General features: G+C 46.6%; 3 protein-coding genes across 4 annotated transcripts; 2 read left to right on the top strand and 1 right to left on the bottom strand.

Moving 5' to 3' along the window:
- The first annotated feature begins 11,686 nt into the window (after window positions 1-11,686).
- Window positions 11,687-23,434, top strand: LOC100384563 (Protein ENHANCED DISEASE RESISTANCE 2). 2 transcript variants are annotated; one of them, XM_008649978.3, is made up of 22 exons: window positions 11,687-12,216; window positions 13,042-13,116; window positions 13,441-13,494; window positions 17,756-17,821; window positions 18,124-18,218; window positions 18,302-18,360; window positions 18,467-18,583; window positions 18,701-18,741; window positions 18,853-18,953; window positions 19,035-19,130; window positions 20,325-20,389; window positions 20,468-20,539; window positions 20,632-20,787; window positions 20,932-21,146; window positions 21,262-21,301; window positions 21,412-21,545; window positions 21,659-21,760; window positions 22,009-22,053; window positions 22,350-22,490; window positions 22,564-22,659; window positions 22,820-22,921; window positions 23,030-23,434. In XM_008649978.3, the coding sequence occupies exons 1-22, from the start codon at window positions 11,953-11,955 to the stop codon at window positions 23,132-23,134; spliced, it is 2,241 nt and encodes a 746-aa protein (XP_008648200.1). In that variant the 5' UTR covers window positions 11,687-11,952; the 3' UTR covers window positions 23,135-23,434. The 2 variants fall into 2 exon arrangements, with proteins under 2 accessions (XP_008648200.1, NP_001170545.1); NM_001177074.1 differs by having other exon boundaries at window positions 11,757-12,216; window positions 18,118-18,218; window positions 23,030-23,428.
- A 246-nt stretch (window positions 23,435-23,680) lies between these two features.
- LOC100383758 (uncharacterized) lies at window positions 23,681-26,182 on the top strand. Its single transcript, NM_001176393.2, has 4 exons — window positions 23,681-24,026; window positions 24,137-24,234; window positions 24,337-24,402; window positions 25,835-26,182. The coding sequence occupies exons 1-4, from the start codon at window positions 23,836-23,838 to the stop codon at window positions 25,975-25,977; spliced, it is 498 nt and encodes a 165-aa protein (NP_001169864.2). The 5' UTR covers window positions 23,681-23,835; the 3' UTR covers window positions 25,978-26,182.
- Window positions 26,183-54,120: 27,938 nt separating this feature from the next.
- LOC103629395 (chaperone protein dnaJ 1, mitochondrial-like) lies at window positions 54,121-59,308 on the bottom strand. Its single transcript, NM_001301507.1, has 17 exons — window positions 59,075-59,308; window positions 58,919-58,990; window positions 58,741-58,832; window positions 57,950-58,033; window positions 57,823-57,861; window positions 57,386-57,508; window positions 56,828-56,878; window positions 56,664-56,751; window positions 56,514-56,578; window positions 56,353-56,427; window positions 55,735-55,807; window positions 55,544-55,632; window positions 55,380-55,451; window positions 54,972-55,028; window positions 54,853-54,901; window positions 54,481-54,547; window positions 54,121-54,383 (listed from the first exon to the last, which is right to left on the bottom strand). Exons 1-17 carry the CDS (start codon window positions 59,160-59,162, stop codon window positions 54,278-54,280), a joined length of 1,290 nt encoding a protein of 429 aa, NP_001288436.1. The 5' UTR covers window positions 59,163-59,308; the 3' UTR covers window positions 54,121-54,277.
- Window positions 59,309-71,503: the final 12,195 nt, after the last annotated feature.

Genomic DNA, 71,503 nt, shown 5'->3' on the forward strand with positions numbered 1-71,503 from the left:
CAAAATGGGCTACAACTGTCTTTTTACGGATTTAGGTGTTACTGTCTTTAGAAGAAGTGATGATTCAATAGCATTTAAGGGAGTGTTAGAGGGTCAGCTATATTTAGTTGATTTTAATGAAAACACAGTTGAACTCGACACTTGTTTAATTGCTAAGACTAATATGGGTTGGCTCTGGCATCGCCGACTAGCCCATGTTGGAATGAAGAATCTTCACAAGCTTCTAAAGGGAGAGCACATTTTAGGACTAACAAATGTTCATTTTGAGAAAGACAAGGTTTGTAGCGCATGTCAAACAGGAAAGCAAGTTGGCGCCCATCATCCACACAAGAACATCATGATGACCAACAGGCCGCTTGAGCTACTCCACATGGATTTATTCGGCCCGATCGCTTACATAAGCATCATCGGGAGTAAGTATTGTCTTGTAATTGTGGATGATTATTCTCGCTTCACTTGGGTATTCTTTTTGCAAGAAAAATCACAAACCCAAGAGACCTTGAAGGGATTCTTGAGATGGGCTCAAAATGAGTTCGGATTGAGAATCAAAAAGATAAGAAGCGACAATGGGACGGAGTTCAAGAACTCTCAAATTGAAGGCTTTCTTGAGGATGAGGGCATCAAGCATGAGTTCTCTTCTCCCTACACCTCAACAAAATGGTGTAGTGGAGAGGAAGAATAGAACTCTATTGGACATGGTGAGGACCATGCTTGATGAGTACAAGACTCCGGACCGGTTTTGGGCTGAGGCGATTAACACCGCATGTTACTCCATCAACCGACTCTACCTCCACCGAATCCTCAAGAAGACATCATACGAACTCCTCACCGGTAAAAATCCCAATGTTTCATATTTTAGAGTCTTTGGTAGCAAATGTTTTATTCTTGTTAAAAGAGGTAGAAAATCTAAATTTGCTCCTAAGGTTGTAGAAGGCTTTTTACTTGGTTATGACTCAAACACAAGGGCATATAGAGTCTTCAACAAATCCACTGGATTAGTTGAGGTTTCTTGTGACATTGTGTTTGATGAGACTAATGGCTCCCAAGTGGAGCAAGTTGATCTTGATGAGCTAGATGATGAAGAGGCTTCGTGCGTTGCGCTAAGGAACATGTCCATTAGGGATGTGTGTCCTAAAGAATCCGAAGAGCCCACTCAAGCACAAGATCAACCGACATCTTCCAAACAAGCATCTCCACCAACTCAAGATGAGGATCAGGCTCAAGACAATGAAGATGAAGATCAAGAGGATGAGCCACCTTAAGAGGAGGACAATGATAAAGGGGGAGATGAAGTTGATCAAGACAAGGAAGATGATCAAGAGATTCAGGGTCAAAGACCACCACACCCAAGAGTCCACCAAGCAATTCAACGAGATCACCCCATCAACTCAATCCTTGGTGACATACATAAGGGGGTAACTACTAGATCTCGAGTTGCTCATTTTTGTGAACATTACTCTTTTGTCTCCTCTATTGAGCCATACAGGGTAGAGGATGCACTAAGAGATTCAGATTGGGTGTTGGCTATGCAAGAGGAGCTCAACAACTTCACGAGGAATGAGGTATGACATTTAGTTCCACGTCCTAATCAAAATGTTGTAGGTACCAAATGGGTATTCCGCAACAAGCAAGATGAGCATGGTGTGGTGACAAGGAACAAAGCCCGACTTGTGGCCAAGGGTTATTCACAAGTCGAAGGTTTGGACTTTGGTGAAAATTATGCACCCGTAGCTAGGCTTGAGTCAATTCGTATATTACTTGCCTATGCTACTTACCATGGCTTTAAGCTTTATCTAATGGACGTGAAAAGTGCCTTCCTCAATGGACCAATCAATGAAGAGGTCTAAGTTGAGCAACCTCCCGGTTTTGAAGATAGTGAGTACCCTAACCATGTGTACAAACTCTCAAAGGCGCTTTATGGGCTCAAGCAAGCCCTAAGAGCGTGGTATGAATGCCTACGCGATTTCCTTATCACAAATGGCTTCAAAGTCGAAAAAGTCGATCCTACACTCTTTACTAAAACTATTGCAAAAGATTTGTTTGTATGCCAAATTTATGTTGATGATATCACATTTGGGTCTACTAACAAATCTACTTATGAAGAGTTTAGTAGGATCATGATTCAAAAATTCGAGATGTTTATGATGGGGGAGTTGAAGTATTTTCTAGGATTTCAAGTCAAGCAACTCCAAGAAGGCACCTTCATCAGCCAAACAAAATACATTCAAGACATACTTAGCAAGTTTGGAATGAAGGATGCCAAGCCCATCAAGACACCCATGGGAACAAATGGACATCTCGACCTCGACATGGGAGGTAAATCCGTAGATCAAAAGGTATACCGTCACCTCGACATGGGAGGTAAATCCGTAGATCAAAATGTATACCGTCGATGATATGATCTTTACTCTATTTATGTGCATCTCGACCGGATATTTTGCTTTCCGTATGCATGTGTGCAAGGTTCTAAGCCGATCCTAAGGAAGTTCACCTTAGGGCCCTAAAAAGAATCATGAGATATTTAGTTTACACTCCTAAGTTTGGTCTTTGGTACCCCAAGGGATCCACCTTTGATTTAATAGGATATTCCGATGCCGATTGGGCTGGGTGTAAAATTGATAGGAAGAGCACATCAGGGACTTGTCGTTTCTGGGGAGATTCCTGGTGTCTTGGGCTTCAAAGAAACAAAACTCAGTAGCTCTTTGTACCGCCGAAGCCGAGTACATTGCTGCAGGTCATTGCTGTGCGCAATTACTTTGGATGAGGCAAACCCTTAGGGACTATGGCTACAAATTGAGCAAAGTCCCTCTCCTATGTGATAATGAGAGTGCAATCCGCATGGCGGATAATCCCGTTGAACACAGCCGCACTAAGCACATAGACATTCGATATCACTTTTTGAGGGATCACCAACAAAGGGGGGATATCGAGATAGCTTATGTTAGCACCAAAGAACAATTAGCCGATATCTTAACCAAACCATTAGATGAGAAAACGTTTAGCAAACTTAGGAATGAGCTAAATATACTTGATTCTCGGAACTTTGATTGAAACTTTGCACACATAGCTCATTTATATACCTTTGATCCTATCTCTTTCACGACTACGACTAATGTATTTTCAAGTGTATTTCTATGCTAAGTCGAAGATTGAAAGGGAAATAGAGTACTCGACAAAGACAAGGCTTCCACTCCACTCTACTGGTATCTTTTATCCTTCGTCGTTACTCCGCACTCCAAATTGGTATAATCCTTCACTCTTATTTACTTGTACCAATGCGGAGAAAGTTTAGAGGGCTCACAAAGTCTCCGTTTTTGGCGATTAATGCTAAAGGGGGAGAAAGTATTAGCCAAAAGCAAAAGGACCGCACCACCACCTTCGAAATTTTTTAATTGATATATTTCAAATTGGTTTGTTTACTTTCAATTGGTATATTTTCAAAATTGGCATAAACTACATACTTCCAATTGATATCTATTAAAACCCTCTTGAAAGCTAAGAGGAGAATTTCATTTAGGGGGAGTTTTGTTTAGTCAAAGGAAAAGCATTTGAAACAGGGGGAGAAAATTTCAAATCTTGAAAATGCTTCTCATAATCTTATTCATATACCTTTGACTATTTGCAAAAAGATTTTGAAAAGACTTTCCAAAAGAATTTGCAAAAACAAAACAAGTGGTGCAAGCGTGGTCCAAAATGTTAAATAAAAGAAAGCAATCCATGCATACCTAGTGAAATTATAAATTGGTTTAATTCCATGTAACCTATGCACTTACCTTATGCAAACTAGTTCAATTCTGCACTTATATATTTGCTTTGGTTTGTGTTGGCATCAATCACCAAAAAGGGGGAGATTGAAAGGGAAATAGGGTTAACTTTTTTCCTATAAATAATTTTGGTGGTTGAATGCCCAACACAAATAATTGGACTAACTAGTTTGCTCTAGATTATATGATGTACAGGTGCATAAAGGTTCAACACAAATCAATAAAAGATTGAAGATAGGGTTCAAAAACAAAGGAGCAAAGAAACCGAGTGTGCCCTGGTCTGGTGCACCGGACTGTCCGGTGCGCCACCGGACAGTGTCCGGTGCACCAGGACCGTACAGAGTCCAAACGGCCACTCTCGGGTTTCTCAGGGCGCGCTCCGCTATAATTCACCGGACTTTCCGGTGTGCCACCAGACTGTCCGATGCACCAGCGGAGCAACGGCTCCTTCGCGCAACGGTCGACTGCAAAAGCTAGAGAATCAGATGAACAGTGAAGAACAGTGCGCGCAGAGTCAAAGCCGCCCGTTAGAGGCGCACTGGACACTACACGGTGCATGTCTAGTGCGGCACCGGACTGTCCGGTGCCACTAGAAGACAAAGCCTCCAACGGTCACAAGCTCTAGAACCCTAATGGTTGGGTGACGTGGCTGGCGCACCGGACAGTGTCCGATGGCGCACCTGACTGTCCAGTGCGCCCATCAATAGCAGCCCAACCCCAACGATTGTTTGGTGGTTGAGGGCTATAAATACCCCTCAACCACCTCCACTTCAACCATCCAAGCATTCCACACATTGCATTCAATACAAGAGCAACAGACTCCACTCCAAGACACAAATCAAGCGATCGATCCACTCAAAGTCCTGAATTCAACTCTAGCGCATTAGGGCTTGTGAGAGGATCACTTGTGTTTCTTGTTGCTCTTGTTTGCTTGGTTAGCTTTCTTTTCTTTTCATTTGTTACTCTCAAGTGCTTTGTAAGCAAGGCAAGAGACACCAATTGTGTGGTGGTCCTTGCGGGATCTAAGTGACCCGTGAGAAGTAAGAAGAAAGCTCACTCGGTCTAGGTGACCGTTTGAGAGAGGGAAAGGGTTGAAAGAGACCCAGTCTTTGTGACCACCTCAACAGGGACTAGGTTCTTTAGAACCAAACCTCGGTAAAACAAATCACTGTGTTCATCCGCTTTATTTCTTGGTTGATTTGTTTTCCCCTCTCTCCCGGACTTGATATTCGTTCTAACGCTAACCCTGACTTGTAGTGTGTGCTTAAGTTTATAATTTTCAGATTCCGCCTATCCACCCCCCTCTAGGCGACTTTCACATTGCAAGTATGACTGTTACGTTTTTGGTACTGTTATGCATATCCAGTCCAATTATTACGATGAACGCATCTCATATGTAATATGGATGTCAATTATGTCCAGTGTGTCAAACTGTTAAGTGTTATGTCTCTGTTCCAGTCATGGTGTGTTTGATACAGTTGGCTTAGTTCTAGTTTCAGACATTCCACACAATCATGTTCAGTATCCTTTATCATCGATGTACGGCATTGCAAGTATGACTGTTACGTATTTGGTACTGTTATACATATCTAGTCCAATTATTACGATGAACGCATCTCATATGTAATATGCGCTTGTGTTTGCTTTACATCTAATTACGTCATACTCTTTTGTTATTGTATTTCAATACCTTTCTAACTAAATTATTAATCAGTTAACATGAGTTAGGTAAATGTTTTTTAACTGAAACATTGCATCTTGTCTTAAATTTTAGCATACTCACATGATATCGCAGCTTCCCTATCATGTCGGCAACATCAAAAAAATCTATGACATGCTTTTGCGTAATGTCCAATCATTTATATCATATATTTACTTCATTCATACAAACCATACATGTATTTCGTCAATATTCGTCACTAACATTTATAATATTTTTGATGACATTCCTTGGCATATTCCAACATTTCATTACATGCCATTTCAAAATAATCATAAAATTCATTGCGTGTAGCATTCTTTAAACCTACAGTTTGCATAATTCACACACTGACATTATATAATGCACTGATGCTAGCCTCACAGACTCAGAAGTTGTTGTCTTTGTTTTATTACAAACAATTCCTACGACACCACACTATTTTCCCACATCTAAGTCTTCACCCCCATCCAAATGTTCACCAGTTGATTCATTGTCTTCTTCTTCAACCACACGATGTTTTTTGTAGTGGATGTTTCATTCCACTATGGAGCAGTTGTTTTATTATTGATTCTTGAACCCGGCGGCCGTCCTCTTTTCTGATTAGCCAGTGTCACTAATCTTGCCCTGTTCTCTTCCAAAGACAGGCATGTACTGCTGTTGTGTCCATCTGCAATACCACATAGCTGGCATCTCATATTCTTCTTTTTCTCTCCTTTGGCACCTAGTTTCAGTATCCTTTCCTCTCCATTTTTTATTGTTCGACCTTTTGGTTTTGCTCGATCTGGCTTACCTAGGTTTATAACATCTAGTCATCCACATTAAAATCCAACCTCTGCATCATATAAAATCGATATACATTACCATACATATATAACTAAACATTGCAGTTGTAATACTAAGAAACAATAATTATTAAGGCTAACCTTCTTAGCTTCTGTGTCTGTACCCAACTGTTCGCATTGGTCGTTTGCTACATGCAACGGAGAACTTGTATCACACATCAACTGATGCATTTTACTATTGTCACCCTATATAGCATAACCCAAATCTATCACCATATAATTGTATCACATCCATAACCATACAAATCAATAAGACAAATACACCTATAAGACATATCACAACCTTTATGGATTTTTATATTACCACACAAATTATATAAAGTTTGCATATTTACCTGCATCCCAACTGGCACTAATTCTAAAGCAGATCCACAACCAGTCACAACATTAGGATCCTCCTGTATTATAAAATTCACTGTAGTCAATTGTATCATATATTTATTGCATACATTACTATTTGCAAGAATATATATTTATATTTATATACTATATCGTGGCATGTAATTGAATTGTCAGCTTCAACCATTCCCACTCCCACCTCATCATTTTGTATTCCTCCTTCCTGTATCAAAAAATTCTATGACCATGTATACTCAAAATTTTTCAAGAATTAATACTAAAAAACCCAAACAATTTTATCACCTGGTTTTCCTCCTCGTCACTAACATCACATGACTCATTACATCCAATATTTGGCTCCAAACAACATAGGACACCAACAAGCTCATTCAACACATCCATTGCCTTGTCATACCTTGCTTTCGACATACTCACATGGCGAACAACTTTCATTGTTTTCCTTAGCAACATCTTCTGTCTACATGATTTAGTAACTCCATCCTTTCCCCTAAAGCTCTTATCAATTCTTTTGAATGGTACATCTTGTCTGGATGATACAATGTACCTTTGCAATATATACTTTGAAGGTATCTTTTCTACCTGCAGATGCATGAAGGCCCTTAACAGATGAACACAGAGTAGACCTACATTAATCAAGAAGAATCATTTTATTGTTACTGATATACATTATTAATGATAACAATTTAAACTAAAGCTAGCATATGTGTATTTTTCTTTTTCAAAATCATTTATTTTTCAAACTGTATGTTCCCACTGTTTGCACTCGCATGTATACTCTCCAGCTTATATGTCCGCTGCAACTTTGAATTGGTGTTATCCCCACACAATTTTATTAGACCTTTTTGTGTGTTGTACGACCCAATCATTATCACCACCATCTGGGTCAGTCACTATTTTGTATGTAGTGGTATATTTAGTTGATTCTTCAAATCTATTCATAACAGCTCTAGTGTATGCCCTTGAGACACTGACTTCGAACCTATACAACGTGTCGGTTGTTCTTGGTCCCTATAAGTTGTTACCATCATTATTACATAAAATAAATCTCATCGATTATTGAACTACAAAACGAAATACCTTGCTCATCAATGTCTCCTTTGATTCTTCCATCTTCCTGTTATGCAACATTTTCATCATTTGTTTAGCAAACTCATGCAGAGGGGTGTTTGCATCTACATGTGATTTTCTTCACTAAATTGTTCATGCTCTCACTGCATTGCGTAGACACCATTACCCTACAGAAGTCATTTTTAAAAAAGCCTGGTATCCATTTTTCCTAATTTCATATAACTTCCCAAGAGTCACATCTTCATGCAGATTGTATTCTTCTAGCATCATTGCCCATGCACATTCAAACTCACATAGAGTTAAAGGATGATGTATAATAGATTGGAACTTTGTCTTAAAATCATTATCAGCAAACCTTGCATATAATTCATTTAGAAATGACATAAATCGGTTTTGAACATGGCGTAAACACAATCTGTGAATTGTATTCGGGAATTGTCACACCCGGATTTTAAGGGACAAAGTCGGGTGCATCTCATACATGTGCCAACAAGACAACATATATAATAACAGAGTGTATAGAGATAAATGTCACAATAACATCAGAGTATTTATTACATAGCGGAAGTCTTATTACAAAATAAAAGATAAATATAAAACGAACTAAGGATCATCCTTGGCACAAAAGTCAACTGGGGAAACACCACCTAGATCAGATCAAACTCCTCGCTTTGTGGCTCCTCCTGAACCACCTATTCATCTCCTGTGGGGGGTGTGAGACAGCAAGGGTGAGCTCACATATGATCATAGCTCAACAAGTTGTGGGGAACCAGTGGCATGAACTCACCAAAGGTGGGAGTTCATGTGATGTGTAAGGCTAATCAACAACAGGGGTTAAAGCTGAGCATTGCTTTTAAGTAGTTGGTCAAAATTTTATTAGCAGTTACTAAATGTAAGTAAATACCAAACCTTAATAAAAATAATAGAACAAAATTAATAAATAATCTCATGCAATGCAAATGACAAATTTAATTTAAGTTCCATAAATTAATCATGCGAGAGTCCTGAGCTGCTCATGACCGTGAGCTCGGCTAGTATACCAGTTTTACACTCTGCAGAGGTTGTACCCTGTACCCACAAGTCATGTTACCCATCTGCTAAGGGATCGCGACTCCCATACACCTCTACCAAGGAAGCGAGGCAGGGCAACACTACGAGGCCTTTACAAAGTTCCACTAGCTTCCGAAAACCCGCTACAGTTTATGGGAAGAGCACTTGCAAGAATCCTCCGTCTGACCGCCATCGCAGCAAAATCAACCCGAGAACCTCCTTGCATGAAACTCCCCTACTGTCCTTGCCCCTTTCAAGTAAGGTAGTCTTCCACTAGCTTTCCTAATTAGTCGGCTAAGGGCGTCCCATTAAATCCTTGTGGTGGCACGTGTTTCTCAAGTTAAGCTCCATGTTCTAATTAACATTAATGATCTTGACATGAATATAAATAGAATAACAATATAACTAGAACATGGATATAATGAAATGTTATCCCAAAACCATGTAAAGCAATAGCAAAACTACCCAAGTGATTCAGGGATAGCAAGGTAAAAAGATAAACAATCTAGGGTGACCTATCGGGTCCCATCAAAATTAAGACTATGCATGGTAAATGATTATAAAGAACATTGTTGGGTAACAAAAGTGATCAAGGGCATAACTTGCCTTCAATGAGCTCCTGGTCAGCTACTTCTATCTACTGGTCACCAGGATCCTCAGTCACAGGTTCTTCTACTCGCCACAATACAAACAAGCATAGTATAGAGAAAATTAACCTCACACCAAACATGTAAAAAATACATAATAAAAATCTACACATTAAAATAAAATCCTAGGAACAGGAATCATAATTTTTGGAGTTATAGATTTTAAGATATGAATTTCCAAAGGTTTTATGTGCTTGAAATAGGATTAAGTGAGAAATTAATTTCCTTACTGTTTTCATGTCAAAACAGAGACTCTAAGTGATAGAGAATAATATTACAAAATTTTAGAAACTGGAATGGATTAATTTGGACTAGAGATGAATTTTCTATGAATTTTATAAGTTCTAGCACTTATTTATATTTTAATAATCCATTTAAAATTTAGTTTCTCTAATTTTACAATACTCTAGACTGGGCCTCATTTACCAGGAAAGTCAGGGGTTAACCCGCAAGATCGCCAAGACCCAGCGAACAGGGTCCCTGGACCGTGGGTTAGTTTCCTTAATGTACAGGGACTCGGCTACAAAACTACCTAACAGAACGGGTACAGGATTTCCATAGCCACTGGATCTGAAACGAACGATTCAGCTTAGATCCGGACCCAACCCAAACCGGTACACGACGTTAGCCTTACGATCTGCGATCAACGGACCGCATTCTACGTAACCGAGAGCGACGCGCACCCCTCGGATCTTAGATCTACGGCCCGAATTCATCCGCACGAAAGGGGTATAGCTGATCTAATCAGGGCCATCCGTGAACGGATCAGCGGCACAGACTCTGTCTCCTTCCTTCGGCTGGCTAATCACGGCGGCGCAACAACCAGTGATCCAGACAGCCGCGCCCAGGGGCACAACCTCGAGTCCGAGCGCGTCTACACTATGCGGATACAATGGCGAAGACATGGGTGAACAACTTACTGGTAATGACGGCGTAGTAATCCCCGGTCGCGGAACAGTGCTACTCGCGGCGGAGTTCAGTCGGCGGCGAGAAATTGTTCACGCAGCACAGGCCCCGATCTCAAATTGTGGCCACGAACGACTACCCCAAGTGCTGACGGTCCTCCTCGGCCCCACTCCGAGGACGGAAACCCGGCAACCACGAGACTCACCGGCGGCGGCTCTCAGCTCCCTCTTTCACTTTCTCGGTTCACGAAAAAGGGTAGAGAGATGGGGGATGCGCGATGACTGAGTCCCCGGGAGGGCCTTTATCCTCCGCACGGACGGGTCGGAAGGGGGGGGGGTTCAGATTCCCCGCGCGAGATCCACGCAACAGAACGTGACGGCGGTTTCCGCCATGCGCGCATTTCTGTTGAAGGAAGAGCTGACAACACCGACCCAGGTGTAAGTGATAAGCGGTCCGCGTTGGTAAGAGGGGTACACAGGATGACGGATGGGCCCGATACGTCAGCGCACGGGCGGAGTCAACCGGACGAGTGGGGCCCGCTTAACAGCCGATGTAGCCTGCGCGGAGCGCATGCTAAGGAGGCCTGCGCCCGGGGCCCGCGTGTCAGGGAGACTTTAGGGGCGCGCGCAGTTTCGTCTGTGGGCCGAGCGGAATGCGAAACCATGGGCCAGAAATGAGGCGGTCGACCCATTTAGGTTAGGTCTATTTTATTCTTTTCTTTTCCTTTTCCTTTTCCTTTTGATTTTGATTTTCTATTTTTCTTATTCATAATTATTTTGAATAAATTTTGAATTTGAATATGAGTTTCACCTTTGAGTCAACTATACAAATTCAAACTCTAATATGTATAAGAATAATATATATATATATATATTTATACTTATTTTTATTCACCTAGTAATTTCTCTTCTTCTATCTTTTCTCAATTCTTGAATTTTCCTTTGGAATTTAAATTCCACTTTGGATTTTTAACATATTTATTTTTTTATATTATTTATGTTGTCACATAATGCACACAAAATAAAATCCCAGCATGATGCATAATTTGTTTTTGGGTATCTTTTGTTATTTATTTATTTGTTTTTATGTGATGTTCTCATGGAATGATAAATATGGATAACACACATATATACAAAGGAATATCATTTCTCCTTTTAGGTTATCAATTATTACGTAAATGATATGCATATATTTTCGTTTTACTGAAATGTGGTAGCTCGTTTAGCTCGCAATCTGACTCATTAACAAATTGAGCCCTACCAACGTGCAACCTGTGCAGCGAAGGAGTGAAACTGAAATCGGCTCAAACGCAAGGTCGAAGTACCAAAAAGAGGAGGAGAACCATCGAATCAATTAATTATTAATTAATGTCAGAGACTTATACAAATCACAATAGCTGCTAGCCTGTTACTGCAGGCCTCTCTCTCTCTGTCCTCTCCCCAGCCCGCCTCCGCTTCTCGCCGGACTCCGGCCGCCGCCCGCAACCTGTGCCTAGGGCTCCCGCTTCCGCCACACCTGCGCACTCGGCCCCGGAGACGGCTCCTTGACGAGAGGCCTGTGGGAGGAGTTGCAGCTGGGACGCCCGGTCGGACTTGCGTCTCCGCAGCTGGGAGATGCTCAGCTCGTCGGCGTCCAGGAGGGACGCCGCGAGGAGCGGCGCGGAGCTCCCTCGGCCGCACGCGGTGGCAGGGATGGCGCGGAGCGGGGAGCTGCCCAAGGGCGCCCCCTCCGCGACGGCCCCTGATGCGGTGCGGTGCGAGGGATGGATGGTGCGCCACGGCCGGAGGAAGATCGGGAGGTCCTTCTTCCACACGCGCTACTTCGTCCTCGACAACGGCGTGCTCGCGTACTACAAGAAGAAGCCGAGGGACCACATGGTAAGTACGTGTCATGCATCTTCCGCTCGCTGTATGCTCTCAAACCTGAGCCACTCGTGTTGCGGGATCGTCCGTCTGTTCGGGGGAGTCTGCGCCCCTCTGCTCCTGCCTCAAAATTTGGACGTGGTTCCAGCTACTTCGGTTAGCTGTGCTGTTCAGATTCATGTGGGAGTTTGTTTGGACGAGCCCCTGTTGCTGTTAATAATTCGTAGTACTTCGGTAAACTCGGGATTCCCCTCTCGCGGTTTTTGAATTTTGAGGACGAGGGTCTTGACCAAACTGAGATGCATGGAACCGGGTCTCGATTCTGGTTCAGTGGGCGCAGTTGCTTTTGGTGTAGTAGGAATCATGCCAGTTGTGAGCTGTGGAGTTGAGGGGCCCATCGACGTGGGGACTTGGAACTGTTGACCACATTTCGACAATTAGACGCTGTATTAATCATTGGAGTCTGGCAAGTGCTGAATAATTGCACACTTGTTAAATAGGTGGGTTTTGGTCATCAGAAATCAACTTGTTTGGTCTGTTTAGACTTGTTTCTTCCAATCATTCAACCTAATGATTACATGCAAAGCTATTGCTCCCGTCAACAAAAACAATAGGCATATTTCTAGGATCAAAGAATATGCTTTTTGTTAATCAGTTTAGAAGTTCGGTTTAACCTTGTTTATTAGCTGTATTCATGCTTATTTATTTATTTTTACCTTATTGGGAGTACTTTCAAGCGATCAAATCCATTCCAGTTATGGTTAAAACTGAGCACACCCAGTGGCACAGTATGATGTGTAGTTGTTTTCAACTTTGTAATGAAAATTTGTGGGCCTGCAGATCCCACTCAAGTCAATTATTATTGATGGAAATTGCAGAGTGGAGGATAGAGGGCTTAAAACACATCATGGTCAAGTAAGTTGTATATCCCCTTCGCAAAATATCTCTTGGAAAGCTAACCTTTGTTTGTTCAGGAGGGCAGTTTACTGATTCAGGCCTTGTTTGGAACCTCTAAAACTAATAGTTAGCTACTAAAAATTAGTTGTTGGATTCCAAACAACCTCAGCTAATTGTTAGCTACCTCACAACTAACAATTAGTTCATTAGCCGGCTCAACCCAACTAATAATTTATTAGCTGGCTAAGTATTAGCTCTAGTGGTTCCAAAATGGCCTTAGACGAAAGTATGAAGTATTTCTCTTATTAGCGCTCTCATTATTACTCCGGTTAACTTTTGCAGATGATTTATTTGCTATGCATTTACAACAAGAAAGAAAAGGAGAACCAAATCACGGTTTGTTACGATGCTGAACTCCTCAACACTTTAAGAACTATCTGAATATATGTTGCATTGAATACCTTTTAAAATTGGATTCGTTGATGTTCTTTTACGGAAACTTGTTGGAAGTTGCTCTTCTTTTATTATTTTGTAAGAACGTGTGCGTACTGCAAAGGTAGCTCTGCCTCTATGCAAGCTACATGTCGGAAGTTCGACTCCCCTCTCTCACCAAGAAAAGAACACTTGTGCTATTTCCAGTGAAATAAGCGGTCCGATGATGGTTGCAGCGTGATATGCGGCCACAGTCGTGTCCTTGCTGTTAGTGGCATATCCTGGATAGTTGGGCTTCATGTCTGTCGGAGAGAAAATCCTCCGGCCGAGTGGCAGAGTGCACCTGCCCTGATCCTAAGATGAGGAGGGGGCTTAGGGATTGTCTGATTAGCTGGAGGAACACGAGAACACAAGGGTTAGAGTGGTTCGGGTTGCCGTAGCGTAATACCCTACATCCACTGCGAGTTGTATTGTCTGGGAGTCTCTGTGTGTATCTGTGTCAATCTGTCCGTGAGGCTGAGTTAGAACTCGTTTCAGCCCCCATCTACCATGTGTGTGTCCTCTCTTTTATAGCCCAAGGGAGGCACGTACATGGCGACCGAGCCCCGACAGGTGGGCCCAGTAATCTATTGCTATATATGGAGTAAGTGGAGCGATAGTTTGTGGAGAACGGATATCTTCTCTTGGTCGCCGTGTAGATCTTCTGGATTGTCGCGCCCTTGTCCTATCTAATCAAAACAGAGCCTAGGAGTAGGTTGCGGCATAGGCTGAAGCGCTACCGCTCGTAGGGGTGCTCAAGCGTCGTCGTCCTGTCTTCTCTGCCTGTCTCCTTTCGCCTCGGTAACACGCGGGCTACAGTGGGAGCCGTAATGACAGCTGCCCAAGCGGCGTAGGGAGTCAAAGGTCTTGCCTCAGTAACACGCGATTTACTGTGCGGCTTGTGTACTGTGGACACACCGCCTACCACTGTGGCGGGTAGGTATACGTCTTGTCCGCAGTTAATGCAGAGGCACTTTACACTTAGAGGCTGACATTAGGCTTTCCCTGATGGCCCACGTCACGCGTCATGGAACACGTGGCAGCACCGGGCCTCGCCCTGTGTGGGGAGTAGCGACTGGGACCGCCCTTCCTCGTGACAGCTCCGGACCACCCTTGGCTGGGGGTACGGGTGGTGCTCGGGGAGGTCCCATCTCCTCCGGTGCTGGTCAGCACGTTGTAGCACCAGACCCCCTTAGGCAAGAGGTCCGGGTGGCCCACCGTGTGGGTCAGGGCCATTCCCGGGGGTCCGCCCCTCGGGCGCAAGTGCCGAGAACCCTCGTCTTCAAGACACGTGGCAAACCGGGACCCCCCCTGCCGGGGTTCCAGAGTGCTAATTATAGGTGCTGGCCTTCACCCGAAGCTAGTGGCCTTACTGGGCAGACCCAGCCACTGGGCCAGGACGGACCACCATTAGCATGTGACTAAGGGTAATCCCGGAGGGTCTGCCTTGATCCAACAGTAGTGGGTACCCCAATTTTGTGGTACCGACAATGTCCTTGCTGTTAATTATTTTGTATTATTACAAATATGCTGCAAAGGTAAATGCTATGGCATGTACTTGGAATTTGTCCTTAACCACAATACCTACCAGGACCCACATTTGCTAGGACCCACATTTGCTTAAATTTGAAAGTTGATGGTACTACTAGGTATGAACTTTTAGTCAACTTTATATTTCAGGATGAAAACAAAGGCTTTGACTTCTTGCACTTTTCACCCTTTGCAGTTTGCCAACTTGTCATATTTGTAGAAAGAAGAGATGCGTATAATGTGTTGAATGTATTACATTGAGCATCTAGGGAGAATATATAGGAGTACATGATTTGGAGGGCAAGAAGGCTATCCTAGATATAAGGAAGGTTATCCTAGGTACAAGGAAGGTTATCTCGGGATTACAATCAATCCTAAACCAACCATATCTGGAGTTGCCTAATATACTCTAACATGCCTAATATACTCTAACATCCCCCCCGCAGTCGTAGCATTAGCAACACTAACGAACATACTGGAGAACAATGGAGATATCCCCCCACAGTCGGAAGGCCGGTGCGAATGCTGCGACTGGAGTAGCCTATGCAAATGATAGCCATTTGTGTCGATAATGTCGAGGTGACCGAGTGCAAGGGTGCCGAGCCGTTGTCGAGGTGCCATGCGTCAGGTAGCTGTGGTCGATGTAGCTGTCGAGGATGCCGAAGAAGACAAGCCGCACAAGTCGCGGGCGCAGGCACAACGCTAGGAGGAGCCAGGGTGACGGTGGCGCAGAAGGAGGGCGTCATAGACGAAGACAGCGGCGCAGTTGAGGCAGTCGTAGAGGAAGTAGCCGATGCCGAGGACGATGCTGTCAAATCACCGTGGACGAGGCGTGCTTCCGGTTTGCCACGCCTGGAAACGTGTTGTAGACGAATGCATGTGCTGGTGTTGCTAGTACCGCACGTACTAGGTAGAAGGCCCCAACCATGTGTCAGCATCTGAAGGGACCAGTAGAGAAGACCTCCACGACGGTTGTGGTGCGGTATGGCAGGAGTGCTGTCGCTGGTCACAGTTGTCAGAGCAGAGTAGACGAAGTAGTCGAGGATGAGACGACGACGCTGGCAACAAGGCTGTGCTGGAAGAAGGCGAAGAGGTAGGCATGACGACACATCGAGGATCCTGAAGTTGCCGCGACGGGAGAGCCACGACACATAGGAAGAATGTCCTCGATAGCGCCACTGTAGCGTGACGATGGTGCTTGAAGTCGACGAAGAACTCGAAGAGGAACGTGGTGCAGACCAGTGACGGGTGTGCCGACGCAGCTCGTAGGTGTCGAACAACTCAGAGCGTGCGCAGGGGATGCGCCGACAGAGTCGACAACGATGTAGATGCAACAGTAGGGGTCGACGGCAAACAACGGCGCTGCTGCCCGAAGAGGCGACATAGCGACTGGACGACGACAAGCCACGTTGTTGTCGAGGAGGTGCTACAGCGACATAGTCGACGACATGTCACACTGCTGCCCGAGGAGGCAATGCAACGACAACCCTCATGCTTAGTGAAGAAACTTGCGGCAGACGACATACGTCACGAGAGGGTGAGGTCACGTGCGCGATCGGTTGGCCAGACCGACGACGTGTGAGGCGTGGACGAGGATGGTGATGTCGATGGCAGAACCTCCCGATCAGTAGTGACGATGATGAACCGACAGAGATTGATGTGCCGGTGAAGAGGCACATAAACAACATGTGGGCGTCCCCTGGCACGTCGCTAGCCACGCCATGTGGCACAGTCGGAGAAGATGAAGGAGTCGGTGTTGTCGAAGCCGATGTAGATGACGCGCGAGCCGACGGGCGATGGAGACGCAAACCCGATCTCTGACTGGAAAAAAAACGAGAAGACGCAACAACAATAGATCTGGTACATCACCGTGGTACCCTAGTGGAGGGGTGGCTACCAGCACGGGGAGAAGACGAAGGGCGGCGCGATGCCAAGGCCGCCGCGAGCGGAGCACAACGCGGAACCGGGGCGAACGAGACTCGGTCCATCCTCCCCACGACATACCGGTCCCGAGGACTGCCCAACCGCGGTCCAGCCGCCAGCGGAGGTCGCATCCGCCTCCATGGCGATGTGCGATGTTGTCTGCGGCGGGGATACATCCCCTTTACAGCTGCCACGACGACGACTTGCAATGGGCCAGATCCGGTTGGGGTAGTCGATGGGAAGGTGGATAGAGGCCACCGACGGAGCCTTGATGGCGAGTTTCGATCTAGTGTTGTGCTTGATGACGCGACGACAAACACATCAGATCAGATGGATCTACGACACATCCTACAAGGGTGCTGCCCCCGGCGGAGAGCGATCTCCCCGCGGCGGAAGACGAATTTGAACCTAGACTCGTGATACCATGTAGAAAAGGAGAGATTGCGTATAATGTGTTTGATGTATTGCATTGAGCCTCTAGGGAGAATATATAGGAGTACATGACTTAGAGGGCAAGAAGGCTATCCTAGAGATAAGGAAGGTTATCCTAGATATAAGGTAGGTTATCCCGGGATTACAATCAATCCTAAATCAACCATATCATGAGTTATCTAATATACTCTAACATGCTTAATATACTCTAACATTATTAGCCACTTCTTTTTTATGGCCATGTATATTTTCTATCATTGATATGAGTACTATGCCAATGCTTTTACTGTTCTTCAACCAGATGGGTGGATACGATATTGAAGATGCCCTAGCCTGGAAGAGGAAGATAGAGCTTCTGATTGATCAGGTGCTGTATGTACTTTGCCAAACTCTACTTCCTCTTAATGAAATACGTACCTCATGGTACGGTTGAGAAAAAGAAGAAGATCAGGTGCAGTAAGTCTGACTTGCAAAAAAAAAAAGTATCTGTATGTGACATTTGCTAGTTAAGTCAACGAAAAATCGTCAACAGTATATATATAGTCAGGAATCTGGTTGGTCAGTTACCAGAGTTTAGATGAACAAAATGTCAATCTGTGTCGAACAACAAAATATTCTGCAAATGCTACAGTATAGTAAACAGTGGTGATTTTTGTTGTGCAGCAACAGGATACTACGACAGCTAAAAACCATAAAGCTTTTGCTTCGTTGGACTTTGATATAGATCTTGGAGGACCATTTTCGTTCTCTGACCATGACAGCGGGCAAGTGAAGTTTAATCTCCCTTGCCCCCTATAGTTGCATTTGGTCCTTTCTTTTTGTTAATTGGAGACTCGTTCTACTGCAGACCCGAAGATGAAGAAGAGCCCCGACCCACCTTGCTTCGCAGGACAACTATAGGGAATGGTATGCAGTTCTATATGATTTCTTGTTCTATTCATCTAAACTTTATTTAATATAATACTCTTCTATGGCTGTGCTGTGGAACCTAAGTTAGCTTTTATTTTGCTAGGCCCTCCTGATTCTGTACTTGATTGGACCAAAGAGGCTGACAGTGGGCTGTCAAATCAGAATGCCACCAGTCAGGCTTACTCCAGAAAGAACTGGAGGCTTCTTAGATGCCAGAATGGCAAGTTTACAGTTCCTTTACATCAATCATTGACACTTCCTTTAAGAGGGCACACACTTTAAATTTGAGTCAAATGGTGTTACATTGCGACTAAGTATCCTTTTTTATCATTGGCAGGATTGCGCATCTTTGAAGAACTTGTGGAGGTTGAATACCTTGTATGTGCCTCCTCTTAAGTCTTAACTTTATACAGGGCATTGGATGAAACTCCTGATATTTCTGACAGAATGTCAATACCTGTCCCTTGATATTCATGTGCACTTGTGCAGGCAAGAAGCTATAGTCGAGCAATGAGGGCTGTAGGAGTGGTGGAAGCCTCATGCGAGGCCATTTTTGGGCTTGTAATGAGCATGGATGCATCACGATATGAGTAAGTGAAGTGTTTGTTACTTCATTTCCTTGTCATCCTTGGATGGATTCTGACCTATGTATCCTTTATTCTCTTCTGTAGATGGGATTGTAGCTTCCAATATGGGAGTTTAGTTGAAGAGGTCGATGGTCATACTGCAATACTGTACCATCGTCTACAACTGAACTGGTTTTCAATGTAACTACATTTTCCTTGTATCACTTAACAGTTGTTACTTGTGGCTTCTTTCTAACAACTCGTATGATGATTACATTTCACATTCTCTCGAGATAAATTAAAGAATGATGTTTGCAACTTAATTACTAGGAGTATATGAGCATTGATTTCGATATATTCAGATTTGAGTTCATAATTTGGTGTTGAAGTATATAAGTGAATTGTTTATCTTCTCCTAATAGCTTAAGTTTTTGGGTTGAGCTGGTTAGTGCGTTCACTCTTACATGGTATCAAAGCCAAAGGTCGTGGTAGAAACTTTATTTGTGCCTTCGTTCCTTTATTTCACCGTTTGCGCCTTTCTCTTTGGCTACATGTGAATGAGGGGTGTGTTTTTAGGGGAAAAGGCTGTAAGGAAAACCCCTACAACACGCTTTTTTTAATCATAAAGAAAGTTTTTTTTTCTCGAGACGCGCAGGAGAACTGCGCCCCATTATATATTAAGCAGAAGAAAATAGAAAAAAACAATGGTTTTACAGACAAAACCTCCTTACGGAGGCCAGAAACAGGCATACAAATAAAGATCCATAAGGGGATAAAAAAACATACTACTCAAACTTCCTAAGCCTCTATCACTGGTGCAGCCAAATGAACAAGGCCTTTTGCACCAGCAACTTCCCATTTTCTTCTTTCCTCATCAGCAACTTCCCATTTTTTTAATCATAAAGAAAGGTTACAAGAGAAGTCAAAGAAAACAGAAAAGAAGCTATCGAGAATTTAGCCAAAACAACACTCTAGCCTAAATCCTGGGTGGTGTGGGTGTGTTCCTTTTGTATCTTTCTTCTTTTAATGATATGATACACAGCTCTCCTGCGTGTTCTAGAAACAAAACTGAATGTGCCAGTATGCGACAATTCATTCAGCAGTATATTTTCTGGTTACAGTATCTGGCATATCTTGTGAACACGCACAATGGCTATGTATATCCTGTCCTAGGACTCTTGTATTGCCCCCAAAAGTATAAGCAAAACCAACTTTCTAGATTAGCACGTGGAAGGCATACTTTGGTACTCTAGTCAGGGATGGAAACCTGCTACTGCCACATGGCAGCACCATGAGGAATTTGGTTCTTAAAATTATATATGGACTAATTGTATTGCAGCATGCACTATCTCCGATTTTTGGATCTACATGCTTCCATCTTATGTAAACATGTAGGTTGGTCTGGCCACGAGATCTTTGTTATGTACGCTATTGGCGGCGCAACGATGATGGAAGCTATGGTAATTTTTAAATGATTTCTTTTCTGGTTACTCATCTATTGGGAATGCCATTTTTTATACTTGTGCATAAACTTGTAGTTGTGCTGTTTCGATCTACCGAAAATCAGAACTGTGGGCCTCAACCAGGATTTGTGAGAGCTTCTATCGAAAGTAATTTGCCTTGTGCTTTTTCAGGAATGCGACCCTGTTTTTAAAAGCTTGCCACCTTTGTTGTTTTTTTCTTTAACTTCGTACTACTTCAGGTGGAGGTTTCAAGATTTCCCCTCTCAAAAGCCTCAATGGGAGGCCCCGCACTCAAGTTCAACACCTTATGCAGATTGATGTTAGGGGATGGGGCGTGAACTATTTACCATCATTCCAGTACTACTCTTTGCTGCAGATGCTGAACTGTGTTGCTGGTACAAAGAACACACAACTATTTAACCTGTAATTACATTATGTCTTGATTATCTATCAATAATTAAGTGCAAACAAAGCTTGGCCTCAATGTCTTTGTCTGATGGTTTGTGGTCATGAGTATTTGACATTATATTTATTTCCAGGATTGCGTGAATATTTTTCGCAAACAGATGAAATTCATACAGTTCCAAGGATTCCGGTGATGCATACCATGGTTAATGCGGCCTCAATGAAAAAGGACCAAAACCTTCAAGAACCAGACTCGAAGACCAAACAAGCTGATAACAAACATTTGGATATGGTAGATGAAGAGTCGGAAGATGATGATGACTATCAAGTTCCTGATGCTGATGTGGAGGTCAATGTCTTATTTTACAGCGAAGCCCTAAAAATATTCACCCTACTCCTGTACTATGCTAAAAGTTTTGTTGTTCGTCACTTCACAATAAAATTTCATTGCACTTCATGTACAGGAAGAACCTACCAAATCTGACAGTGATGCTAAGAACTCAGGTTATTTTTTATTCAAACTCCATTCTTGTAGTTTGATTGATGACTTTTATAGGTTGCCAAGTCATGACTTAACCCTGACCCCTTTGCCATTGTATTTGATGGTCCTTCAGACCCAATAGATTTGTCTTGGTTTTCGGGCATTATTCGTCAGGATACAAATGAGAAAAGTCGTAACTGTTGGGCAGTGCCTGATAGCAAGATCTTTAAAGTTCGTAGCAAGAACTTTCCACATGACAAATCAAAGGTCCAAGCGTTTAAATGACACAATTGGTTCCTCCCCCCCCCCCCCCCCCCCCCCCCTCTTTTTTAAGGTTAACTGTCAAACAAGTGTTTAATATTTTGTTATTTGACTTGCAGGTACCAGCAGGTAAGTATCTAATGGAGCTCGTAGCAGTTGACTGGTTTAAGGACGCCAAGCGCATGGATCATGTCGCTAGGCGGAAAGGATCTGCGGTTCAGGTCAGAAAACCTGTCATGGCTGTTTAATGACGCATTCGTATCTCAGTCCATTTTTTTTGTAACCACAAGTTCGTGACATAAACTCTGAACAGTAGAATACCGTTGTCTTGGAGGACTACTGGTTCAACCAAACTTTCCTTTCAAATAAAATACCATTGTTGGACCTAGATTTAGATTAGTGTTCCGGCTCCTAACTAATACAGTGCTTCTATTACATGACGATTTCAACTGAACCTTTACTAATGTAGGTTGCCGCTGAGAAGGGAATGTTCACTTTCCTGGTAAACATACAAGTAAGCTCATGTTCTAACAATCCTACCATGTTACCATGTCCATTTATTTCTGTCCTGCTTCGATCTTTTCTCACAGAAAGGTGACCGCACAGAGTACAAGAAAAATTACATTGGTACCTTGCACAACGATCTGCATGCCTTTTTTTTTAGTTTTTTTGCGTGGTTGTTATTTGTTACTTCCGCAGCTGATTTTGAGAATTAAAAGATAAACTTATGGCTTTCTTCCAAGTTTGTTCATATTGATGTTTTTTCTTCTATACTTGGGTTACCCTGGTTAAGTCACTTCTCTCTTGCAGATTCCTGGACCAAGTCATTACAGCTTGGTCCTTTATTTTGTCTCAAACTCCTTGAAGAAAGGATCGCTGTTGCAGCGTTTTGCCGATGGTGATGATGATTTTAGAAACAGCAGACTGAAGCTTATCCCATCTGTTCCAAAGGTCTGTCCCAGTGTTGAAGTGTTTTTTTTGGTGTGCCGTCTTCTCACTTTAGCATGGCGTTCAAATTCTTCAGGGGTCTTGGATAGTGCGGCAAAGTGTTGGAAGCACACCTTGCTTGCTGGGGAAAGCCGTGGACTGCAGCTATTTGCGTGGTCCTGACTACTTAGAAGTAAGTCCCTTCATCAGCAATATAGTTCCAATTCAACTTCTTCTAGTTAATAACGAACACGGGTCAGTTGAGTTCAGATGGAACAAGAAGAAAACCGTATTCTTTTTTTTCCTCATGCACCTACTACAAACCTACAACGGATGCATTCTTAATTCTGCAGGTGGATGTAGATATCGGTTCGTCCGCGGTAGCCAACGGGGTCCTGGGCTTGGTGTTTGGCGTTGTTACCACCTTGGTAGTCGACATGGCGTTTCTTATACAGGTACAATCTCTGTTTCGTCCCGTCTCTAGCACCATTCAGTTCCAGTGACTTCTCTAGTTATCTGCCAGATGCTCGTTTTGTTTTCTGACCGTGGCGATGCGCCTGCAGGCAAACACGTACGACGAGCTCCCAGAGCAGCTCCTAGGCGCTGCGCGGCTGTCACACATCGAACCTTCTGCGGCCGTGTATCCTGTCCTTGACAACATTTCCTGAACGGGACGGACAAATCAACCTGTGCAGATTCTTTCGTTCTTTCCGTCCGCCCCGCCACAAAAAGGCTCTCCCAATTTGTTCAGCCACTGCAGCATTGTGCAGCTCGATACATTTGAGGTTCAGACAGACAGACTGCAGCAGTCCACAAGTGCCTTGTACCCTTCATACAGTTTTGCCATTTTTTTAGGTCTTTTCTTTTACATTTTACTTTACTCGGTGTAGTTTGAGCTTCCTACAGATATTGTAATGCAATAGACACATCAAAGTGAGATATACAGATACAGCATGGTTCAGAAACAAGTTCGTGTACTTTCCGATTCCCGACCCACTGAAACTCGCCTTTTGTGCATTCACCAGTTTGGGCTTGCTTCATTGCTCATCAGATCTGGTCCATGAATGCCCATTCGAGGCCCATCACAGCCCAAACCCCCACTGGTCCTAAACCTCTCGCCGTCACGCAGCTTTAAGTTCCGATACCCACAAGCACTTGGCATCAACCCTAAACCACCCACTATACCCGCCCGCCCGGCTAGGGTTTTGCCACCATGGCCGCCGCCGCGGCCGCCGCCCGGAGGCTCCTCTCCCGCCGCGCCTCCTCGAACTCGCTCTCCGCGTTCCTCCGCCGCGGCGCTGCCCCGGAGCAGTCGCTGCTGCGCCCGGCCGTCGTCGCGGCGGCCTCCCGCCTCGGCTTCCCGCGCGGGATGGCGCGGCGACCTGGCGGGGACGGCTACGGCGCGGGCCGGGACCGCGCGCCCACGGAGATGGCGCCGCTGTTCCCCGGCTGCGACTACGAGCACTGGCTCATCGTGATGGACAAGCCCGGCGGGGAGGGCGCCACCAAGCAGCAGATGATCGACTGCTACATCCAGACCCTCGCCAAGGTCCTCGGAAGGTAGCCGAGGCACCAATCGTCCCCTTCTACGATTGCCGTAGTTCCTGAGGAGTGGGGTGGTTTCTTTTGGAAAAAGGAAATCTCACGGTGTTTTTTTTTCTGCTGTGCAGTGAGGAGGAGGCGAAGAAGAAGATCTACAACGTCTCGTGCGAGCGCTATTTCGGGTTCGGGTGCGAGATCGATGAGGAGACATCTAACAAGCTCGAGGGTTCGTTCAACCTATGCTCCATGATGCCATTATTACGTTGTTCTCTCTGCTAAATTTGACCTGATAAGTATCTGGTGCCGTTTTGTTTATGTTGTACTGCAGGGCTCCCTGGTGTTCTCTTTGTGCTACCGGATTCGTATGTTGACCCTGAGTACAAGGACTACGGAGGTACCTTTCTCATCTTGCTCCACAGATATAGTTGTTTTGTCTTCCGTAGTTGAACCAGTGTCCAGTCTCAATCACACTGGAATTGTAGTCCATCTTGGCAAAGCTTGGAGCCTAGGCGGCAATGTCTTGCTTTGAATGCTAATGGACTGATATCAAGTGTCTCTCTAACAGTTCTGTGCTTCAGTGAAATGGGGGTCAGATCAGTAGGGATGAGATATTGCGAGCTCATTTCATGTCCAATCTAGGGGGTTTAATATGTTCTGTCTTCAGCAGTTGAACCAGTGTCATGTCAACCACACTAGACTTAGTCCATCTTGGCAAAGCTCGGAGCCTAGTCCGCAATGTCTTGCTTTGAATGCTAATGGACTGATACCAAGTGTTTCTCTAATGGTTCTGCGCTTCAATGAATGGGGTTCAGATCAGTTGGGATGAGACATTGCAGCTCATTTCATGCCCAATCTAGATGTTTTTACATGTTTTGTCTTCAGTAGTTGAACCAGTGTCAGCCAACTAAACTAGACTTTTAGTCCATCTTGGCAAAGCTTGGAGCCTAGTCGGCAATGTCTTGCTTTGAATGCTAATGGACTGATATCAAGTGGCTCTCTAACGATTCTGGGCTTCAATGAAATGGGGCTCAGATCAGTAGGGATGAGACATTGCGAGCTCATTTCATGTCCAATCTAGGGGGTTTAATATGTTCTGTCTTCAGCAGTTGAACCAGTGTCGTGTCAACCACACTAGACTTAGTCCATCTTGGCAAAGCTCGGAGCCTAGTCCGCAATGTCTTGCTTTGAATGCTAATGGACTGATACCAAGTGTCTCTCTAATGGTTCTGCGCTTCAATGAATGGGGTTCAGATCAGTTGGGATGAGACATTGCAGCTCATTTCATGCCCAATCTAGATGTTTTTACATGTTTTGTCTTCAGTAGTTGAACCAGTGTCAGCCAACTACACCAGACTTTTAGTCCATCTTGGCAAAGCTTGGAGCCTAGTCGGCAATGTCTTGCTTTGAATGCTAATGGACTGATATCAAGTGGCTCTCTAACGATTCTGGGCTTCAATGAAATGGGGCTCAGATCAGTAGGGATGAGACATTGCGAGCTCATTTCATGTCCAATCTATTGGGTTTAATATGTTCTGTCTTCAGCAGTTGAACCAGTGTCGTGTCAACCACACTAGACACACTAGACTTAATCCATCTTGGCAAAGCTCGGAGCCTAGTCCGCAATGTCTTGCTTTGAATGCTAATGGACTGATACCAAGTGTCTCTCTAACGGTTCTGGGCTTCAATGAAATGGGGCTCAGATCAGTAGGGATGAGACATTGCGAGCTCATTTCATGTCCAATCTAGGACTTACCTCTGGCTGCTTGGATTGGATATTGTATTGGTGTTGATAGGATTTATCATTCTATTACTTTTTTGTTGCACAGCTGAACTGCTTGTCAACGGTGAGATTGTTCAGAGGCCTCCTGAGAGGCAGAGAAGGGTCGAGCCCGTGCCACAGAGGGCTGCAGACAGGCCTAGGTACAATGACAGGACCCGCTACGCACGCAGGAGGGAGAACCAGCGATGAGATGAAAAAAGTCCACAATAACAAGTTCAGGTGGTTTGAGCTCTGTAATTCAAGGATAGTGTGCTTTGGATGTATTGTACTCTGTAACTACAGTTACTCAGATTGCTCAAAGGACCTGGTTTGGAATGCATGCACTGTTACTAGCGCCCGTTTGCACATGTAAAATTTCTTTATGGAAGCTGCTTAATTGACTATGAAGGCCTAACATTAGGTATTTCATTCATTGCCAACAGCTTATCCATCCCTATCTCTATTTGAAGTTCAATTTACGAGCAGTGTAGTTTACAGATGACTATATAGATGAACTAATGGATATGGTTTTATGCTTAGAGCGCACCAGTTGGCACCACTTTGTGCTCCAACCGAGAAATTATACTTTTTGGACAATAGAATGGATTTATCGTTGTTCATAATGCTCACTAAGTGACAAACTATACTAAACTAGCTACCGTTTCTATATATTAGATTGGTAGATCTTATTTAAATAGCACAGTTGTTTAGACCATGTTTGGTTAGTCTGGAGAAGGTTCGGGGATTAGAGTACACTATTTTGTCAAGACTAAAGAAGTTTAGTTCGTGTTTTAGGTCTAGTTAGTTTCTCTAAGGTAGTGTTTGGTTGAGGAGCCAAGTAGAACGGAGTCGTTCCATCCCTGATTCTAGGAACGGAGCCGCTCTGTTCTGTGTTTGGTAATCTAGAACGGAGCGGTTCTGTTTTTTGTTTGGTTGCAGAGTGAACGGAACAGAGCGTGACTGTGAGAGCGGGATTGGAACGGAGCGGCTCCGTTCCATTGATTTTTTGGAGCGGAATGGTTCTGGATCTGAGGAGAATATTCTCTAATTGGAGTCATTCCGTTCTAGTTACTTTGTAACCAAACAACAAGAAAACTAGGACAGAACGGTTCTGTTCTACTTGGCTCTTCAACCAAACACTACCTAAGATTATATAAGTTAGATTATGATAGAAGGATAGGAATGTCAAATATCACTTTAAAATCACAAATAAACTGAAATAAGCTACCCAACACTAATTTATATTAGTTTATTTGTAATTTTAAAGTGATATTTTACCCTACTAGCCTTTCACCATAATCTAACTTATATAATTTAGTAGGGAAACAAACACACCCTTAGTTTCACGGTTTGATTTAGGGATTAAATAATACTACAATATAGAGAGAGATTAGTCCTTAGAACCAAACAGACTCTTAAGCACGTTTTAGACCTTTTCAATGATTTATATTGTATTTAAACTGATTTTTGTACGTCTACCATGTGGTGGTGGTGGGGGTCTTAGCATCCTCGCGACTTCAGGCCTCATAGATGTGACGGACGATGGTGTCACGATGGATGCCAGCGCTGGCACCCACCACTACAATATCGAATCGATCTAATTAATTTTAAAGTTACCAAATCGAAAATCTATGTATCTCGATGGATGACATGATAGCTCTATTATCTGGTAGTTACATCTATATAGGCGAGAGCACCTAGAGGGAGTGGATAGGTGATCCTGTAAAAACAACTTAACAAAACAAACTTGGACTAATATTAGATTAGTGAAAGCTAAGGCCAAGTTCAAGAGAGGAGAATGAGTGGAGAAGACTTCTTCACTTAATTGCTCTTCACAAGATGAGTATTAAATTTAAAGCAATTATGAAGTGAATAGAAGTAGAGAGAATCGCACAAGAATAAAGACAAGTGACACAACGATTTTTATCCCGTGGTTCAGCCAAGTAGAGCACTTGCCTAGTCCATGTTTTGGCGTCCCAACGGTTGGGGGTTGCACTCAATCCCTTTCAAGTAATCCAAAGATCAACTTGAATACCACAATTCTCTTTATCTTAAGTATATCCCTTTGTGAAGAATCTCGAATGAGCACATGAGTAAGGAGGGAATAGCAACACACACAAAAGCGAGAGTCACAGCACTAACACGCACACAAGACGAGAACGAGCACACGAAAGCAGCACAACGGAGTTACAACTCAGAAAAGTGCTCGAATCTCTATCACAGTGAATCAAATGCGCGAATGCGAAGTCTCGGCGTCTTAGAATGTTTAAGAGGTGCTTGGTGTACTATTCCATGCGCCTAGGGGTCCCTTTTATAGCCCCAAGGCAGCTAGGAGCCGTTGGAGTTCCATTTGGAAGGCCATAGTTGCCTAAAGTCCGTGGGCGCACTGGATAGTCCGGTGCACCACTGGACAGGGAACAGTGCGTAATTTCCTTCCTTTTGTGGCGAAATTGATCGTTGCAACCACGACGCCCGTGGCACACCGGACAGTCCAGTGCGGCATTCCGACCATTGGCGAGGTCCACACGTCACTCGCTGATTACGCTGCCGACCTTTGGTGTGGGCGCGGCTCGCACACTGGACAGCCCGGTGGCACACCGGACAGTCCGGCGAATTATAGCCGCGACACGCTGAACTTTTCTCGAGAGCGGCCTGTTTGCCTGGGAAGCTAGCCTTGGCACCGGACACTGTCCGTCCGGTACACATCGGATAGTCCGGTGCACCTCAGGATGGCGCAAGTCTGGCTAGACTTAGCCAAACTTCTCCAATCTGATTTCTCTCGATTTGACAAGGTTCCTAGCACTTAGTAGAATAATGTTAGTACCAAAAACAATTTACTAAGGCTTGAATCATACCTTGATTTTCCATTTGCATCTCTTTGACACTTAGCATAAACCAATATGTGTTGAGCATCTAATCACCAAAATATTTATAGAAATGGCCCAAGGGCACATTTCCCTTTCAATCTCCCCCTTTTTGGTGATTTATGCCAACACATTAAAAGCAACTCAAAATGCAACAACATTTTTCAAAGATAAGCTAAAGAGTGCAAATTAAAGACCAATTCATCTCACATAGGATTTGGCATATTTGGATCATTTTTGCCACCACTTGGTTTATTTTCTCAAAACAAATTTGTTTTCCTATCTCTATGTCAAAAACACTTGTTTTGGCAAACCAAGAGATCTTTCAAGAGTAATTTTGAGCAAGAGCCAAAAGATCCCCTTTTTCCCATAATCATATTTCTCCCCCACAAGAAAACAGTTTTTGCAATAAGAGGGTTTTGATCAAACACCAAGAATCTAACACTAAAATTTTGAAATTCATAAATGGTTGGCTGATCCAGTTGCTTTGGCCTTAATTTCTTCCTCTTTGGCATTAAGCACCAAAACAGGAGAACTATTTGGCCCTTTAACCCCATTGCCTCACACAAATGTCAAATAAGATCAAAGGCAATGAGAAAACACAAATAGGAACTTGGGACAAGATACATTGATACCGGAATGCAGTGGAAGCCCTTTCTTTATCCAAGTTCACTTTTTCCCTTTCAATTCAACTTTGAGACTATATCAAAAGTACTCAAGCAAACGTGTTAGTCTCAAAGGATCAAGTTGTAGTACATCCTCTCTGCTTGTTGTTGTTGTTGTCTAAGTACCATCCGGTTGTGTGGATTGGGGGTAGATCAATTCCTCCACCCTTCCTGGTATTGACCATCTGGGTTAGAAAACATGGTAAGATAGAATTGTAGAATAGACGAGTAATTATGAGGGAGAATCTTTCGAGGGATTTATTAGCTAAGTAGATTAGTGTGTCCTCTACTCATACTAATTATCTTATGGTGGTACAAGCTAGAATGTCCTGCTATACTGATCCAATCAATCAAATAAGCAAATCAAGCATTTACCATAAGAACAAACATCCAATCATTTTAAGTAGAGAAAATAATTTTAATTTTGTCTTGGATCTCCTATCTCTTTAGAAGGGTCATAAATGTAGGATTCCAAGGTGTGAAATCTTCCTTGTCTTAGAATAGAAAAGGTAAGAATAATCAGAGTAGAACAGTAGAAGGTGAGACAGGATCAAGAAAAGTATAGAAAGAATCAGAGTAAGGTAAGTAGGTAAGGGTTTTGTCCATTTCTATCTAGGTTTCGTCCTACAGTCAACATTTCCTCTGATACCACTTCTGTCACACCCGGATTTTAAGGATAAGGCCGGGTGCGTCTCATATGTGTGCCAAGGAAGAAGAACTTCACATATAATGACAGAATGAATAGAGATAAATGTCATAAATATCATAAATGTACTTATTACATAGCGTAAGTCTTACAAAATAAATGATAAAAATAAAGCGAACTAAATATTATTTCCTGGCGCCACAAAGCTGACTGGGAGATGCCACCTAGATCAAGTCGAACTCCACATTGTGCGGCTCCTCTTCGACCACCTACTCTTCACCCGTGGGGGTTTATATATCACAAGAGTGAGCTCACAAAAGATCATAGCTCAACAAGTCGTGAGAAATAACGTGCATGAACTCACCAAAGGTGAGAGTTCATGTGAGGTGTAAGGCTGATCAATAAATAAAGGTTAAAGCTGAGCACTACTTTTATAGGTTGGTCAAAATTTTATTAGCAGTTACTAAATGTAAGTGAATACCATACCATAGTAATAGTAAATAAAAAATAATAATAATCTCAATGCGATGCAAACGACAATTGAATTTAATTCCATAAATTAATCATGTGAGTGTCCGAGCCGCTCATGACCGTGAGCACGGCTAGTATATGTCACATCCGGTTTTGGAAGACAAACCGAATGCGAACCATGTACGTGCTAGGATAAAAAATTCATGTACACAACGATTACATAAATGACTCATCATAGCACAATGCTTCGAATAACAATAAAGAGCAAGTAATAATATTAAAGACTAGAGTCATTTACATAATATAAATCAAAGTACACAGAATAGAAACGTAGCCAACGTAAATAAACCCACCACAGGTAGCTGACTGTTGGAGGTCGCTAGCCTAATCCTCAAACTCGTCAAAGTCCTAGAACTCCTGAAGATCCGCCTCGACGCCTTCTTCTATACCTGAGCATAGATTGCACCAAAGGCAACCTGGTGTTTTGTGAAAGCAAGGGTGAGTACACATCAACGTACTCAGCAAATGTCCCGTTTGGCTAAAGTGGACTAGCTTTATGTGGGGTTAAGGTCAAAGCAGTTGCTTTTAGTTGGTCAGGTATTTATTATTAATGGAAGCCAAGTTTTATCATATAACCAAACCCGTGAATCATTTCCTTATCGAGGAACATCATTATCATCATCGAACTAAAACCATTAATAGAACCATTGTATCTCATATCATTTGCATCTCTAATCAAAGAGGATCCCAAGGTCGCTCATAACCGTGAGCACGGCTGATATATCAGTTTCATTCCTCTGCAGAGGTCGCACACTTTACCCATGAGCCATGATCCCTTTCCAGCCTGGGTTTGCAAGACCCGATCTTCACTACCAAGGTGAAGGGCTAGGGATACACTACGTAGCCTTTATAAAGACTCCCCTGGTGCATAGCTGCTTGTTAGGTTTCGCCAGTCGTACAAACGCAGTACACCTCCCCAAAGTGGGTGACTAACAAAACCAACTCGAATGAACCTCTGCACCCCCCTTGGCAGAGCGAGTACCACGCCGCAGCCCCCATTGACGGCCCTCAGGCAAAGCCAACTACATCCCTAAGTTCATCTAATTAATCAGCTAAGGGCGTCCCATTGCACCCTCATTGTTGCACTGTTATCCCGGGTGGTCACTCCACGAACAGGTCCTTACGGAGAGGTACTCAGGAAAATGGCCCGAGTCCCCTAGAGTATCACAATATCATCATCGGGATAACATCATCGTATCATAAATAATCACATCATGTTCATTGATTAAGTTAAAGCAATAGCATAAGCTAACCATGATTAACCCAAAAAGGTAAACAAGGATAAGGTAAATACAAACTAGTCAATTCTTAAGTTTCAATAATGTAATGCGGGACAATGAATTATAAGTATATAAGACATAATGGGTCAGAGGATAGTTGCCTTCACCAAATAGATGCTTAGGGTCTTCAACTTTATGGAACTCGAAGAGCCTGATCACTTGGTCGCCAACGCTTGATCGTCGATTCCTCGAAGCTCAGAAACGAATTGCGATCTAATCGCAACGCGAAGCGAAGACGAACAGACACAAGCAAATAAACATATACATATGCATAAGAACATTACATCATACAAGATAAAACATCATAAAAACGAGTAATATAAAATAGAGAGCGCTTCTACGGTTAGATAAGAAACACGACGGTCAAGCTACAGTCAAGAAGTTATCGCTCTACACTAAACGAGTATTAATCATAACATTTAGTTTGACCTGATTATATTAATCAATATTCATTTAAAATGAAACTAGAGCTATCGCACAGTTTTAATTAGCTGACCATACTAACAATTCTTAGTTAAATGAGTAATTTAAATAACATCAGCAACTCTAAGCGGGACGAATTAGCAGAGCGAGATGAAATATGTAACGCGTGAAACAGCACGACCGCACGTGACCTACCGCGTGCACCACGCGCGGCACGCGCAGACAACGTGATGACGGCGAACCCAACACGACAGCGTGCAAACGACGCGTGGACACGCGCGACATAGCATGCTGACAACACACGAAACAACGCGAACGAGAACGCCACCACGTGCGGAACAGCACGCGCGACAGTGAGAAAACTAAATAGGTGACACGTTTATACTAAACAAATGTTAAATAAATAGAAAGTAGTTAAGTTAATATTTGCCCTGTCAATATTTATTATAAAAGCTCAAGTGGAACACTACACATTTAATCTAGTTAGAATATTAATCTAATAAATATCAGTCGAGCGAATCTTAAGTTAATTATCTAAAATATATGACCTGACGAATTAACCTTATTAACATGAGTGATTATATGTGAAAACAATTTATTATCACGCGCAAACGCCGCGCGACACACGTAATCGACATGCCAGATATGCGCTAACGACGTGCGGCAAGGCAAGCGACGCGTGTAAATGGCACACACGATGCACGCGTCACTATACGAAACAAAGTGCGGACGGCACACGAAACAACACACACGACAATGCGCGCGAACAGCACGATGACGCACAAACGATGTCACGCGCGAACAACAAACAAATAATTAATAAAAAGTATTTCAGTTGGTATTAATCACGTTAATTAACATTTATATTTATAAAAGCACGAGTTAAAACTATAGACTCGTTCTAATTAAATTGTTATTTTATTAACCCTCGAACAAACTTATAATTAATTATTCAACTAAAATATGTGACACGACGACCACGAGCGCCAGACGCGAAATACTACTAAACCGTGTCATATTCATACTATACATACATTAAATGCAACACTTAAGTTGGCATAACCACAATTAGAGGTATTTATCGTATGCATCGATAGAATTAACACTTAGTTCCGATTGGTTTACTACTCGGTTAGCCATCGTTTAATTACGTAAATTAATTAACGTGAGTGATTCTAGGCGAAACAGTTTATTGCCGTGCGACACGACGCACAACTCACTAAACAAGGTGCGTGGAACGGTGCACGTGACAGCGCACGTCGACACATGTGAACCACACGAACGATGCACGCGAACGACACGCGTTGACTTAAACGCGCTACGCGAATATTGATTATGATATTTTATTTTATTCGACTTAGCCATATTAGCAAGTAATTATTATAAGCACCAATAAAATCATTACTTAACTCAGATTATGTTGTTACTCGAATAATCGTCGTTTTAGTACGTAGTTAATTAGCACGAGCGATTCGAGGTGGAGTGGTTTACTAAAGCGCGATGAGACGCGCAACGCACGAGAGCGATGAGCACGCGTGATGGCGTGGATGGGCAGCACGTTCGACACGCGAACAAACGATGGGTGCGATGGCGGGGTTATGGACACGCAGGGGGTAGACGGACGTCGTCTATAGGTAGACGAATGTCATCCAAACCCGGACGACAAGCTGTGCACACAGAGATGTGGGTACGTCCACGGAATAGCACGACAACAAGCGCGGAGCTACGACGACGCGGTTTGGGACTGGGTTCGGCGACTTGCACATGAGGTAGACGGAGAGTATACCGGGGTAGACGAAGCTCACCTCGGCGATGACGAGAGTGACATAGACCCTGCTGCGCAGCGATGACGAATTCCGCGGTGAGACGCTGCTCTGGCGAACGACGGTGACGGTGGCGAGGTCGAGTCCGGGCATGACGAGCTCGGCACCGACTCCTTACTCAACAACGACCAGGCGCTGCTATGAGGCGAGGTGAGACACGATGGCGTGATGCACAGGCAGAACGCGGCCAGAACGAGGCAACCCAGGCGTGGCCATGGCATGGCATGCAGGGGCGCGACATAGGGCCTGCTCGACGGCTGCACGAGGGCAAGGAGGAAGATGGGACTGAACTGCACAGGAGAAAGAGATGTGCAAGGCTCGGACAGACGGTTTGACGGAGAAGAGGTGTAGCGGGGCGAGCAGGGCACTAAGTGGGCGCGCATCCACACAACGTGCGCGACGTGGGCGCGACAACTGGGCGGATGGCGACGCGGAGGCGCGCGGGCGAGATCGTGGCATCGATTCCGTCTTCCATGCGCACCCACGATGCCGCTGAGCTCCACTCGGCCGAGGAGCACGCGGGGAAGTGGAAGCTGGCGCCCTGGCGTGTGGGCCCTAGGCTGCGACAGCTGGGCGAGGCTAGGAGCGCGGTTGGGCGAGCGCGCCTGCGCGCCGTGCGGTGCGGCCGCTGGGGTGGGCGGTGGCGCTAGGGTTTGGGGGAGGGGCGCGCTGCGTCGGGTGGGCCGCGAGACAAAATGGGCTGGAGGGAGGGCGCGGAGTTGAGGTGGGCTAATAGGGGGAATCGGCCTGACGGGCCGCTAGTGCGGCTAGGCTGGCCAGGGGGAAAGGAGGGGGAGGAAAAAGGGTTTTGTTTTTATTTAATTTTAGTCTATTTCTTGTTTTTATCTCAATCTCGAATGGGACTCATAAATTGATACGGAAGCACATCAAAACCAATCATCATACAAAAATAAGTGCTCCAGCATGATGCATCAACCACTTCCCTCTAGGGTTTTATTTACTACGCTAAAAAACTATACATATAATAAAATGTTCTCCATTATTTAGAAAAAGAGAAGGAAAGCAGGTAAAAGAGAGGACAACACTTGAATTTGGTGGATATCGAAAAAAGAAATTTTATACCCCCAAATTCAGGGTGTTACAAATCTAACCCCCTTAACAGGAATCTCACCCCCGAGATTCAAGAAGAAGCTAACAAGGAAGCAAGGTTGGTTCATAGGTTGTTCACGACTTTCTTGAGTTGGCTTTGACTCTACAAGCTTAACCTGTGGACTGGTTGCTTTGACCTTCAAATGTTCACGACCCACTGATGCAATTCTTGAGGATCTCCTGGACCTGTGGGTTAGGACCCACACACGCTTTCGTTGCGCCACTCTGATCTTGTTGGTTGATGCTGTTCGCATTGTCTTCATTGGGGTTAGCGGCTAACCCCCTTAACAGGAGCGTTGATATGCACTTGATGACGATTGTGCCGACTCTGATCTTGACTGATTAAGAGAGGTTGGAGGTTGCCAACCGAACATGTGCAATAGGGAAGAGTATAGATAGAAAAGGCAAGTATAGATGGATTAAAGAGAGAAAAGGGAGAACACCCAACTACCTAACTCTATGGCACTCACCTAGTAAACTGATGCCATTGCGGACCAAGGGCCACAACACATCAACACTCATCACAAAGAGGTGAATTAGTCATAATACAAAGACAAACAGCACAAGCAGACAACAACAAACATCTCGTTGATATACGTTAATGTTAACTAGATGGTGCTCTCTCTTTACTAAGGGGAAACTGCTCTAAGGCCATCGAAAGACAAGGGGAAAGATAAGACATGCAGGATAGGGGCATGAGCATCATAAAAGATGAAGCTAAAGCATGGATTGGAATCGACAGGGAGAGAATGCAACCAAGGTCAGGATAGGTAAATGTCACACCTGGATTTTAGGAACCCGGGCGCGAACATAATCACTAGGTGTCCTGGGACCAAGTCTCACACATATGATGAATCATGATACAGAAACAAATGTTACAACTTTACTATATAATAGGAGTTCTGTACAAAATAAATAAATAATTACATCGTAAGGAGACAACAATCTAACAACCCAAAGTTGACTGGGAGACGACAGCCTAGACCTCTTACGAACACATCGCAACATCATCCATGCACCTCATCCTGCGGTACATGTTCTTGACCTAGGGGTGTGAGATAGCAAGGGTGAGCTCACACATGTTCATCGCTCAACAAGTTGTGGGGAATAATGTGTCATGAACTCACCAAAGGTGGGAGCTCAAGTGAGGTGTAAGGCTTACCAAAGAGAATGGTTAAAGCTGAGCATTGCTTTTAAAGTTGGTCAAAATTTTATTAGAAATTACTAGATATAAGTGAATACCAAACCATAATAATAGAACAAAATTAATAATAAATCCTAGGCAATGCAAATGACAAATTGAGTTTAGTTTCATAATTTAATCATGCGAGAGTCCTGAGCTGCTCTTGACCGTGAGCTCGGCTAGTATACCAGTTTTACACTCTGCAGAGATTGTACCCTGTACCCACAACTCGTGTATCCCATGTCGCGAGGGTTAGTTAGACCCTTAGACACTACCGAGGTGAATGGCTAGGGATCCACTACGAGGCCTTTACAAAATTCCACTAGCTTCCGAAAACCTGCTACAGTTTATGGGTAGAGCACTTGCAAGAATCCCTCGCCTGACCGCCATCGCAACAAAATCAACCCGAGAACCTCCCCGCATGCAACTCCCATACTGCCCTTGCCCCTTTCAGGTAAGGTAGTCTTCCACTAGCTTTCCTAATTAGTCAGCCAAGGGCGTCCCATTCCACCCTTGTGGTGGCATGTGTTTCTCAAGTTAAGCTCCATGTTCCAATTAAATAATATAATGATCTTGATATGAACATAAATAAAATAACAGAATAATTGGAACATGGACATAATGTAGTATTAATCCCAAAACCATATAGAGCAATAGCAAAAACTACCCAAATGATTCAGGGGTAAATAAGGTAACAAGATAAACAGACTAGGGCAACCTATTGGGTCCCATCAAAATTAAACCTATGCATGAATAAATGATTATAAAGAACATTATTAGGTAAATGAAAGTGATCAAGGGCACAACTTGCCTAGGACTTGAGATTCCAGGTACCATGATGATCTTCAGATCCGCGTGACCTCACTACTAGTCGTAGCAATACAAACAAACATGGTATAGACAGAATTAACATCACACCAAACATAAGAACAAACCGCGTAATAATAATCTACGTGTTGCTACGAGATCGTGGGATTGAGAATCACTAAAATCAAAGTTACGATTAAGGAGTTCTAGTTTATAAAAGATCTATGTGATTTAAATGTCAAACTATATTATAAATTGGTTAGTGTAAATCATATGAGAGGTGATTCTATAAATAATTATCTCAACTTTAATCTAAGTCATTACTTGATTCTAAATCATCTTTTAGGCCAAAGATAACCATAAGATCATGATACTATATTAATACTAGAGTAGCTAATCCAGAAAACATATCATGATGAGAAACACTAGAAACATTCTTAACATGAGTATAAAGATAGGCATGGTTCTTTTGGTCATGTGAAGAATAAGAGCTACTAGCCATAGGAGCCTTCCCTTTCTCCTTGTTGAGATTGGAGGTCCTTTGGCTTGTTAAGTACTTGGTTCCCTTTTGGAAACCAAGTCCATTCTTAATAGAGGGGTGTCTACCCATGGCGTAGGCATCCCTGGAAATTTTTAGTTTTTCATAATCACTCTTGCAAGTTTTAAGTTGAGCACTAAGATTAGCAACATCATTGTTCAACTTTAGAATGGTAGAAACATGTTCATTGTAAGCATCAATATCAATGTCTTAACACCTATTGCAGATAACAACATGCTCTACAGATGAACTAGCCACATTAACTTTTCTAACTTAGCCTTTAAATCAGCATTTAAACTCTTAATACTAGAAATGGAATCATTACAAGAAGATAATTCAGAAGAAAGAAGTTCATTTCTCTTAACTTCTAAAGCAAGATATTTTTCAGCATTAACAAGTTTATCATGTTACTCATAAAGAATATCTTCTTGTTTTTATAACAATCTATCCTTCTCGTTAAGGGCATCAATTAGTTCATTGATGTCGGGGACCATAATTAGGGGTACCCCCAAGACTCCTAATCTCAGCTGGTAACCCCCATCAGCACAAAGCTGCAAAGGCCTGATGGGCGCGATTAAGGTCAAGGCTTAGTCCACTCAAGGGACACGATCTCGCCTCGCCCGAGCCCAGCCTCGGGCGAAGGCAGCCGACCCCGGAGGATTCACGTCTCGCCCGAGGGCCCCCTCAAGCAACGGACACACCTTCGGCTCGCCCGAGGCCCAGTCTTCGCAGAGAAGCAACCTTGGCCAGATCGCCACGCCAACCGACCGTATCGCAGGAGCATTCAATGCAAGGATCGTCTGACACCTTATCCTGACGCGCGCTCTTCAGTCGACAGAGCCGAAGTGACCGCAGTCACTTCGCCGCTCCACTGACCGACCTGACAAGAAAACAGCGCCGCCTGCGTCGCTCCGACTGCTGCGCCACTCAATAGAGTGAGGCTGACAGCAGCTAAGTCCAGCCTCGGGCGCCATGGGAAGCTCCGCCCCGCCCGACCCCAGGGTTCGGGCTCAACCTCGATGCTGGACGACGGACTCCGCTTCGCTCGACCCCAGGGCTCGGACTCAGCCTCGGCTCCGGAAGACGACGGACTCCGCTTCGCCCGACCCCAGGGCTCGGACTCAGCCTCGGCTCCGGAAGACGACGAACTCCGCTTCGCCCGACCCCAGGGCTCGGACTCAGCCTCAGCTCTGGAAGACGACGAACTCCGCCTCGCCCGACCCCAGGGCTCGGACTCATCCTCGGCTCCAGAAGACGACGAACTCTGCCTCGCCCGATCCCAGGGCTCGGACTCAACCTCGACCTCGGAGGAGCCTCCGCCTCGCCCGACCTAGGGCTCGGACCGACCATGTCACAGGGGGGGCCATCATTACCCTACCCCTAGCTAGCTCAGGCTACGGGGAACAAGACCGGCGTCCCATCTGGCTCGCCCCGGTAAACAAATAATGATGGCGCCCCACGTGCTCCATGACGACGGCGCCTCTCAGCCCCTTACGGAAGTAAGGAGACGTCAGCAAGGATTCGACAGCCCCGATAGCTGTCCTTCCATAGGGCTCCAGCACTCCTCCGACGGCCACGACATCACATGAACAGGGTGCCAAAACCTCTCCGACTGCCACGACGGCATGTACTTAGGGCTCTAGCTCCTCTCTGCTAGACACGTTAGCACACTGCTACTCCCCCATTGTACACATGGACCCTCTCCTTACGCCTATAAAAGGAAGGTCCAGGGCTCTCGTACGAGAAGGTTGGCCGCGCGGGAGAATGGGCCGGCGCGTAAGGCTCTTGCTCTCTCCCACGCGGACGCTTGTAACCCCCTACTGCAAGCGCACCCGACCTGGGCGCAGGGCAACACGAAGGCCGCGGGATTCCCCTTTGCCTGTTTTCTTCCCCCCTTCGTGCTCCGTCCCGCGCTGACCCATCTGGGCTGGGACACGCGGCGACAATTCACTCGTCGGTCCAGGGACCCCCCCCCCCCCGGGGTCGAAACGCCGACAGTTGGCGCGCCAAGTAGGGGCCTGCTACGTGTTGACGAACAGCTTCCCGTCAAGCTCCAGATGGGTAGTCTCCAGCAACCTTTCCAGCTCGGGACGGTGCTCCGTTTCGGGAGTCCTGAGTTCATGTCCCTCAACGGCAGCTACGACATGATACTCCTTCCTCCGCCGCGCGACAGCGACGACGGCGGCCGTCAGCCCGCCCGCCGGCGGCGGAATCAACGACGTCTTCCCCACGTGGCGGAAGAACAACATTCAGGTTTGTCCCGTCACCTCCCCCGCCGACGGAGGAGGAGGCGGGGCAACCATGGCCAAGCAGGAGGCGGCACCTCGTCGGCTATCGAGCAAGTCGACGACGCCGGCGCCCCAGCGGGGGACACGTCGGGCTTCGACCTTGCGTCTGAGACGAAGACGAGCGCCGTTTCCCCGCAACACGCCAACCCGAAGCAGACGAACGATGCCAGCACGCTCGCGAAAGACTCGCTGGGCGTCGCCCTCGTACCCGAGACAACGGTGCAGTCCGCCCCCGACATGACTTCGTCACCGCCCGTCGACCAAGAGGTACCGACCGATTCCCATCTCGTGCCTTTTGGATTCAGCCTCGACTCACCAAGCAACCTCGCTTCGGTGGAAGCCTTCATAGAGGCATGTACCAACCCTCCGGGGTACCGTATGCGATCGCCCTGGGACAGACTGACGGCCGTCTCGACCTACGGACCCTCGGGTTCCAAGGAAGATGACGAGCCCGACTTTTGTTGGGATTTCTCCAGGCTCGGCAACCCAGTGCCATGCGGGACTTCATGACCGCATGCGACTACTGCCTTTCCGATTGTTCCGATGGTAGCCACAGCTTCGGCGACGAGGACTACGGCCCAAGTCGTGAATGTTTCCACGTCGATCTAGGGGGTCCCGACGAAGGCAACCATCTTGGTATGCCGGAAAACGGCGATCCCCCTAGGCCTGCGCCTCGCGTTGACATCCTTCGGGAGCTAGCTGTGGTCCCAGTGCCTGCGGGGTGTCAGGACGCACAGCTCGAGCAAATCCGCGAGATGCAGGCCAGGCTCGACGAGGGAGCAGGAACACTTGAGCCGTTCCGATGGAACATCGGGCAGGAATGGGCAGACCGAGCTCCAGCCGGAGAAGCGCGTCACCTACCCCTGGGCATCCAGCACCGCATTGCCGACGACGTCAGGGCAAGGCCGCCACCGGCTTCCAGTGGGGTCGGCCAGAACCTGGCTGCAGCAGCACTACTTCTCCGCGCGATGCCGGAACCATCGACCACCGAAGGGCGGCGTATCCAGGGAGAGCTCAAGAATCTCCTGGAGGATGCCGCGGTCCGACGGGCCGAAAGCTCTGCCTCCCGAAGGCAGGGGTACCCCTCGGAGCATCACGCCGCAACTTCCCGATTTATGCGGGAAGCCTCAGTCCACACCGGGAGCACGCGCAACACGGCGCCTGCGGCCCCGGGGCGGCTCGGCAATGAGCACCACCACCGCAACCGTCGAGCCCACCTCGATGAGAGGGTGCGCCGAGGCTACCACCCCAGGCGTGGGGGACGCTACGACAGCGGGGAGGATCGGAGCCCCTCGCCCGAACCACCCGGTCCGCAGGCTTTCAGCCGGGCCATACGACGGGCGTCGTTCCCGACCCGGTTCCGAACCCCGACTACCATCACAAAGTACTCGGGGGAGACGAGGCCGAAACTGTGGCTCGCGGACTACCGACTGGCCTGCCAGCTGAGTGGAACGGACGATGACAACCTCATCATCCGCAACCTCCCCCTGTTCCTCTCCGACACCGCTCGAGCCTGGCTGGAGCATCTGCCTCCGGGGTAGATCTCCAACTGGGACGACCTGATCCAAGCCTTCGCCGGCAACTTCCAGGGCACGTACGCGCGCCCTGTGAACTCCTGGGATCTCCGAAGCTGCCGCCAGCAGCCGAGAGAGTCTCTCCGGGACTACATCCGGCGATTCTCGAAGCAGCGCACCGAGCTGTCCAACGTCACCGACTCGGATGTCATCGGCGCGTTTCTCGCCGGCACCACCTGTCGCGACCTGGTGAGCAAGCTGGGTCGCAAGACCCCCACTAGGGCGAGCGAGCTGATGGACATCGCCACCAAGTTTGCCTCTGGCCAGGAGGCGGTTGAGGCCATCTTCCGAAAGGACAAGCAGCCCCAGGGCCGCCAGCCGGAAGACGTCCCCGAGGTGTCCACTCAGCGCGGCGCCAAGAAGAAGGGCAAGAAGAAGTCGCAAGCGAAACGCGACGCCGCCGACGCGGACCTTGTCGCCGCCGCTGAGTACAAGAACCCTCGGAAACCTCCCGGAGGTGCCAATCTCTTCGACAAGATGCTCAAGGAGCCGTGCCCCTATCATCAGGGGCCCGTCAAGCACACCCTTGAGGAGTGCGTCATGCTTCGGCGCCACTTTCACAAGGCCGGGCCACCTGCGGAAGGTGGCAGGGCCCACAACAACGACAAGAAGAAGGATCACAAGGCAGAGGAGTTCCCCGAGGTCCACGACTGCTTCATGATCTACGGTGGGCCAGTGGCGAACGCCTCGGCTCAGCACCGCAAGCAAGAGCGTCGGGAGGTCTGCTCGATAAAGGTGGCGGCGCCAGTCTACCTAGACTGGTCCGACAAGCCCATCACCTTCGACCAGGGCGACCACCCCGACCGCGTGCCAAGCCCGGGGAAATATCCGCTCGTTGTCGACCCCGTCATCGGCAACGTCAGGCTCACCAAGGTCCTCATGGACGGGGGCAGCAGTCTCAACATCATCTACGCCGAGACCCTTGGGCTCCTGCAGATCGATCTGTCCTCGATCCGGGCAGGCGCGGCGCCTTTTCACGGGATCATCCCCAGAAAACGCGTCCAACCCCTCGGACAACTCGATCTGCCCGTCTGCTTCGAGACTCCCTCCAACTTCCGAAGGGAAACCCTCACGTTCGAGGTGGTCGGGTTCCGAGGAACCTACCACGCAGTACTGGGGAGGCCATGCTACGCCAAGTTCATGGCCATCCCCAACTACACCTACCTCAAGCTCAAGATGTCGGGCCCCAACGGGGTCATCACCGTCGGCCCCATGTACCGACACGCGTACGAATGCGACATGGAGTGCATGGAGTACACCGAGGCCCTCGTCGAATCCGAGGCCCTCATCACCGACCTGGAGAGCCTCTCCGAGGAGGCGCCAGACGGGAAGCGCCACGCCGGCAACTTCGAGCCAGCAGAGACGGTTAAGTCCGTCCCTCTCGACCCCAGCAACGACGCCTCCAAGCAGATCCGGATCGACTCCGAGCTCGACCCCAAATAGGAAGCAGTGCTCGTCGACTTTCTTCGCGCAAACGCCGAAGTCTTTGTGTGGAGTCCCTCGGACATGCCTGGCATACCGAGGGATGTCGCCGAGCACTCGCTGGATATCCGAGCTGGAGCCCGACCCGTGAAGCAGCCTCTGCGCCGATTCGACGAAGAAAAGCGCAGAGCCATAGGCGAGGAGATCTACAAGCTGATGGCCATAGGGTTCATTAAAGAGGTATTCCATCCCGAATGGCTTGCCAACCCTGTGCTTGTGAGAAAGAAAGGAGGGAAATGGCGGATGTGTATAGACTACACTAGTCTAAACAAAGCATGTCTGAAGGTTCCCTACCCTCTGCCTCGCATCGATCAAATCGTGGATTCCACTGCTGGGTGCGAAACCCTGTCTTTCCTCGATGCCTACTCAGGGTATCACCAAATCAGGATGAAAGAGTCCGACCAGCTCGCAACTTCTTTCATCACACCTTTTGGCATGTACTGCTACGTCACTGTGCCATTTGGTTTGAGGAATGCGGGTGCGACATACCAAAGGTGCATGAACCACGTGTTTGGCGAACACATTGGTCGAACGGTCGAGGCTTACATCGATGACATCGTAGTCAAGACGAGGAAAGCCTCCGACCTTGAAACGACATGCCGGTGTCTCAAGACGAAAGGCGTAAAACTCAATCCCGAGAAGTGTGTCTTCGGAGTCCCCCGAGGCATGCTCTTGGGGTTCATTGTCTCCGAGCGGGGGATCGAGGCCAACCCGGAGAAAATCGCGGCCATCACCAACATGGGGCCCATCAAGGACTTGAAAGGCGTACAGAGGGTCATGGGATGCCTTGCGGCTCTGAGCCGCTTCATCTCGCGCCTCGGCGAAAGAGGCCTACCTCTGTACCGCCTCTTAAGGAAGACCGAGCGCTTCACTTGGACCCCCGAGGCCGAGGAAGCCCTCGGGAACCTAAAAGCGCTCCTCACCAGCGCGCCCATTTTGGTGCCCCCCCGCTGCCGGAGAAGCCCTCTTGATCTACGTCGCCGCTACCACTCAGGTGGTCAGCGCCGCGATCGTGGTTGAGAGACAAGAAGAAGGGCATGCATTGCCCATCCAGAGGTCGGTCTACTTCATCAGCGAGGTACTGTCCGAGACCAAGATCTGCTACCCACAAGTTCAGAAGCTGCTGTACGCGGTGATTCTGACGCGGCGGAAGTTACGGCACTACTTCGAGTCTCATCTGGTGACTGTGGTGTCATCCTTTCCCCTGGGGGAGATCATCCAGTGCCGAGAGGCCTCGACTAGGATTGCAAAGTGGGCGGTGGAAATCATGGGCGAGACAATCTCGTTCGCCCCTCGGAAGGCCATCAAGTCCCAAGTCTTGGAAGACTTTGTGGCTGAATGGGTCGACACCCAGCTCCCGGCAGCTCTGATCCAACCGGAACTCTGGACCATGTTTTTCGACGGGTCGCTGATGAAAACAGGGGCAGGCGCGGGCCTGCTCTTCATCTCGCCCCTCGGGAAGCACCTCCGCTATGTGTTGCGCCTCCATTTCCCGGCGTCCAACAATGTGGCTGAGTATGAGGCTCTGGTCAACGGGTTGCGCATCGCCATCGAGCTAGGGGTCCGATGCCTCGACGCTCGCGGTGACTCGCAGCTTGTCATCGACCAAGTCATGAAGAACTCCCACTGCCGGAAGCCTACTGCGACGAGGTTCGGCGCCTGGAGGACAAGTTCTACGGGCTCGAGGTCAACCACGTCGCCCGATGATACAACGAGACTGCGGACGAGCTGGCTAAGATAGCCTCGGGGCGAACAACGGTTCCCCCGGGTGTCTTCTCCCGAGACCTACATCAACCCTCAGTCAAGACCGACGACACGCCCGAGCCCGAGAAGGCCTCGGCCCAGCCCGAGGCACCCTCGGCTCAGCCTGAGGCGCCCTCGACTCAGCCCGAGTCACCCTCGGCTCATCCCGAGGCACCCTCGGCCCCCGAGGGTGAGGCACTGCGCGTCGAAGAAGAGCGAAATGGGGTCCCGCCTAATCAAGACTGGCAGACCCCGTACCTACAATATCTCCACCGAGGAGAGCTGCCCCCCGACCGAGCCGAAGCTCGGCGACTGGCGCGACGCGCCAAGTCGTTTGTCTTGTTGGGGGACGGGAAGGAGCTCTACCACCGCAGCCCCTCAGGCATCCTCCAGCGATGCATATCCATCGCCGAAGATCAGGAGTTATTACAAGAAATACACTCGGGGGCTTGTGGTCATCACGCAGCGCCTCGAGCCCTTGTTAGAAACGCTTTCCGACAAGGTTTCTACTGGCCGACCGCGGTGGCCGACGCCACTAGAATTTTCCGCACCTGCCAAGGGTGTCAATTCTACGCAAGGCAGACCCACCTGCCCGCTCAGGCTCTGCAAACAATACCCATCACCTGGTCGTTTGCTGTGTGGGGTCTGGACCTCGTCGGTCCCTTGCAGAAGGCACCCGGGGGCTACACGCACCTGCTGGTCGCCATCGACAAATTCTCCAAGTGGATCGAGGTCCGACCCCTAAACAACATCAGGTCCGAACAGGCGGTGGCATTCTTCACCAACATCATCCATCGCTTTGGGGTTCCGAACTCCATCATCAGCAACAACGGCACCCAATTCACCGGCTGAAAGTTCCTGGACTTCTGCGAGGATCACCACATCCGGGTGGACTGGGCCGCCGTGGCTCACCCCATGACGAATGGGTAGGTAGAACGTGCCAATGGCATGATTCTGCAAGGACTCAAGCCGAGGATCTACAATGACCTCAACAAGTTCGGCAAGCGATGTATGAAGGAGCTCCCCTCGGTGGTCTGGAGTCTGAGGACAACGCCGAGCCGAGCCACGGGCTTCACACCGTTCTTTTTAGTCTATGGGGCCGAGGCCATCTTGCCCACAGACTTAGAATACAGTTCCCCGAGGGCGAGGGCCTATGACGACCAAAGCAATCGAACAAACCGAGAAGACTCACTGGACCAGCTGGAAGAGGCTCGGGACATGGCCTTAATACACTCGGCGTGGTATCAGCAGTCCCTGCGACGCTACCACGCCCGAGGGGTTCGGTCCCGAGACCTCCAGGTGGGCGACTTGGTGCTTCGACTACGACAAGACGCCCAAGGGCGGCACAAGCTCACGCCTCCCTGGGAAGGGCCGTTCGTCATCACCAAGGTTCTGAAGCCCGGGACGTACAAGCTGGCCAACAGTCAAGGCGAGGTCTACAGCAACGCTTGGAACATCTGACAGCTACATCGCTTCTACCCTTAAGATGTTTTCAAGCCGTTCATATACCTCGTTTACATATGAAGTCTAACCATCAAGGAAGGGTCAGCCTTGCCTCGGCAAAGCCCGACCCTCCCTCGGGGGCTAGAAGGGGGGAACCCCCTCTGCGTCAAAATTTTCCTCGGAAAAGGTCTTTCTGCCAGAACGTCTTTCGTGCTTTTTGACTACTTCGAAAGTGGGATCCTAAAAACAATGGAGTACACGTAAGCAGCCAAGGCCGACCGAGCCGAGGGACTCCTACGCCTCCGGGATACGGATACCTCACTCATCACCTTCTGCGATAAGTAACTCACGCTCGGATAAGCGATTCCGCGGACCGAACAAGTCTTAACGCTCGAAAACTCTTCTGCCGAAACGTTTTTCGTGCCTTCTCGACTATATCGATAGCAGAATCCTACGGACGAGTAAGAGTACACGTAAGCGGCAAAGCCGACCGAGCCGAGGGACTCCTACGCCTCCGGGATACGGATACCTCACTCATCACCTTCCATGAAAAGTAACTCTCGCTCGGACAAACAATTCTGTTACCGACAAATAAGTCCAGATACTCGAAACAAGAGGAAAAGAAACGCAGCTTTACAACGCGACGACAGTATGTTTGGGCCTCGGCGGCCACAAAAAACATATGCATACTACAGGCGAACCGATCCTGCAGGCTCAGACGTCGATGGAGGGGGAGCAGCAGCACCCTCGGCGTCAACTCCACCTTCGGTGAAGTCCGACCGAGCCTCGGACGGCAACACGGGCGAAGGATCTCCGCTCCGAAGGACGACGTCAGCACCACACCCGGGCCATCACCGCCAGGGTCTCCTCCAGGGACCCGGCCCGAGCAGACGGCTCGGTCGGCCGCCCCGAAGCCTTAGCCAGTTGTCCCCCGAGGACACCAGCCCGGCTCATGGCCTCGGCAACCTGACTCCGGCGCTGGTCCCGCCAGTGGACAGCCCGGCCAGGCTCCCGCCGACGAAGTCTTCTTTTCGAGCCAACTCTGCCTCTGTCCATGCTGACACCGCTGCCTCCGGCTCCGGCTCACCGCAGAGCGGCCGAGGGTTCCTTTAACTAAGCAAGAGAAGCCTCAGGCAGCAAGGCCGACCGAGCCGAGGGACTCCTATGCCTCCGGGATACGGATACCTCACTCGTCACCTTCGCACGAGGCAACTCACACTTGGTTAAGCGGTTCAGTTAGCCGACAGGCGAGTCCTAGTGCTCGAAATGAGGAAAAAACACGACTTCATGCCAAAAATACAAACATGTTCAGGCCCCGACAGCCACAATGAACAGACACCGGCACTCAAGGTGCCATTACAAGCGGAACTCCGGTTCCACCCCCACAGGTACGAACAACCCCCCACATTGGAGGGCCTACGGGGCGACGAAACCCCAGGTGGCTCACTGCCGCCCGCTCCGGCAGCAGTCACGTCGTCAGCAAGCTCACGCCCCCTCTTGGGACAACGAGAGAACCCTCTCCCACGGCGTGAAGACGACGCCTCCGTGTTCCGTTCCTCGAACGGCTCGCGCATGCACAATGGCTGCCCCGCGAACCACTCGTCCCGTCGCATTAACTCTGCGGCAGGACAGGCGGCACCTTTGGCAGGCAAAGCAGGCGACGCTTCACCTCCGCCATAATGACCGCGTCAAAAAAGGTGCACCATGTCATTCGATTTCGTATCCTTTTCCACTTCCTCTTTCTCTCTCTTGCCACAGGGACCGGGAAAGGGGATACTCCGAAAGGAATCCTTCTCCGTGAAGGAAGCGGGCCCCGAGCCCCCCTACTGATCAGAGGTTCGAAGGCTGGCCCCTCGGAAGGGTTCAACAGCCGCCTCAGAGCACTCGGGCTCCGCGCCCACTACTGGTCAGAGGTTCGAAGGCTGGCCCCTCGGAAGGGTTCAACGGCCGCCTTAGGCCACTCGGGCTCCGCGCCCACTACTGATCAGGGGTTCGTAGGCTGGCCCCCGAAGGGTTCTGACAGCTGCCTCAGAGCACACAGAGCGAGGTATGACCCTGGGTACGTTCGATACATAACCAAGGCTCGGGCTACGCTCCCGAGGTACCCTAGGACATTTCCGAGACCGACGGGAACGATTTTGTAACGGAATCCCACCAGAGGGAGGCATCGAGCCCTCGGACCCCGTCAAAAGGGGACCGGGTCCGACGAATCACCCGCAGGTACTTTTGGAGCGCGCCTCCGGGCCACTAGCCGACCCCTAACGAATGGGGCACGGGCGTCCACTCGGATTACCCATTAGCAACTCACTGGAGACACCATGTTCGGCGCCCTCCGAGGGCAACATGGCGCTTTCCCTCCTCCTCCTTGCGGAAAGGCGACGCAGGGGCGTATGAAAAAAGCCGAGTCTGTCCTTGACCGTCCTCTCGCCCTGTGCGGAGGCTCGGGGGCTGCTCTCGCAAACCCGGCTCCGGCCAAACCGTTGACAGCGTCAACATACCAGCCCGAGAACTTGGAACTCGACTATGCACCCGGGCTACAGCCAGTTCGCATGAGGGAACAACCAGACCGGTCGAAGCATTACGAAACGCACTAAGACCTCGAAGGAGTCAAACCACTCCTCCGAGGCCTCGGGGGCTACACCCGGCAGGTGCGCTCGCGCGCACCCACCGGAACGAAACGCAACCGAAAAAGGCCGGTCCCCTTGCAAAAAAGTGCGACAAAAGCCTCCAAGCGAGTATCAACACTCCCTTCGAGGCTCGGGGGCTACTGTTGGGGACCATAATTAGGGGTACCCCCAAGACTCCTAATCTCAGCTGGTAACCCCCATCAGCACAAAGCTGCAAAGGTCTGATAGGCGCGATTAAGGTCAAGGCTTAGTCCACTCAAGGGACACGATCTCGCCTCACCCGAGCCCAGCCTCGGGCGAAGGCAGCCGACCCCGGAGGATTCACGTCTCGCCCGAGGGCCCCCTCAAGCAACGGACACACCTTCGGCTCGCCCGAGGCCCAGTCTTCGCAGAGAAGCAACCTTGGCCAGATCGCCACGCCAACCGACCGTATCGTAGGAGCATTCAATGCAAGGATCGCCTGACACCTTATCCTGACGCGCGCTCTTCAGTCGACAGAGCCGAAGTGACCGCAGTCACTTTGCCGCTCCACTGACCGACCTGACAAGAAAATAGCGCCGCCTGCGTCGCTCCGACTGCTGCGCCACTCAACAGAGTGAGGCTGACAGCAGCTAAGTTCAGCCTCGGGCGCCATAGGAAGCTCCACCCCGCCCGACCCCAGGCTTCGGGCTCAACCTCGACGCTGGACGACGGACTCTGCTTCGCCCGACCCCAGGGCTCGGACTCAGCCTCGGCTCCGGAAGACAACGGACTCCGCTTCGCCCGACCCTAGGGCTCGGACTCAGCCTCGGCTCCGGAAGACGACGAACTCCGCTTCGCCCGACCCCAGGGCTCGGACTCAGCCTCGGCTCCGGAAGACGACGAACTCCGCCTCGCCCGACCCCAGGGCTCGGACTCAGCCTCGGCTTCGGAAGACGACGAACTCTGCCTCGCCCGATCCCAGGGCTCGGACTCAACCTCGACCTCGGAGGAGCCTCTGCCTCGCCCGACCTAGGGCTCGGACCGACCACGTCACAGGGGGGGGCATCATTACCCTACCCCTAGCTAGCTCAGGCTACGGGGAACAAGACCGGTGTCCCATCTGGCTCGCCCCGGTAAACAAATAATGATGGCGCCCCGCGTGCTCCATGACGACGGCGGCTCTCAGCCCCTTACGGAAGCAAGGAGACGTCAACAAGGATTCGACAGCCCCGACAGCTGTCCTTCCACAGGGCTCCAGCACTCCTCTGACGGCCACGACATCACATGAACAAGGTGCCAAAACCTCTCCGACTGCCACGACGGCATGTACTTAGGGCTCTAGCTCCTCTCTGCTAGACACGTTAGCACACTGCTACTCCCCCATTGTACACCTAGACCCTCTCCTTACGCCTATAAAAGGAAGGTCCAGGGCTCTCGTACGAGAAGGTTGGCCGCGCAGGAGAACGGGCCGACGCGTAAGGCTCTCGCTCTCTCCCACGCGGACGCTTGTAACCCCCTACTGCAAGCGCACCCGACCTGGGCACAGAGCAACACGAAGGCCGCGGGATTCCCCTTTGCCTGTTTTCTTCCCCCCTTCGTGCTCCGTCCCACGCCGACCCATCTGGGCTGGGACACGCGGCGACAATTCACTCGTCGATCCAGGGACCCCCCCGGGGTCGAAACGCCGACAATTGATCTTATCTACTTTAGATCTATCTAATCCCTTAAAAAGATCACTATAATATACATCATCATAATCCTCATCACTATAAGTGTACTTAAGGGTATCTTGTGTATGTACCTTCTTCTCCTTAGCCATGAGACATGTGTGATGTTTGTTGGGGAAGAGGGAGGACTTGTCGAAGGCAGAGGCAGCTAGTCCTTCATCGTCGGAGTCGGATGAAGAACAGTCGGAGTCACATTCCTTGTCGATGTGTGCCTCACCCTTCGCCTTCCTGTAGTTATTTTTCTTCTCCTTCTTCCATTTCTTTTCTTGTCCCTGGTCATTTTCATTATCGTGACATTGTGCAATAAAATGATCGGACTTACCACATTTGAAGTAGGAGCACTTTCCCTTGGACTTGTTCTTGTTTGGGTACTCCTTGCGTCCCTTCAATGTAGTCTTGAAACGCTTGATTACAAGCGCCATTTCGTCTTCATTTAGCCCGACAGCCTCCACTTGTGCCACCTTGTTAGGTAGCGCCTCCTTGCTAGTTGTTGCTTTGAGAGCAATGGGCTGCGGCTCATAAATAGGCAGTGGTCCATTTGCAATATCATCCACGTACCTTGCTTCTTTTACCATCATGGCCCGCTCACAAATTTTCCAAGAATTTTCTTGGGTGTCATTTTGGTGTACCTAGGATTCTCACGAATAAGATTCACAAGATGAGGATCAATAACAGTAAATGACATGAGCATGAGTCGAACGACGTCATGATCCGTCCATATTGTGCTACCGTAACTCCGGATCTTGTTCACCAGGGTCTTGAGCCTGTTGTATGTCTCGGTTGGATCCTCTCCCCTTTTCATGGCGAATCTCTCAAGTTCACCTTCCACCAATTCCATTTTGGTGATCATCCTGACATCGTTTCCCTCATGAGAAATCTTGAGGGTGTCCTAAATTTGTTTGGCGTTGTCCAAGCCGCTGACTTTGTTATATTCTTCCCTGCATAGAGATGCTAGCAAAACAGTAGTAGCTTGGGCATTTTTATGAATTTGTTCATTAATCAATACAGGATTGTCACTACTGTCAAATTGCATTCTATTTTCCACAATTTCTCAAATACTAGGATGGAGAGAAAATAAATGACTACGCATTTTATGGCTCCAGAAGGAATAGTCTTCACCATCAAAGTGAGGGGGTTTATCGAGTAGAATAGATAATAAATGAGCATTCGAATTATATGGGATGTGAGAATAATCAAAAAAATAGTTTTGATTAACCGTTTTCTTTTTCGTAGATGAGTCGTCGTCGTCGTCATCCTGTGGTGAAGAGGAGTAGGCGTCGCTGTCATAGTAGATGATCTTCTTAATGCGTCTCTTCTTCTTCCCGTCCTTTTTCTTGTGACTCGAGCTTGAGTCAGTGGGCTTGTCACCTTTTGCCTCGTCAACGTAGAGAGTCTCCTTCTCCTTGTCGTTGATCACCATCCCCTTGCCTTTAGGATCCATCTCTTTGGGCGGTTAGTCCCTGAATGAAGAGCACGGCTCCGATACCAATTGAGAGCACCTAGAGAGGGGTGAATAGGTGATCCTGTAAAAAACATCTTAACAAAAAAACTTGGACTAATATTAGATTAGTGAAAGTTAAGGCCAAGTTCAAGAGACGAGAATGAGTGGAGAAGACTTCTTCACTTAATTGCTCTTCACAAGATGAGTATTAAACTTAGAGCAATTATGAAGTGAATAGAAGTAGAGAGAATCGCACAAGAATAAACACAAGTGACACAACGATTTTTATCCCGTGGTTCGGCCAAGTAGAGCACTTGCCTAGTCCACGTTGTGGCGTCCGAACGGACGAGGGTTGCACTCAACCCCTTTCAAGTTATCTAAAGGTCGACTTCAATACCACGGTTCTCTTTATCTCAAGTATATCCCTTTGTGAGAAATCTCCACACTTTGGAGTCTCTCACGCTTACACAAAATGATCTCGAATGAGCACAGGAGTAAGAAGGGAATAGAAACACACACAAAAGCGAGAGTCGCAGCACTAACACGCACACAAGACGAGAACGAGCACACGAAAGCAGCACATCGGAGTTACAACTCAGAAAAGTGCTCGAATCTCTATCATAGTGAATCAAATGTGCGAATACGAAGTCTCGGCGTCTTAGGATGTTCAAGAGGTGCTTGGTGTACTGTTCCATGCGCCTAGGGGTCCCTTTTATAGTCCCAAGGAAGCTAGGTCCCTTTTACAGTTCCATTTGGAAGGCTATAGTTGCCTTCTGTCCGAGGGCACACTGGACAACCCGGTGCACCACCGGACAAGGAACTGTGCGCGATTTTCTTCCTTTTCTGGTGAAGCTGACCGTTGCAGCCACGGCGCCCATGGCACACCGGATAGTCCGGTGCGTCCTTCCAACCGTTGGCGAGGTACACGCGTCGCCTGCTGATTGCGCCGCCGACCGTTGGTGTGGGCGCGGCTCGCTCACCGGACAATCCGGTGGCACACCGGGCCGTCTGGCGAATTATAGCCACGAAGCGCTGAACTTTTCCCGAGAGTGGCATGTTCGCCTGGGGAGCCACCTTGGCCACCGAATAGTGTCTGGTGCACACCGGACAGTCCAGTGCACCTCAAGCTAGCGCAAGTCTTGCTGGACTCAGCCAAACTTCTACAATCTGATTTCTCTCGATTTGACAAGGTTCCTAGCACTTAGTAGAATAATGTTAGTACCAAAAACAATTTACTAAGACTAGAATCATACCTTAATTTTCCATTTGCATCTCTTTGACACTTAGCACAAACCAATATGTGTTGAGCATCTAATCACCAAAACATTTATAGAAATGGCTCAAGAGCACATTTCCCTTTCAATTGGCCATCGTCTTGCTTATGCCGCTGTCTACCTATGCAAGTGCATCTTTAGTATATTAGTATATATATCCAATGGGTCAGATCCACAGTTTAGCCTAGCCCGAGCACGATCTAGCCTATTGTCCATCGAGCTTGTACAATCTAGCCTATTGTCCACCATGCTCGTGTTGGCTCAAACCAATCACTATACCGTGCTAGGTCTATTGTGCGACACAATTTGTTTTTATTTTTTACCTATTTTTCATAAAAAAAATAAAATAAAAATAAGGCCTATTATGTGACACAATTTGTTTTTATTTTTTACCTATTTTCCATAAAAATTAAATAAAAATAAAAATATTTTGTTTAAGTATATAATATAAAACAAAAAACATGTGTATTATGTTAGAGCATCTCCAAAAAACTCTTTATTTTTATATCTTTATTTGACTCTTTATTTACGTTTTCATAAAGATTACATTCTATATGTAGCATCTCATTTCAACAAATTATCTATCTAGTTTTGCTAGCCAGATGGCCAGCCAAATTTGGCCAATGAGAGAACTAATTTCGAGAGTCAGATAGCTTGATAAGTCAGATAGCTATTTTGTTGTAGAGTTATTTTGTTGTTGAGTAACTAAAATTTGACTTGGCGAACTATTTAACTAGTCTGGTTATAACATTGTAAATATATGTTTAGAGATAACAACCATAACCATAACCATGATTTAAGATTCCACTTTGTATGATTGTGCTGCTATCGATGACCTGTCGGGTTGGCCCGCAGGAAGCGAGAAGAGGAGGGAGAGGTGCACCGTGCGCGGATGGGATCATGCTTAGAAGACTCACGAAAAAGACAGAAAATCAGTTCTAGACGTATTATTCATTTATTCCAGCTACAAAATCCGAAACAAAGACCTATCTATAAATCTTTCCGCTGCGAATTTGAGACAGGTCTACGGTCACGGTATAAATACCAGCTAAAAGGCACTACTGTGGCTCCTAAAACCGGCTATCCCCCCGATGCTCCAGCTGCTGCCTTGGCGTCCTTCTCGTCTTCGCCTTGCTCCTCCTTCGCGAATTCCTCGATCAGCTCCCGCTGTCTAGACGTCAAATTTCTGCAGGACATCATATGTGAGTCTCACTTGCAGCAGTTGGATGCACGATAGATAGCATAAGACTACTCCATTTTGAGAGGCGGCTAGGCTTGCTTACTCGGGGATGTTGACATTGAAATGGACATATTGATCTCCGTGGTACGGTGAGTTTCTTGTCTTGATCCCTGCAGGATAGATGCATCAGGGTTTAGATAAAGCATGCAAGTTTCCACCAGCTTCTTCAGTTCAAATTGGCAGTTCACCTAGACGCCAGATAAATTTTCCAGTCTTGACACATGCAGTAGAATTTGATTGTTCGATCGATTCATAATTTTGTTACTTCCACACAAGAAAACAATCTCTGACATGGCTATGTTCCAGAAACCTTTTGGACTAATCATTTCACAGACGCATCATAGCCGTGTTACAATCCGTAATTAAAGAGATAATGCACCGCCAAAAAAGAACAAAAGCGTGCACAGTAGATTACCTTTTCCTCTCAGAACTACCTTCTGACCAGGTTGAGTACCGGGCTTGATCTGTAAGAAGGTCAATTATCAGATATATAAAGAGAACGTATGATGGAAGTTAGCTATCTGACATACATACCTTTAGAACAACGTCTCCACTGAGAGTTGGGACTTGAACTGTCCCTCCCAAAATTGCCTACAAAGTATATGCGCAATCAGAATAAGCATGCTACTAAAAATTGCTAAGGAAATAGTGGTGCAAGAGAGTCTGGTGGACAACTTCGAGGGGACTAGGGGAGTAGAGATGCAGGCACGAAGTTATAGCCTAGCCTATACCTGACTGTCCGAGTTACTAGTAGATAGGCTATTTCATTTAAAAGATTCACACAAGATTCTAATTCTCTTGGTGGTAGCAGTGACACCTTTTCTTTCTTTTGTAAGTTGATGTATAGCGCTGTAGGAAGGTGGTTGGCACCAATGGGGCACTTCATTTAACTATACTAAAAGGGTCCAAATGAACAGAATGTTGGAAGATGCACCAAATTACCTGAGTCACATTCAGGACAGCATCAACATGAATATCACCTTTCTCTCTTCGGAAAACAGGATCCTCACGAACCTGGAGAAAAAAATAGCATTGTGAAGGTTAATTATATCCATTCCTTTGTCATCAACTGTGCTACTAAACTGTAAGAGTCCAAGAGGACTGACCTCGAGGGTCACATAAAGATCACCTGGACGGCCATCTGGGTCTTCTCCACCTGATCGAACCACCTTTATGGTGTCCTCATTATCCGAACCTGCAACAAAAGGATAACATTCAATTACACCTTGCAACACAGAACACGAGCATCCTAACAGCACCGTAACATTCCAATGAACCAAGGCAACTTGAAACCCACCAGGCAGTATGTCAAGGCGGACTGATTTCCTTCCAGGCACAACTTTGTTTCCTCTGCATGCCTTGCAGAATTCCTAAAAGAGTAACAGAGAAGCATAACAACGGTGTGGTGCTAATTAATCAGAATTCGTAAGGACAAGGTAACTCAATTATCTCTCCTCTTTTAAGTAGCTAACAAGATAGAATAGAACTGGTTTTATATGCAGTTAGGAAACAAATCATTTATGACTAGTAGGATAACATATGGTGAGGTTCAAAGGAATTAAGGCCACATGATCATCAGCCTCAGTCAAATATTCGTGCCAGAGGTGTATTAGTGCTATGATGATTCATAGAATACGAGGCCTGAGAGTACAACTGTCCTACACTATTTTTTTGCACCTGCTGACATCTATATCTCCATACTATCTCCTACTTTAAGTCAACATGCAAGGTATCCACACCATCCCTCACTAACTATCCATACTATCTCCTACCAATAGTCATGTCATCCCACTAATTTCCAACCTCTTAATTGCAAACTATCCACATCATCTCTACTTAATTCCATTCCAAATTCTTTGCAATACCCGCAGCAACACGTGTGGTATCTTCTAGTATCACTAAGAAAAAATCTTACCTTCACAGTTTTCCCAGAACCACCACATTTTGTGCAGGTTGATTGCATCCTGAATGGCCCGGTTTGCATGAATATCTGTCAACAATAGTTAAAAACTAACATAAATAAGATCACTAGTTAAACTGGATAGACAAAAGCAATGTGCCGGAGGAAGAACTAACAAATCCTGAACCCCTGCAAGATAGACATGTTTCAGGTGTGGTTCCAGGAGGCACACCGGCTCCACCTGAAAAAGAAATCATCACCAGGGGAAAAATTAGAAGGACTAAATACCTAAAAAAGGAGTCATGAGAAAAACTGCATCTACATACCACAGATTTCACATGTTACAGACGTTTGGAAGGTGACCGTTTTGCTGCACCCTTGAACTGCTTCCACAAATGATAGTTCGAGTGCAACCTGAGAAATGGAATTAATGGAACTGCAGTTCACATGGTACAACTTAATGTGCAACTAAAATCAGCGCAGAAATTACCTTAACATCTCGTCCTCCAAAGTCCCTATCCCCGAAAATGTTCCTAAAGAACTTCATAAGGAACAAAAATAAAAAAGTTAGTTTTAGCAGATTTAGAAGAGAACTAAAGTGTACACATCAACTAGAAGTCATCAGTTCTGAAACAAAGCAATGGAGACAGGAAATAGAAATATAATACCCATTACCCCAGTAGCCAACAAGGAATTGCGTGGCAAATAACAAAGTGGAAGAAACTAATCGTCCTTTCTGAATTAAGAGTTGTGTATAAAATAAAATGATCCAGTATTGCTTCCAGATCAGTTATGGACTTGACATAGAATAAACTGTAGCATCTATTAGATAAGGCATAAATCACAGTGCCAGGTAAACACATGTTTCCGGTTTAGATCAAAGAAGCTCCATGAAATAAGCATGCAAAATGAAATAAGCTTCCATAGAAGATGAGTTCTTCTGTAGACTCAGTGAGTTATATTGTATGAAGTTGAAAAGAAGCAAACCAACAACTAAAACAGGAAATCTTTAGGGAATGATAAAGAAATTTGTAAAGGGGTGTCATACATCATTCATTCCACCACCGCCACCGCCACCACCAAAAATATCCTCAAATGGATTTCCAAAACCACCCTCGAAGCCAGTTCCGCCTCCGCCAGAAGCAGTTTTCTCATACTGATCAGGGCCAACCTGCAGGAGAAGTTAATGCCAATTCCATCAGTGCCCCAAGACACCAGATAATATTATTGTAAAGGTTGGTACAGTCAGTATTGTGTATATATATGTGGATAAGAGAACTACCAACAAGTGCCCCAAGACACCAGATAATCTTACTGTAAAGGTTAGTACAGTCAGTATTGTGTATATATATGTGGATAAGAGAACTACCAACAAGTTTCGAACATTCGACAACTAATGAATCATCAATAAACTTGTGCTAACTAAGAAATAGTAGAAAACATAAACATATATGATAAATGTCGCCGAAACAGTTGAATCATTACCTGATCATATAATGATCTTTTTTGTTCATCCTTTAAAGTCTACATCAGTGACAAAAAAATGCATCAGAACCCCTGCATACCTTTAAGTTAGGTATAAGCACAACACGCTAAACAGAAATCAAAGTACCTCATAAGCTCGTTGAACCTCTTGAAACTTGCGTTCTGCATCCGCATCACCTTTATTTGTGTCTGGGTGGAGCTTCTTTGCAAGCTTTTAGGGCAATGATGCAGAAAGAGGTAGGCAAGGTAATGTCAATTGCAGAATAGAAAAGGGAACTGTCTAGTGATTTTTTAGTGTATTGAGGAAACGGCAATAGCAGCATGTACCATCCTGATAAACACCATAGACACACATTGGATTGAAAATGTGTATCAGACGCTAACCGAGCTCTTTCTAAATTGGCAGCACTTTCTAAACGCAACTTTATTTGTGTCTGGATGGAGCTTCTTTGCAAGGTTTTAGGGCAATGATGCAGAAAGAGGTAGGCAAGGTAATGTCAATTGCAGAATAGAAAGGGAACTGTCTAGTGATTTTTTAGTGTATTGAGGAAACGGCAATAGCAGCATGTACCATCCTGATAAACACCATAGACACACATTGGATTGAAAATGCGTATCAGATGCTAACCGAGCTCTTTCTAAATTGGCAGCACTTTCTAAACGCAACGGTTGCAGGGCTACTGCCAGACATTTTGATTTTTGTGCTTGGAACCTTTTTTTATTGCCTCACTCTCCAAGTTTGCGCTTGGAACCTTGAACACCCTTACTGACTATACTACTTACAAAACGTAACAACAATTGAAGTAGAAAAAAAAACTCTTTTGCGCCTAGTTTGCACCCCTAAGCATGCAGCAGCAATATCTACCGATGACACCGGACGGATAGGTTTGAACCCGAGGCATCGGATCGGAGCCATACCCCATAATAGGCCTTTTTTATCTCCGCCTGGCTGGCGCTCTTGCTGACGCCGAGCACATCGTAGTAGTCCCTTGCCGCCACCGGCCTGGTCCCTGCAGCACCGCTCCACCATCAACCCCACCCCCAAACGAGCCGAGACCAAGACGAGCGAAGCAGCAGCGCTCTCCATGCCACTCACCGTGGAAGGACCTGCGGGCGCTGCTCGGCGGAGAGAAGGGAGAGCTCCGGGAGGGCGCCTCGCTCCATATCCCTGCAGAGCGGAGAGCGCGACAAGCTAAAAATCAGGGGACGAGCGGGGCGGCCAGGCGACCTAGTGGGGGATGGAGTGGCTCACCTGTGTGCGCCCGCGGGATGCGGGGGGAGGAGGAGAGGGAGCGGCGGGCGAGCAGGAGCGCGAGGCGTGCGCCGGCGGGGAGGCGCATGGCTTTGGCGGGGCGGCTGACTGATGGTGGGCGTGTGGCCTCGCCGGCGCCGAACGTTCTGGAATGCCCTGCGCCTGCGCTGCTTCTCAGGGGCTGGTGTTGTCAGCTGGGCTGGGCCTCTTCACATGGATCACCCTCCATTTGGGGGCCAATTAGCAAGGGACCATTCTACCGCACGACCTGCTCAATCTCTTTTTCTTTCTTTTCTGGACAAGTGTAACACCTCGTCCACTTCGGATCAGCGGTAGCATCATATATTGTTCTCACGGATCAACACGAGTTTTTTGTACGTACTTTATCCTCACTCATGCGTACCTAAGAAAACTTTCCGGTCAGTCACCTATCACAAATTGCTCCAAGCCAAGCACGCTTAATCTAGATGTTCTTTCGAGTTAGGCTTCTGAAAAATAAGATGCACCTTGTTTATATGAGTACTCTATTAATTCTATTAAGCTTTGAGCCAGGATGTCTCATTCATCAGGGCCTGAATATCATAATCCACCCCCTTAGAAGGCCGACGTCCTCGTCAGTAAACCCCAATCCAGGAACCTCCCCTCTTAGTCACGTCTGTGTGTCATATGCCATATCATGTGACCACTCCGGGTCCACATGCACTGTTGGGGCCTTCGTCTTCCGAAGGTCCTAAAAACATGATTAACAGTGTTTCCCAAGTGTAATATATGTACAGGAACCTTTTGACTTGGAACGAAGCTGATCATGAAAGGGAAATAGGGTCAAACCTTTTCCAAATGATTTTTGGTGGTTGAATTGTCCAACACAAATTATTGGACTAACTAGTTTGTTCTATATTATGAGTTTTACAGGTGCCAAAGGTTCACAACAAACCAATACAAAGTCAAAAGAAAGGGTTCAAAACAAAGGAGCAAAGTATACCGAAGGCAGCCCTGGTCTGGCGCACCGGACTGTCCGGTGTGCCACCGGACAGTGTCCAGTGCACCAGGGAACCCAACTCCGAACTTGCCACCTTCGGGAATTCTGGGAGCCACTCCGCTATAATTCACCGGACTGTCCGGTGTGCCAGCGGAGTAACGGCTATTCCACGCCAACGGTCGTCTGCAACGCTACAGTGAAACGCTACAGTGCGCGACTGCGCGTGCAGAAGTCAGAGCAGGCACAGAAGGCGCACCTGACAGTGAATAGTGATTGTCCAGTGCACCATCGGACTATCCGGTGGCCCACTTGTCAAAAGCTCCAACGGTCGAACCCTAACGGACTGGTGACGTGGCTGGCGCACCGGACAGTGTCCGGTGGTGCATACGACAGAAGCCTCCACCAACGGTCAACTTGGTGGTTGGGGCTATAAATACCCCCAACCACCACACTTCAATGAATCCAAGTTTTCGGCCATCAAAACCTCATACAAAAGCTCTAGACTTCATTCCAAGACACAAACAAGAGATCTGATAGTCGCCTAGAGGGGGGGTGAATAGGGCGAAACTGAAATTTACAAATATAAACACAACTACAAGCCGGGTTAGCGTTAGAAATATAAATGAGTCCGCGAGAGAGGGCGCAAAACAAATCGCAAGCAAATGAAGAGTGTGACACACGGATTTGTTTTACCGAGGTTCGGTTCTCGCAAACCTACTCCCCGTTGAGGAGGCCACAAAGGCCGGGTCTCTTTCAACCCTTCCCTCTCTCAAACGGTCCCTCGGACCGAGTGAGCTTCTCTTCTCAAATCAAAGCCGGGAACAAAACTTCCCCGCAAGGGCCACCACACAATTGGTGCCTCTTGCCTTGATTACAATGGAGTTTTGATCACAAGAACAAGTGAGAAAAAAAAGAAGCAATCCAAGCGCAAGAGCTCAAAAGAACACGGCAAATCTCTCTCGCTAATCACTAAAGTCTTGTGTGGAATTGGAGAGGATTTGATCTCTTTGGTGTGTCTAGAATTGAATGCCTAGCTCTTGTAAGTGGTTGAGAAGTGGAAAACTTGGATGCCTTGAATGTGGGGGTGGTTGGGGTATTTATAGCCCCAACCACCAACTTGACCGTTGGTGGAGGCTGTCTGTTCAATGGCGCACCGGACAGTCCGGTGCACACCGGACATGTCCGGTGCCCCAGCCACGTCACCAGTGCCGTTGGATTCTGACCGTTGGAGTTCTGACTTCTGGGCCCGCCTCGATGTCCGGTGGCGCACCGGACATGAACTATTCAGTGTCCGGTGCGCCGGTATGGGCGCGCCTGCCTTCTGCGCGCGCTGCGCGCGCATTTAATGTGTTGCAGGTAGCCGTTGGCGCGAAGTAGCCGTTGCTCCGAGGATGCACCGGACAGTCCGGTGCACACCGGACATGTCCGGTGAATTATAGCGGAGCAGCCTTCGTGAGATCCCGAGGCTGGCGAGTTCCAGAGCCGCGTCCCGTTGGAGCACCGGACACTGTCCGGTGTACACCGGACAGTCCGGTGAATTATAGCGCGCCGGCTCTGAGAATTTCCCGAGGCTGAAGAGTTCGGGGCGCAGTCCCCCTGGTGCACCAGACCAGGGAGCCTTTCGGGATGTCTTTTGCTCTCTATTTTGAACCCAACTTTGGTCTTTTTAATTGGCTTGTTGTGAACCTTTAACACCTGTAAAACTTATAAACTAGAGCAAACTAGTTAGTCCAATTTGTTTGTGTTGGGCAATTCAACCACCAAAATTAATTAGGGATTAGGTGTAAGCCTAATTCCCTTTCAATCTCCCCCTTTTTGGTGATTGATGCCAACACAAACCAAAGCAAAAATAGAAGTGCATAATTGAACTAGTTTGCATAATGTAAGTGCAAAGGTTGCTTGGAATTGAGCCAATATAAATGTTGGGGACTTGTTCTCAAATGCTATGAATTAAGAACAAGGCAACATAAAATGTTAAATGTTAACGTCCTTCGTCCATGAAACATTATTCCCTTAAGGATAATGAGCCTTGGACGAAGGTTGATGAGAACATAATTACGAAGCTCAAGTCTTCGTAATAAAATTTCAATAGAATGTATGAGATAACATAAAATGAAGGGTATAAAAAAGGTAAATAAATCATAGACGAATTATATTATATTTACTCAATATATTGAGTTATTGAATACAATAATACCTCTGCCTTGGCAAAGATTGGTTCCAGAAAGATGCGATAGCAATTACCAGAATGCCTGAACAGTAAAGGAATACTGTTCACTATTTATAGGCACAGGACACAGCCTGTGAGGAATTACAATTATGCCCCTCATAAAAGTTTACAATATTGACTCAGACCTTTATGGACTAAAAGGTCATTCTATCTTTAAGTCGGTTTGTAATACCGAAGCTTCATGAAAAGGAACCTTCGGCCATCTCATACAAACAACTTCAGCCGAAAGCCGCTTCTTCCTAGAAGACCTTCGGCGACGAAGCATAGACCCAACAGTAGCCCCTTTCGCGGTGCTAGATCGTTTTTCGTAACGAGCTTGATCCGTGAAAAAAGTCTCTTAAGCTTCGGGGAGCCGAAGGTCCAAAAAACACCTTCCCTGAGCTCGTTGTCGAGAAACGATTCAGTTTCCCGGCGCGTAGTGGTCCCACCTTGCAGAGTTACTGTTTGTCCCTGCGGTCCACCGCGCAGCGAGTGTGAGCGGGTGTTCGCCTGGTGTAAAAATCCTGGCGCTTCGCCTTCTTACCTGCAGTACTATATAAACAGACGAGTAGATGTGAAGTTACCACAGCATTCATTGCTATTTGCACTGTTTTGCTGCCAAAATTCTTAGCCATCGCCGAAGCTTGACTCTCGGAATCGAACGAAGCTCCAGCTTGAAGCCTGCTTCGTCAGAAGAAAAAACTTCAGAAGAAAAGAGTATTAAATTTCCATAAATTCATAATTAAATGGCCAGAGTGCGTTCTACCGCCAGGGTTGAGCGTGAGGGGGGCGAAACTGAAGCTTCGGAGACTGTTCCCATCTCCGAAGCTATGCAACGATCCGGGCTGGTGACTTCGGAAAAGATCCCTAGTGATGATGCAGAACAAGCAGAACAAGCAATTGCCGAAGCAGAAGAAGAAGATATTGAGGAAACTGATCCCGAAGATGATTATCGCATTGCCATGCCAAGCAAGCCCAGCCACTTGGACTTCGGGAAATCTACTGTTTCGAAGGCTGATCTCTCCAAGATGGTAAAATCGGGCTTTTTTAATGAAAATCAGAAGAAGCTATTACGCTTCGGGGGAGAAGAGACTACCCCAAAGCCGGAGAAGGATGAAATTGTTATTTTCAAAAGCTTTCTAAAGGCTGGATTAAGATTCCCCCTACATGGGATTATTGCAGAGGTACTGAAGAGGTTCGGTATCTATTTTCACCAGCTGACCCCTAACGCTATCGTTAGGCTTAGTGTTTATATCTGGGCACTCCGAAGCCAAGCAGTGGAGCCATTTGCGGACAGCTTTTGCCGGGTTCACGAGCTGCATTATCAGACGAAGGCTAGAAAGGATGGATTGCACGACAATTTTGGCTGCTATAATTTCGCCTATCGGAAAACCACAAAGTTTCCTGTAATCAGTTACCGGAGCAAATGGGCAGCAGGCTGGAAGTCGGAGTGGTTCTATGTCAAGGTTGATGACGACAAGGAGAAGCTTGTGCAAAGTCCACTCGAACTAATCTTCGGAGAAACCCGACCTCGCTGCAACATGACACCCGAAGGTCCAACACAACAAGCAATGAATGAATTCAGAATTATTGCAGAGCATATCAGTACAAGGGACCTGGTTCAGGAGTTTTTGGCTTTCAAAGTTTTTCCCAGTTTGAAAGAATGGGAAATGCCGAAGCTGAAGGGGGAGAAAAAAGAAGGTGAACTTGTACGTTTACCTTACCATTTCAAGTTTAAGAAATACTTTAAAACGCCTTGCCAAGAGTGGCTAGACACAATTGAAGTAATGTGCAATAAAATACTTGGCAATTATTCGAAAAAGGAAGATCAATTGATGACTGCAGCCTTCGGCACCCGTCCGAAGCGAAGACTAAATCGGGTGCTGGACGCCCTGGGTTTTGAATACCCTGACTATGAAAATCTGAACAAAGGTGCCGGAGGCCAGAAAAGGAAAAGGATAACTGAAGCCTTGAATGAAGATGAAAAAGAACCACCAAAGAAGAAAATTCCGAAGAGGAGGAAAGCATCTTCTCCGAAGCAAAAAATATCTGAGGAAGAAGAAACCCCCGCATCACCCTCTGCCACTGATGTGGATGAAATTTTGAAGGTAATGACTGAATCCCTGCCTGCGAAGCTAAGTCCATTGGGGCCTCAACTGACAAAGTTTTTTCAGAAAGAAAAGGAGGCCGAGAAAATGAAAAAAACGACTAAAGTAAAGAGGCAGAGAATCATCGGTGTGACAGAGGTCATTGACAAGACACCGCCAAGAGCTTCAGCTCAGAAGACACCAGCAGCTGAGGAAGGGACAGATATTGAAATCATACCTTCGGAGGTCGCGGCTGCCGAAGCTGCCTCAGCTGAAGATTTGAACCTGGAGAGCACAATCGAACACATTGACAAAAATACTGCTAGACATGGCTGCAGAAGAGGCTACCACCGCCGACGAAGAAGCCGCGACCGCAGCGTCGGGGAAAGGGAAGGAAATTGCTGATGAAGCTTCAGAAAACGAAGCCTTCATGTTCCAGAATTTAGTTGGAGAAAAACTGTCAAAAGCTGAAATAGAAGAGCTTAGAGAGTATGCCAAATCCTGTGGATACAAACCTGGAGCACTCCTCTTCGGAGGCATTGATGATGAAAAATTAGATTGTATTCGAGATCAAACTGGAGCCAAAGTTATCGGTACTCTGTCAAAGGGTATCGGTTTTCCGAAGTTAGAAACAGACATCAGCCGCTACCGACGACAACATATCGTTGGTAGTTTATTTTATTCCAATTTCAAGGTGAACTACTTTTCCCTTGACTTATATTGTTTCTAATAATGAAAACATATCTGACGAAGGTTATTTTCGTGCAGAGTATGCTGTTGAGCAAAGCCTTGAAAATGCAGCAAGATTTTGAAGACAAGAAGCACGAAGTTATAATTGAAAATTTGGAAAGCAGAATAAAGGAGCAATCAGATGCTATCGAGAAAAAGAACTTTGAGCTCCAGGCAACCGAAGGTTTACTGGCGGAAGCCGAAGCAAAAATAACAGAGCTGAACACGAAGCTTCTCCGTCAATCTGAGCAGTTCGAACGAGAAAAGCAAGATCTTAATGCAAAACTTGAAGCCGAAGCTCAACAAAATTCAGATTTGAGAAAACTATTGACAAGCCTTCAAGAAAAATGTTTGGAATTTAGCAACAAATGCATTCAACGATTAAGAAAAATTTTCCACTCAGTTGGAGCCAGCAGTGAGAAATTCACCCCCTCAGCTGAAGATCTACCGAAGACCTTTGAACATATTGAGGGTGAGATTGACGAGCTCGACGAAGTCATAGCTGGGCACGGTGACTTCTGTGCCTGGGTAGCTTCTCGGGGCACTGCTGCAGCTTTCCTAAAAGCTGGCTGCGATCATGGAAAGATTGTCAATAGGCCAAATTTCACTTTATCACCATCAATCCTAGATGACATTCCTGATCTCGCCCGAAGTATCTCTAATAGATTTGTAAAAATGATATGGACAAAAGGTGGGCGAGAAAAGGCTGGAGATGAAGCTCGGAGTCATCTTGAACCAGTAAGAAATCATACCTTGTGCTTACCTCTTCCTTCAAGCTCGATTTTGACTTACAACAATCTTATTCATGTAGAATGACGAAGCCGAAGCCGATGATTAAAAAATGACGCCGAAGCTGAAGCTCCTTGGAGATTAAATAGTAGACTGTAGACAGTACTTGAGAAACTTTTGAGATAACTTTTGTAAATGTAACTAAAACTTGTCTTTAATGAATTCTGTTCATACCTTGTAATATATTCTTCTCCTTCCATTGATGTATGAGAAGTGCTTTGATGTGGACGAAATTTTCTTTTTTTTTTTTGAGGCGAAGGCGAAAAAACACCTTCCCTTCTTTTCGTACGCAGCGAAGCATAGAAAACAACATTTCCCTTCTTTTCGAGGTTCTCCTTTTTTGTACACGAAGCTCTTTCTTTCCTTTTTTTTTTCTTTTTGCCGAAGCAACCACTTATGCCATGATGATAATTATCCTACATATGCCTGGATGAATGTTTATGAATGCAAATGCTATGATGTAATGTGATGTGCAAATGAATGTCCAAACGCGTATCCGAAGCCATACTCATAGCCATTATTTCCTTAAAAACAATCACACCTCAGCTCTGCATTCCCTTAGGAACGACTTTGGAGCTTCTTCGCCTTTACTTTTGGCGGAATCAGCGTTGACTTTTCGCTGTAAGCTCTGCATTCCCTTAGGAACGACTTTGGAGCTTCTTCGCCTTTACTTTTGGCGGAATCAGCGTTGACTTTTCGCTGTAAGCTCTGCATTCCCTTAGGAACGACTTTGGAGCTTCTTCGCCTTTACTTTTTGGCACTCGATGGTGCGTTCTCAGCTTTTACATTTACAACCTTGGGGGATTTTGCTCTTATAGAACTAAAAAGGAAATTACATGTGATGGCCCCATTAAAAACCTTTCTCCCCCTTCAGAAAGGAAAAGGGTGCCATGAAAGAAAAATAAAAAATATGAAAAATTACATCGAGTTATACATAATATCGCCGAAGCTCATCCGCATTCCAAGATCTAGGAATGTCGTTGCCGTCCATATCCTTCAATCTGTATGAACCGGGTCTTGACGAAGATGCTACTAAGAAAGGTCCATCCCATTTCAACTGCAACTTGCCCACTGTTTCTGGGTTGGCCACTCTCCGAAGCACCAAGTGTCCTGGCTCAATATTCTTTAGTCGAACCTTTCTATCTCGCCATTTGATTATTTCGGCTTGATATTTATTGATGTTCTCCACGGCTTGCAGCCTGATCTCTTCTAAAGCATCTTTTTCCACAGAATAAGCAGCTTCGGAACCTGATTCTGCCGAAGCTACTACTCTTATTGATCCGGTTTTAGCTTCCTCCGGAGTTATTGCTTCGTCACCGAATAATAACTTGAATGGAGTAAAGCCTGTAGACCTTGATGTTGTTGTATTGTGGCTCCACACCACTTTGGTTAACTGATCTGGCCACTTTCCCCTGGGTTGGTTGAAGATTAACTTCATTATTCCTGTCATTATAATGCCATTGGCTCTTTCAACGAGTCCGTTTGACTCCGGATGCCTGACTGATGCAAAATAGATCTTCGTACCAATTTGATCACAGAAATCCCTGAAAGCTTCGGAGTCAAACTGTGTTCCATTATCCACAGTGATAGCCTTTGGTACCCCGAAACGACAAACAATATTCTGCCAGAAAAACTTTTGGACGGTGGCCGAAGTTATTGTGGCTAAAGGCTTTGCCTCAATCCATTTAGAAAAATATTCCACCGCCACTACAACATATCTTAGGTTCCCTTGGGCCGGTGGTAACGGACCTAACAAGTCAAGGCCCCACCTTTGCAATGGCCAGATGGGTTGTATGAGCTGTGTTAAGGACGAAGGTTGTTTTTGATCTCTTGCACATTTCTGACAACCTTCGCACTTTTGAACTAATTCCGCCGCATCCGAAGCTGCCTTCGGCCAATAAAACCCCTGACGGAAAACTTTTCCAAGTAACGGCCTAGATCCAATGTGAGATCCACACAGGCCTGCATGTATTTCTTTCATCAACTCTATGCCTTCGGTTCTAGATAAGCACTTGAGTAGCGGAGCACAAACTCCATGCTTGTACAACTCCCCTTCTATCATGACATATGGACAAGCTCTTGCCTCTATCCTCCTGTTATAAGCTTCGTCATCTGAAAGGAATTTACCCTGTAGGTAAGAGATGATCTCAATTCTCCAATCTTCGCTATAAACAGGAGATATACTGAGGACTGCTCTTTCAAGAAGTTCCACCGAAGGTGCTTTTATTGTTTCGAAGAACACATCCGAAGGTAAGGGCAGCCCCTGTGCTGCTGACTTAGCTAGCAAATCAGCATGCTCATTTTGTCCTCGAGGGATATTTTTGATAGAAAATCCTTCGAAGGAAGCTTCAACTCTTCGAACCATATCTAGATATTTTTCAAGCTTCGGATCTTTAGCCTTGCAACTCTTGTCAATATGACCCGAAACAACCTGGGAATCAGTTTTAAGTATGGCCCTTCTGATTCCCATTGCTTTTAGCTTCCGAAGACCCAGAAGCAAGGCTTCGTACTCCGCAATGTTATTTGTGCAACTAAAATCAAGTTTTGCCGCATAGCAAGTTTTAACTTTGGAAGGTGAAACCAACACAGCAGCCGCCCCCGCTCCGAAGGTTCCCCAAGACCCATCGCAAAACACTGACCATGCTTCGGCGTCTTTATTTGTTTCTTCCTCCTGAGCCCCTGGCGTCCAGTCAGCAATGAAGTCTGCTAACGCCTGGGACTGAATCGAAGATCTATGAACATATTCAATACAAAATTCGTTGAGCTCTGCAGCCCATTTTCCAATCCTTCCAGTAGCTTCTCGGTTCCTCATAATATCCTTCAGAGGTTGTGAAGAAGGAACAATTATGTTGTAAGCTTGAAAATACTACCGAAGCTTCCTGGATGCCATCAAAACAGCATATAACACCTTCTCTAATTCTGTATAGTTTTTCTTTGATATACTAAGAACTTCAGATACAAAATATACTGGGACCTGCTTCTTGACTTGATCATCAAGCTTCTCCTGGACAAGTGCTGCACTTACCGCTGAGTGCGAAGCTGCCACATATAATAACAAAGGAGCCCCTGGCGTTGGTGGAGTTAGTGTTGTTAAATCTATCAGATACTGCTTCAACTCCTCGAAGGCTTTTTGTTGGCTCGGTCCCCATTGAAAGACTTCGGCTGATTTCAGCACTTCGAAGAATGGTAGATTCCTTTCTGCTGATCTGAATATAAATCTATTAAGAGATGCCAATCTCCCTGTTAATCTTTGGGCCCCCTTTTTTGTAGTTGGTGGCTCCATCCGAAGTATAGCTTCTATTTTACTTGGATTAGCTTCAATTCCCTTTGTTGAAACCAAGCATCCAAGAAATTTCCCCTTCTTTACTCCGAAGACACATTTTTCTGGATTCAACTTTAAACCAGCTTGTCTGAAACTGGCGAAGGTCTCCTGCAAATCAGCAATATGATTTTCCTGTTTCGTGCTTTTTACAATGATGTCATCAACATAAGTTAGCACATTTCTGCCTATCTGAGACTGGAGAACCCTCGCAGTCATTCTGCTGAAACTTCCTCCGGCGTTTTTAAGCCCCTCAGGCATCCGAAGATAGCAATATGTGCCACTTGGGGTTATGAAGCTAGTCTTCGGCTCATCCTCCTTCTTCATCCAGATTTGGTGATAGCCTGAGTAACAGTCTAGCAGACTCATAAGCTCTGAAGAAGCTGCTGCATCAACTAAAGAGTCTATTCTTGGCAATGGGAATTCATCCTTCGGACAAGCCTTGTTGAGATCTGTAAAATCGATACACATTCGCCACTTGCCATTGGCCTTTTTTACCATAACGGTGTTAGCTAGCCATTCTGGGTACTTTACTTCTCTGATAACCCCTGCACTGAGGAGTCTTTTGACTTCATTACGAGCACCTTCGGCCTTATCATCAGACATTTTCCGAAGCCTCTGCTTTCTAGGTCTGAAGGATGGATCAACATTGAGCGAATGTTCAATAACATCCCTATTAACTCCGCAGAGATCATTGGCTGACCATGCAAAAACATCTTTATTGTTGAACAAAAACCTTATCAAGGTTTTCTCCTGCTCTTCGGATAATTGAGAGCCCAACAGCACCTTCTGCTCTGCTATGTCTTCACATAAGAGCATGGGCTTCGGCTGATCTGCTGAAGCTGCTTTCTCCCTTCTGAATTTGTATTGTTCACAGGCTTCAGCTCCATCTATGTTATGGATTGCTTTTGAGTCAGTCCAGTTTCCTTCGGCCCTTCTGGCAGCTTCCTGACTTCCATGAATAGCAATGGGTCCTTGATCCGAAGGTAACTTCATGCAAAAATAAGCAGGATGAAGAATTGCTTCGAAAGCATTGAGAGTTCCACGACCAATAATTGCATTGTAAGGGTATTCCATGTCAACAATGTCAAACACAACTTGCTCAGTTCTAGTGTTGTTGATGAACCCGAAGGTCACCGACATGGTGATCTTGCCCAGTGCTACAATCTGTCTTCCTCCGAAGCCACAGAGAGGATGTGTAGCATCATGAATCTTATCTTCTGGCTCTTGCATTTGTCTGAAGGCCTTAGCAAATATGATGTCAGCTGCACTGCCTGTGTCAACCAAGACATTGTGGACTAGAAATCCTTTGATAACACAAGAGATAACCATGGCATCGTTGTGTGGATAATCCTTGAGCTGAAGGTCCTCTTGGGAGAAGGTAATAGGAATGTGAGACCATCTTGACTTGATGAAGGGTCCTTGCACCCCAACATGCTGTACCCTTCTCTGTGCTTCCTTTTTCTGTTTCTTGTTGGCTGGCTCTGAGGACGAACCACCTGTAATCGGGAGCACCAGCTTCGGGTCCGAAGCAACTCCAGCTTGATCGTTGAACGAAGCCATCAGCTCAAAAAGTGGAAGTGAGTTCACCGGAGGTGGGCGCCAATGTTGGGGACTTGTTCTCAAATGCTATGAATTAAGAACAAGGCAACATAAAATGTTAAATGTTAACGTCCTTCGTCCATGAAACATTATTCCCTTAAGGATAATGAGCCTTGGACGAAGGTTGATGAGAACATAATTACGAAGCTCAAGTCTTCGTAATAAAATTTCAATAGAATGTATGAGATAACATAAAATGAAGGGTATAAAAAAGGTAAATAAATCATAGACGAATTATATTATATTTACTCAATATATTGAGTTATTGAATACAATAATACCTCTGCCTTGGCAAAGATTGGTTCCAGAAAGATGCGATAGCAATTACCAGAATGCCTGAACAGTAAAGGAATACTGTTCACTATTTATAGGCACAGGACATAGCCTGTGAGGAATTACAATTATGCCCCTCATAAAAGTTTACAACATTGACTCAGACCTTTATGGACTAAAAGGTCATTCTATCTTTAAGTCGGTTTGTAATACCGAAGCTTCATGAAAAGGAACCTTCGGCCATCTCATACAAACAGCTTCAGCCGAAAGCCGCTTCTTCCTAGAAGACCTTCGACGACGAAGCATAGACCCAACAATAAATACTTACAAGATATGCCTGGATCGTTTCTTTCTTATTTAACATTTTGGACCACGCTTGCACCAAATGTTTTGTTTTTGCAAACTCTTTTGTAAATCCTTTTCAAAGTTCTTTTGCAAATAG

Source organism: Zea mays, chromosome 6, assembly GCF_902167145.1.
Source record: "Zea mays cultivar B73 chromosome 6, Zm-B73-REFERENCE-NAM-5.0, whole genome shotgun sequence".
Lineage (NCBI taxonomy): Eukaryota > Viridiplantae > Streptophyta > Magnoliopsida > Poales > Poaceae > Zea > Zea mays.

Coding starts and splice junctions, on each gene's coding strand:
- LOC100384563 (NM_001177074.1), top strand. CDS start 11,953: ATGCTCAGCTCGTCGGCGTCCAGGAGGGACGCCGCGAGGAGCGGCGCG. Junction 21,761..22,008: donor GGAAAGGATCTGCGGTTCAG/GTCAGAAAACCT, acceptor TTACTAATGTAG/GTTGCCGCTGAGAAGGGAAT. Junction 22,491..22,563: donor TTATCCCATCTGTTCCAAAG/GTCTGTCCCAGT, acceptor CAAATTCTTCAG/GGGTCTTGGATAGTGCGGCA.
- LOC100383758 (NM_001176393.2), top strand. CDS start 23,836: ATGGCGCGGCGACCTGGCGGGGACGGCTACGGCGCGGGCCGGGACCGC. Junction 24,027..24,136: donor CTCGCCAAGGTCCTCGGAAG/GTAGCCGAGGCA, acceptor TCTGCTGTGCAG/TGAGGAGGAGGCGAAGAAGA. Junction 24,235..24,336: donor GACATCTAACAAGCTCGAGG/GTTCGTTCAACC, acceptor GTTGTACTGCAG/GGCTCCCTGGTGTTCTCTTT.
- LOC103629395 (NM_001301507.1), bottom strand. CDS start 59,162: ATGCGCCTCCCCGCCGGCGCACGCCTCGCGCTCCTGCTCGCCCGCCGC. Junction 58,991..59,074: donor CATCCCGCGGGCGCACACAG/GTGAGCCACTCC, acceptor TCCGCTCTGCAG/GGATATGGAGCGAGGCGCCC. Junction 57,509..57,822: donor AAAGATCATTATATGATCAG/GTAATGATTCAA, acceptor CTTCTCCTGCAG/GTTGGCCCTGATCAGTATGA.